Source organism: Danaus plexippus, assembly GCF_018135715.1.
Source record: "Danaus plexippus chromosome 13 unlocalized genomic scaffold, MEX_DaPlex mxdp_40, whole genome shotgun sequence".
In the NCBI taxonomy this organism is placed as follows: domain Eukaryota; kingdom Metazoa; phylum Arthropoda; class Insecta; order Lepidoptera; family Nymphalidae; genus Danaus; species Danaus plexippus.
The window spans coordinates 278,633-350,558 of NW_026869850.1; the positions used below are offsets into that span (position 1 = coordinate 278,633).

At 29.8% G+C, this 71,926-nt stretch overlaps 7 protein-coding genes and 1 long non-coding RNA gene across 9 annotated transcripts in view; 2 read left to right on the forward strand and 6 right to left on the reverse strand.

Moving 5' to 3' along the window:
- Positions 1-2,943: 2,943 nt before the first annotated feature.
- LOC116770269 (putative inorganic phosphate cotransporter) lies at positions 2,944-10,401 on the reverse strand. The gene is made up of 11 exons (XM_032661677.2): positions 10,273-10,401; positions 8,857-8,978; positions 7,462-7,641; positions 7,077-7,215; positions 5,851-6,068; positions 5,634-5,783; positions 5,414-5,546; positions 5,123-5,247; positions 4,709-4,828; positions 3,414-3,546; positions 2,944-3,061 (listed from the first exon to the last, which is right to left on the reverse strand). The coding sequence occupies exons 1-11, from the start codon at positions 10,301-10,303 to the stop codon at positions 3,027-3,029; spliced, it is 1,386 nt and encodes a 461-aa protein (XP_032517568.2). The 5' UTR covers positions 10,304-10,401; the 3' UTR covers positions 2,944-3,026.
- Positions 10,402-15,038: 4,637 nt separating this feature from the next.
- Positions 15,039-23,255, reverse strand: LOC116770270 (putative inorganic phosphate cotransporter). Its single transcript, XM_032661678.2, has 10 exons — positions 23,075-23,255; positions 20,384-20,508; positions 19,236-19,415; positions 18,749-18,887; positions 18,237-18,457; positions 17,519-17,668; positions 17,309-17,441; positions 16,643-16,767; positions 16,317-16,436; positions 15,039-16,138 (listed from the first exon to the last, which is right to left on the reverse strand). Exons 1-10 carry the CDS (start codon positions 23,109-23,111, stop codon positions 15,989-15,991), a joined length of 1,380 nt encoding a protein of 459 aa, XP_032517569.2. The 5' UTR covers positions 23,112-23,255; the 3' UTR covers positions 15,039-15,988.
- Positions 23,256-23,315: 60 nt separating this feature from the next.
- LOC133320232 (uncharacterized) lies at positions 23,316-24,466 on the forward strand. Its single transcript, XR_009753668.1, has 2 exons — positions 23,316-23,405; positions 23,869-24,466. It is a non-coding gene; the product is annotated as an uncharacterized LOC133320232 (long non-coding RNA).
- A 650-nt stretch (positions 24,467-25,116) lies between these two features.
- On the reverse strand, positions 25,117-33,226 carry LOC116770130 (putative inorganic phosphate cotransporter). Its single transcript, XM_061527983.1, has 11 exons — positions 33,085-33,226; positions 32,956-33,003; positions 30,564-30,688; positions 29,965-30,144; positions 29,257-29,395; positions 28,494-28,714; positions 27,631-27,780; positions 26,492-26,624; positions 26,192-26,316; positions 25,764-25,883; positions 25,117-25,272 (listed from the first exon to the last, which is right to left on the reverse strand). Exons 2-11 carry the CDS (start codon positions 32,990-32,992, stop codon positions 25,123-25,125), a joined length of 1,380 nt encoding a protein of 459 aa, XP_061383967.1. The 5' UTR covers positions 32,993-33,003; positions 33,085-33,226; the 3' UTR covers positions 25,117-25,122.
- An 11,833-nt stretch (positions 33,227-45,059) lies between these two features.
- LOC116770153 (putative inorganic phosphate cotransporter) lies at positions 45,060-50,603 on the reverse strand. Of its 2 annotated transcripts, none has more exons than XM_032661511.2 (10): positions 50,417-50,603; positions 49,854-50,089; positions 49,424-49,609; positions 49,149-49,287; positions 48,723-48,940; positions 48,445-48,597; positions 48,243-48,375; positions 48,041-48,162; positions 46,415-46,534; positions 45,060-45,453 (listed from the first exon to the last, which is right to left on the reverse strand). In XM_032661511.2, exons 1-10 carry the CDS (start codon positions 50,490-50,492, stop codon positions 45,262-45,264), a joined length of 1,575 nt encoding a protein of 524 aa, XP_032517402.2. In that variant the 5' UTR covers positions 50,493-50,603; the 3' UTR covers positions 45,060-45,261. The 2 variants fall into 2 exon arrangements, with proteins under 2 accessions (XP_032517402.2, XP_032517399.2); XM_032661508.2 differs by having other exon boundaries at positions 49,854-50,095; positions 50,417-50,601.
- Positions 50,604-51,526: 923 nt separating this feature from the next.
- On the forward strand, positions 51,527-58,723 carry LOC116770156 (putative inorganic phosphate cotransporter). The gene is made up of 11 exons (XM_061527982.1): positions 51,527-51,667; positions 52,964-53,238; positions 53,424-53,603; positions 53,690-53,828; positions 53,984-54,201; positions 54,277-54,426; positions 55,150-55,282; positions 55,483-55,601; positions 56,233-56,352; positions 56,818-56,950; positions 57,624-58,723. Exons 1-11 carry the CDS (start codon positions 51,616-51,618, stop codon positions 57,677-57,679), a joined length of 1,575 nt encoding a protein of 524 aa, XP_061383966.1. The 5' UTR covers positions 51,527-51,615; the 3' UTR covers positions 57,680-58,723.
- Positions 58,724-60,374: 1,651 nt separating this feature from the next.
- LOC116770155 (putative inorganic phosphate cotransporter) lies at positions 60,375-66,410 on the reverse strand. Its single transcript, XM_032661514.2, has 11 exons — positions 66,263-66,410; positions 65,896-66,035; positions 65,079-65,258; positions 64,715-64,853; positions 64,411-64,625; positions 64,176-64,325; positions 63,875-64,019; positions 62,644-62,768; positions 62,422-62,544; positions 60,917-61,058; positions 60,375-60,775 (listed from the first exon to the last, which is right to left on the reverse strand). The coding sequence occupies exons 1-11, from the start codon at positions 66,324-66,326 to the stop codon at positions 60,696-60,698; spliced, it is 1,503 nt and encodes a 500-aa protein (XP_032517405.2). The 5' UTR covers positions 66,327-66,410; the 3' UTR covers positions 60,375-60,695.
- Positions 66,411-67,448: 1,038 nt separating this feature from the next.
- LOC116770154 (putative inorganic phosphate cotransporter) overlaps positions 67,449-71,926 on the reverse strand; it is a 5,588-nt gene continuing 1,110 nt past the window's right edge. The window contains exons 2-11 of the mRNA XM_032661512.2: positions 71,308-71,438; positions 70,927-71,106; positions 70,523-70,661; positions 69,748-69,965; positions 69,436-69,585; positions 69,132-69,264; positions 68,932-69,056; positions 68,617-68,739; positions 67,946-68,090; positions 67,449-67,625 (exon numbers count right to left, since the gene is read on the reverse strand). Coding sequence (XP_032517403.2) covers positions 67,576-67,625; positions 67,946-68,090; positions 68,617-68,739; positions 68,932-69,056; positions 69,132-69,264; positions 69,436-69,585; positions 69,748-69,965; positions 70,523-70,661; positions 70,927-71,106; positions 71,308-71,438 — 1,394 coding nt within the window. The 3' untranslated portion in view covers positions 67,449-67,575. The remainder of the gene's footprint in view (positions 67,626-67,945; positions 68,091-68,616; positions 68,740-68,931; positions 69,057-69,131; positions 69,265-69,435; positions 69,586-69,747; positions 69,966-70,522; positions 70,662-70,926; positions 71,107-71,307; positions 71,439-71,926) is intronic.

A 71,926-nucleotide genomic window follows, 5' to 3' on the forward strand; every position in this document is an offset into this window, starting at 1 on the left:
GTAGTTTTTTAAAATAATAAAATACGCGTAGTATAATCCGAAAAATATTAGTTTTATTCAAATCCTTGCAGCTATCTTAGCTTTGGTCTCAATGAACCGCCCAAAGTTAAGATTCGGGGATACCTGAATACCCAATATCTACAGACGGTCAGAGGATTCTAAGGATAAATTTCGACAAGTTGGAGTCAAGTTAAACGGACTCTTCTTGGCGGTGAAAAGACGCACTTTCGTTTGGGTAGCGTTAAATTTTACAAGATTGGCATCGCCCCATTAGGACGCTGCCTGAAGTGTGCAATTAACACGCTCCATGGCTTCTCTCTAACTGTAATTGATCCCGACTGTTCATACTACTCCACGACTGTGCTGTCATCTTCGTAACTAAAAACAACCGGCAAAAGCAGATCGTTAATGTGCAACAAAAATAGCAGGTTTAATTTTTATTTTTGTCATAATGAGTAAAAAAAAAAACACATATCTCGTACATTGCTATTACTCGCAGGACTCTTACCCTGAGGTGTTCGAGTCATAATTTGCCTACATTGGGGCCCATGTAATGACCCTCATTTTTTCTGCATATCTTCTAGAGAACGTTTTTATATTGTCAGCTCTCATATTTCATAGTAATAAGGTATCTCCGTTGTGAGTTCCATTTTACAGATAATACGTTTAAAAATAGTAAAGTGTTTAAAAAACATCAAGATTTATTGTTACGATGTATTGTATAGATTTACGTTTGTTATTTACACATTAGAAGAACAAATAGATTTGCTAAAAAAATTGGTTCAGTTACGTAATAAAAATGTGAAAAGAAGTGAGCTGACGCAAATTACTATATCTCTTTTATATAATATTTTTGGTTACGATATCTTTTTCATATAAAACACATTAACAATTTCTCTCTTATTACAATTTCAAAGTCCAAGTAGAGCAAGTCGTGGGTATAAAATATTGTAGATTCATATTATACAGGACATGAATACAAAAAAAGAGATGGATACATTTTTTATTATGAAGGTATTAAATACAAATATTAAAAAAAAAAACAAAAGAATTAAATAAGTTATGATATCTATCAGATAAACTCAATTATATATAAAATCTTTTAATAATGGTCCTATCATTAATAAAAAATATTAAAAGAAAGATGAGTTTATATTTTAATTTGTTACAAGCAAGCGTAATAAATAATGATTTCATAATAAATGGAAATACATTTCAACGATTACTTTATATTGCAATAAATATTAATTAGTTTTTAATATATAACGAATGGTTTTATTTAAAGCTACGGGTGACGCTTAACAGCTCAGTTTAGTCGTTAAAATGATGATAGTAATGACGTAAAGTCAGTTATTCAATTTTCATTGAGGTGATTAGAAAAGTATTTTAAAATATTTTAATAAGAAATTTGAATGACAAAACCATTGATATTATTTTATAAATTAACTAATATTTGATTAAATTAATTACTGTTTCTGAAAAGTAATCGAAGCATTAATTGTTATTAGATATATAATTTTATGTTAATATATAAGTGTACAAAAATCTCAGACTTTATAATATTATTTGGATGTAATATTGCAAAAATTTTCCTCTTTATATTCAACAGGGAAATACTAAGGAAAACGTTCCTAACGGCTAACGAATCTCTGACGTAAAAATGAGATTTTATGACAACCTTCACAAGATATTCGCATTATCATTTGAGTTAACAGGCATCCTCACTAACAAAATACTTTAATTTATCTAAAAAAGCGTATTACATGTTAGATAGTGGTACTAAGATAATGTTTTAGCTTATTTAAACAAGACATAATCTAAGTTTCATATAACTGAGCACCATGTTTACAAAATGAAGGAGACGTTGTTTGCGATAAAACATCAGTGTAAACAACTTAGCTTCCTTTACACTCTCAGCACGTCCTAAGAACTTTCAAATACTAAGCGTGAAACCCTTAGTATATTGACCAATCCATTTTCTGTCCCACTCAATGTTGCTGTGATGTAAACACGATGAACCACAAGCAGTATTGTCACTCTCATATATAAAATGTTTTGAAAAACGGATCACACTGATGATTTGATTAAATATCTTTGAGTATATATATCAATTACATTTCTTGTAACTGCTGAATTTCTTGTAACTGCTTTCACGAAAAAAACCTTTATTTAAAATAATCATGCAGCAGACGATCGTTGACAGATTTGATATTTACTTTTATAAAGTAATAAAAGAAGGGAAAGACTAAGAGCTTTCAGTTCTCATGACTGTAAAAATAGGAATTTTAACGAAAATCTGGGACAGTAAATAGGTTTTACAAGTAAATGTAACATCAGACATATAATTAAAGAGTTATAAGGACAATTCTTATGTACGTATTCTAATCAGTTTTTTTTTCACCTTTTTCCTTTTTTAAGAGGGTTATTTACAAATTTATATTTTCTTCCAAATACTGTGAAGTTGAATTAGCATTCATAAAATAGTCTATAAACATTCACTGCATCTAGATAAGCCGGTCTTGGATCTTATTCCCATTCCCGCTTCTTGGGATTACTTAATCGTAAACCCGGGATACCAGATCAGGCTATAGACAATACAAACACAATAGACTCAAGCATTTATGACATCATGATTTATCTAAGGCGATCTTCCATAATGAATCTTGAATTTCTTGATCTACTTTTACAAAGGCTACTTTTCACACTCCGAATTAAATTGGATCTTCTTATTATACGTCACGTACGAGTATGCAAATTCGTTGGGTTCAACTTCCCTTGGGTTAAATATGTCCTTTCTATAGCGTGCACATTTATCTATACAAACTATCTTTGGCTTCTGCGTTACTAGTTATAAAATAATCTATAATGTCTTAAAATGTGTGATTTCATTTATTTACTTGGGTTTTGAATATGTGGCTTAATAGTATAAAAAAGGAAATCGTATAAGATTATATACAGTTTGTATTTACATTTTTTATTTATGTCAGGTACAAAAATAAATAAAAATTTTAATAAAATTAGGTTTTCTATTTCAAGCTCTCCTTTCTCTGCGTTATGTTTTCTGAAAGAAAAAAAATAGCAATAGTAATATCAATATTACAGTGTTTGGAGTGTTATTTAGTTCTTTTTTTATGCTAAAGGGGGTGACCGAGCAGACGGCCTACCTGATGGAGGTAGTACCGTCGCCCATGGACATTCACAACATAGTTTTGCGGATGTGTTGCCAGCCTTGATTAGGGAAGGGGGGGATAAAAAATTGGGAAAGGGAGGGAAAAGGGAAGAGATAGGAAAGGGTGGGCGAACTCTCTTGTATGTTGTATGTTCGAGCTGTATTAACTTGACCACAGTTAGGGTCTACCACCTAAAAAAGTTCCTTATATATATATATATATATATGGAATATAAAGACTTACCAGGATCGGTATCGTCTTCAGGCTTGTTCCACGACTGCTCAGTGGAAGTAGTAAAAAGAATGAAAAATAAGTTTGTCAAGAAATAAATGCCGGAAGCCAAGAAAAACACTTTTCGCCATTCACCTGGATCCGTCTTAAACAAAGAAACAAAAACAATTGAAATGTACAATAATTACTAAAATTCACAATAACAATATTAAGTTCAAATTAACTCCTAACCACTTCTTTTGAATGCCTACCATCAGAGGAACTTCTAAACTAATTGGCAAGTGCGACAAAGCTAAAATATAACTACGTACAATTTGTAAAGGAAAGTTTTGCTTTAGAGTTAACCATATACAATTCACAACTCCAACGTTCATAGAAGCTTCTAATAGGATTAGCCAAAAGTTTCGGAGATATCAAATAGAGTACGATGTAATCTTCAATGGGCATAACATAATAGTACATTAGCCGTCGCTTTTCATTAACTTTCGAATTTAATTGTTACTAAAATTTAATTTAATGTTTAATTTTTATTTCAACTCGTATTTAACTATTGCTCTACGCCATCTCGTTGTGCTTTTAATACTAATACTTATTACCGAAGACTTTTCCCTCATAAAGGTTAACTGTTTATGGGGAAACATAAACGGTTTTCCCAATAATAATTTTTGTTTCGAACTTGGATAAAAAATTATTCAAGTAAGAGTTTGCTTTGTTTGAAATTAGCGAGCCTCTTAATATCTTGGAAAATGAATTTAGTTGCTTAGAATTTCGTTACAAACTTAATATTCTGTTTTTAACTTTCAAGGCAGACCCGAGTTTGTTACATGAAATTAATATTTAATTTATGTGTACTGTCCTACTAGTTCTATTGAAAACGTATATTTTAATAGTATAAATAATTTTATTTTATATTAAATTTGCCGTTGGAGTTATTGTATAATAGTATTTCTAACATAAAAATTTACCATCTATATTTTGAAACGACATATTTTTCGACCATAATTTTTTTATTTTCTTTGTGAAATTGAAAACTTTACATGTGATATTTAAATGTCAAATTTTTATATAAAAATCATCTAGAATATAAAACTTTAAAAGGATTTAAATAAATACAAAAAACTCTCGTTGAGAAGTACCGAAATTTCTTAATCGCTAACCTATTTCTGACCGAAACAGTAAGTCAACAGAACTATTCTATTGCACAGATACTTAAACTATAAAGATAACCTAAAATGAAATACGCACTTCATACAAGGTCGACTTCGATATCGATATTGTAATGTTTGAATGATTTTAAAATAAATTACCTCATCCTTTATTATGAATCCACAGACCATAGGGGCGATTATGGATACGATGTTTGCAATGAAGTTAGATATTCCCATAAGAGATGAGCTGAAGTTTGGTGCTAGATCAATGAAAATCAACTGAAAAAAAAAATACGTTGAAATACGTTTTGAAATATATTACTTAAAAAAATATAGTTTTAGATATTCAAAATAAATTATAATATTAAAATAAGTGGGGCATACAAATAAAATTTTATCGATCAGATATCTAATTATGTCTAAGATTTTCGTGAGTATTCGAAAATATTAATTTATTTAAATCAGATAAAATCTTATTTCACATTTAATTATAAAAGTAATGAATATGACTGCATTTATTTTTTGTTTATAATTGTGCGAGAATTGAAGGCCTCTTTTAATATTTCAGCTTACCAGATATCCAGTGTATTGTCCCGCGTTAATACCAACAGTCACCGTCAGCATCAATACAGCCAGCCACATATTACCCTCTGGTGAGTAAGACAGACCGATCAGAGCCAAAGCTGGACCCCATAAACCTGTCAAAATTATATTGTTTTACGTTTTTTTTAACATAATCCTTTGCTTTTGGTTCTGTTTGCGTAAATTCCTGTACCTTGAAAATGTTCAGCGTTATATCTCATATCTCTTAACAAAGTTTTTTTTTATCGTCTATGATATATGTTTATGAAATAAAATACAAACCAATGGAATTGAAAAGTTTCCTTGTATTGGTGACACTGAGCCATTGTCGTCTAATGATGAAGTCAGTCATGGTTCCCATGGGGAAACTTAGCACGTACATGGCTAAATACGGTAGAGATGATAGCAAGCCGTTCTATAAAATATAATACAGTAATTATAGAACCATTCCCAATACTAAAAATTTGTTCAATTATTTAACACTTATAATATTGGAACTCACTTTCGTCAGATTAACATTTAGCACTTCTTTCATGTATGTGGGCATTTCTGTCATAAGAGTGAAGAAGCCCCAGTTTTGTCCACAATGCGCAATTACAGCTGCCCAAAAAGGAAGACAAAAGAAAATTTTACCATAAGGTGTCGGATATTTCTGAAAGAGAAATTAAAATGAAATTGTTTAAAGGATTCAATTTTTTTTGTTATGGAGCAAAACGTACCCTTTGCTGTCCTTTTCTTCCAAGTGATGTTTGGATATACTGTCTTTCTTCTGGTGAGATCATTTTAGAAGTTTCCGGTGAAGACGCTCCTAGCCATAAATAAATTACGGTCCATATTGCTCCTAGGCCACCATTAACATAGAAAATTGCCTGCCAGCCCCAAGCGGTTGCTAGGAAACCCGAAGCAATAAGCTGAAGAGCTATCCCAAGTTGGCCACCTAATGAAGAATATAGTAATATTTGAATTTAAATGAAAAAATATTAGTTGTCCAACAATGAACATAGTTAGACACCTAATATTTAAAGATTTTGTTAGAATTCATGAACACAACAGATTATAATCTCATAACAATAATATTTACTATTTAATTATATGATGTTACACAGTTAAGGTTATCAAAAGTTCGCGTTTTGATTTCGCGAATTGAAAAAAAAATCAAACAAGTACTTTATAATAACAATTTTAAAGTTTATTTATCAGAATGTTAGCAAAATAAACTCATGTTGGCTTAAATAGAAAAATTGCGTTTGACATTAAAAATAACAACACTACTTTGAATATTTTCTTCAAAAAAAAAGGGTTAGTGGTTTAAAGGTAAATGTAGTATTCACAAATTGATATCATTAAGATATTTACTAATAAGACAAATATATTTTTGACTAGCTTTTGCCCGCGAATCATACCGCGTCAACATCAGAATTGTTCTCTACCACCATTTCCACTGAACTGGAATTGCACTTCATGGTCCTACCCATGGATTTTTAGGATCGAAGTTGAGATCGGTTTAAAGTCGGGATCGGGCTCGTAATCGTAGTGGGGACGAAATATTTTATAAGCCGGTCATTTTCATAATGCTAGGTATCACAATACGAGAATGTTTTGAGCAATTTAATCGGCTTTACTTAGGGATAGAGATTCGAAATAAAAAACCTAGCCAATGTCCTTCTCCAGAGTCCCATCTATCTCTAAACCAATATTCCTCAAAATTGTTTTAGCGGTTTGGCCGTGAAAAAGTAGCAGACAGACAGAGTTGCCGTCGCATTTATAATATTAGGAGATATTCTGAAAAAGTCTTGTTTTCTGTATGACTTTTATAATATCTTGCGATGTCAATATAAAGAAAACATTAATTTACATATTTATCTTGATAAAAGATACACCCCAGTTAAATCCAAGAACGCAAATCATCTAAATCGTAAAAAATGTTACTAATGGGATACATTACCCGCGTATATAATAGTGCTAAGGGTGCCCTTTTCTTCCATTGGTATCCACTGACTCACAAGATGATGCATGGATGGATAAACGAACGCCTGTGTTAATCCTTGCAGCACTCTGCACGCTATGACGAACTGCCAACCTCCCTGCAGACATAAAAGTCATTCTAAATTATTTTAATTAATTAACTTACATAAATTTCTATACAGTTAGTCACATTCGTGATAAGAGGGGTTAAAATACTAATGCTCTCTAAGATTTTAGATTTTAGACGTCTTACAGATTCTCATATAAATGAAATTAAGCTTTTCTGATACTACTTGTTTTTTATAATTTTGTAAATACATAGTCCCGAGGTTTAGGTTCCTTTACTTTACAATAGGTATACTTACGATCTTTGCACCGATCGGCATGGATAATGAAAGTAAAGCGTTAACTCCCACTGAAATCGTGATAAGGAATTTTCCTCCGAATCGTTTAGCCAACTCTCCGCCTGGTATTTGCAGCACGACATATCCCCAGAAGAAAGACGACAATATCATTGATTGAACGCTGTAACTCCATTCAAAATACTGTAATAGAACAACTTAGACTTTAGCCAAAAAAGTATTGGGATTAATATGAATATAAATTATAAATATATTATTATTTAGTCTCAAATAAACAGTTGACTTTAACCCGCGAAGAACCTGATTTAATATGACAATTTTTTAATGTTAATAGGTTGTTGAGACATTTTCAATTATTTATATAGCATGCATATTTTCAGTATCGTGTCAATTAATCATACGAAGCAGTTTAATTCATATTATAAAATGTATCGTTAAAATATTTTTTATAATATAAACATTCTTAATGGAAATTTTTGCCACGATAAGTTATAATCAATATTTACACAATGCTGACCTTTTCTAAAATTAGTTTGTGATAACCTCAGAGATTTAAAATTTAAACTTTGCTCAAATTAATCATTCCTATACACATATAATTGCGTCTCGTGTAATAATAAAGGCTGCTTTTGCTGATAAATCTATCTTATATATAAAATTCTCGTGTCACAATGTTCGTTCCCATATTCCTCCGAAACGGCTTGACCGATTCTCATGAAATTTTGTGAGCATATTGAGTAAGTCTGATAATCGGCCAACATCTATTTTTCATACCCCTTAGTGATAAGGGTTATCCACCCTTAAACTTTTTTTTTTAATTTATGAACAAAATTTTTTGTTTTTATTTTTTTATAATGTGGCATCAAAAAATACATACAACCTTAAATTTTTCCTTTTTTTTCAAAAACCCCTACTTTTTTATATATATGGAAACATAATATGAGTGTATGTTTGTTTCGGCTAATATCTAAATTAGCTGAACCGCGTTTAATGGGACTTATTGGCAGGTAGCTGATGTAATAAAAAGTAACTTAGGGTACTTTTTTCAAGATCCCGAATGACCATCCCGAAATTATAACGCGCAAGTGGGAGGCAGGGCGCATACGCGGGTAACAGCTTGTTTTATATAAATGTATATTAAATTTTCAAAGTTTTCCTCTTAAAAACCTCATCCATGTTAACAAAGTGTTTTCAGTTTTAAGAAACAATGATTTCATAAATTCCAGGTCAGTGGTATGTGTTTACGTGTACTATGTAATAAGAAAGCCTTTTTTAAACAAAAACAAAGGAGGGCGCGTATTTTAGTTGGCCATTCGAATAAAGTTGTAACTTTCAATTTGAGAGAAATTGATTTCCTTGTTCATAGTATTGCATTATATTAAACTAATAGTCACCAACCTCATCGTTGTCAGAGTTAGTCATATCAACGATAGCCATGCTCATATTAACTCTCATACTAAAAGCCAAAAACATGGCCAGAAACAGAAGAAACGTCTGCGCATGACGGACTCCGAGACCTTCTGAAATATTAAAAAAATATATATTTAACATTATGTCCAAAATCCGTCACAACTTAATATAAAAAATATATATCTAAAGCATTTATTTAACATTAATTCAAAATGAACGACGGATTTTTGATTGATATTAATACCAATAACACAAAAAGAAACTCGACTAAATTTATATAAATTACAAAAAATATAGTAAAAGGAACGCCTTCCAGTTCTTAAAGATTTTAAAATTTTATATCTATTGTACGAAAGTGGACAAAGTCTTTACAACAATATCATTCATCATCATTATTATATATTACTATTAGCAAAACAAATCAGGAAATAATGCATGATCTGTTCGATAACCTTTCCCATACGACATAATACATTGAATATTTACAATTTTGATTCAGTTCAAGTTCCACTTGTTATTGATAATAATGTTTATCTATGAACAAGCGTCTCTACTAATTCCATATACATACGAGTAATATGATCCGCGTTTATAACAAAAACATTTCATAAAAGCCTCTTAAAGGTTTTTATTTCATCTGCGGCTCTCGATTTTAATAAAATTTTTTGTCTGTAATTATTTTATCACATCGATATAACCTATCTTTTTCAAATGACTTTAAGAAACGAACTGCCGAATTAAGTTAAGAAAGCGAATCATTCGTGGACTAAAAAAAAATTGGTGTTTTGAACATTAACAATATAACATTTGCACAACAGAAACATGTTAGAAAATACCTGAATAAAATAAATCAAATATGTTGAATTAGAAGTAAAATTTTTAGTGATATCAACAAAAAAAAAAAACTCATATCCAAAGAAAGTTTTTTTTATCATAAATAGAACTTATATATTATTAACATAATTAAAAATTGTTAGGTTTAAAATCTTGACGATAAATTACGTCTTAAGTTTATTCAACACTATGATATAAAGTATGTTTTGGGGAGTTTCGAGAGAACAAATGTTATGTTTCATAAAAGTAATAATTTTTGACAACTTTGAGTTGTATATCTTGTATCAATTTATATGATATGTGTTTACAATCTCAACTCTCAAATAAGTAATCTGCTATAAAAACTTGTTTTTCTTCGAAACAAATACAATAATTATGAAAATAAACAGTATTAGTGCCGGAAAAGTGAAAAATATCATCTATTTATAATTGCTTGTGATATAAAATAATCATCAAGCAGTGAAAAACTTATTTGTATTTTCTAACTTTTACATTGGGAAATCTAAACATTTGCATTCTCATTTTTGAGCCTCGTTTTTAATTGAGTACAAATAGTAAAAGTACACTTACTTGGTCTTATATTTTCCGTAATGACACCCATTATTCCTTGACAATATAAATATTATTGTACCATGACAAAGGGGAATACCACTCGAGAGTAGACCCCGCTATACAGTGCCAAACTCGCGGATCTCTTAGTTCTTAGCAAAAGTAGAATAAGAAATGAATGGAGTCGGTCGCTTATATTTAAATTATTTTTTTGCCAATTTGTATTTAAATTTTGTGACCTTTTCTTCGATATTAATTATTTGAGCACTTATTTAATTTTTTTAAGCCGGTAATATGAGTAAATAAGTAATAACTATATTGCCCTGGCTTTATCTGCATTTTAAACACCGTTTGAGATACGCTTTGTTATCCTCATTGGTTTTCATTCTATTTTTCGAGATCCCCTTAATTTCCATGAAAAATTATTTTGAAATTCTTTCAATGAAGGAGTACTTCAAATATTTACTTGGACTGCGCACTTCCTCCTTTTTGAAGTCACTTAAAGCGTAGCGTTACAAAGTTTCTTTTGATGTTAGGTACCTACGATTGAAATCCCGTCAAATTTGGTCCAGCTTTCTTAGAGATTAGCCGGAAAAAACAGACAGACAGACAATTTTTTTAAATTACATTTTTAATGTCAATATTAAATTAACTTCTATATAAGTTTAATGAGACGCTGTTAATTTAAATTACAAACAGATACTATAATAATTTTATTAATTAGTGTACATTCAGTATTATTTCATAAAATTTTGTTTCTAAAATTGACATTTTGTTTAATACTCTCAGAACTAGAAATTTATAACAGATACCGATATTTATAACATATAAGCTTGTCGCAGAATGTACTTTAACATTAGATGAAAGCAGAAAAACCTTTTGTTTTGGTTTGCTACATACATACTTCTTTATCTCACCACCTGTTAATTTATCGTAGTTTAGCCCTTCTAACCCTTTCACCCTTCAATCATCGTATGTGGAAAAAACAACTTAATCGAGCCACATCGTATGTGGAAATAACAACTTAATCAACATTTCATTGCCATTGCAAGTAATTGTGCACATACTTAAAATGAATTCTGCGTCAGTTTAGGATAACTGATTATAAATTCAGTTGCAAGAACGTATAAAAATGTGATGTATGTATTCACTTAATGACACGGTGCAATTACTTACCTATACCAGTGTTCAAAACTAAATTAGCTGCATGTTCAATAAAACCTTTAAAAAGAAAACAAAATAAAAGTTTCTTCGATAGCATAGCCATATCTCCTCTTAACTGTGTTCTTCATTTTTTATGTTAGGGACTACGTTATTATTTTTGTTAAATTATTTTTTTATGTTGTATTTATATGTTGTATTATTATTTTTTTAAGTTCTTTTATCGCTACGCTTTGATTAATAATATTTTCTTAAATTTATTTAACGGATTTTTTATATAAGTAATTGGAATTAAAAACACTGTTTTGGTTAATAAAGAAGGTTCCTCAAGTCAATTACCCAAATCAGTGTTATGACTTGAGGAGCATGGTATTACTTGTAAGAATTTTAATTATCTCTTCATTTTCATTTATATCGTTATATATATTTATATCTTCATTTATTTATATTTTAAATATTTTGTTCACCCCTGAGCGCGAGTCAACCTAGCATTCTTATTGAACACCACTACAAGTCCTGGCGATCTAAATTCAAACAATGCAGCATTTTCTGTAGCACCTTATATTTTTCCTGTATAAAGACAAAATATAAAACTTTTTTCTTATTTTGTAATTAAAAATACACCATATCCATTATAATTTGTAGTCTTCAAAACTTCTTGTACCTTTAACATTTATCCTACTATTTAAAGTAACCAAAATTATTTCGTTTAATTAAATTTATTGTATTCTAGCCTTTAAACATATACAAATGATGTACCAATACTTTATATTAATTAATAGTTTAAAATTACCGATCATAATCATTGTTCTCGTATACGTATAGGTATTTTTATCATGTAATTAAAATGTAACTGTAACAAAATTTTTCACTCAAAAACGACTCCATTTCATCTTAGTTCCAAGACGATTTTATAATTCTTAACAATGTGGGGTTATCGGAAATTGAAAACATCGACAAATTTGTATGAATTATTGTTGTCAAATTTATGAGATAACATATTATTGATACCCAGAATTAAAGTAATCTTGACAAGAATGATAAAATTTAAAATCAACCTCCTGGATGCCTCTCAATCATTATGAGTTTGAAATACTAAATATATATAACTTTCATTAAAATACTAGATTTTACATTAAAATTGGAGAAACTAGTTTCTGTAGGTTTCATTCAAAGCTGATGGTTTGTTGATTAGTATCAGTAAAGAAACTTCAGTGCCACACCCCTCAGCTAGTGTTTATTCTCTCGTGATAAATTGTTTAACATCTGTTTCTTGTTTATGACGAGACGAAACGTCTCAGTATTCCCTAGACTCACTGAGCGGGTCCAACGCGTTGCAGGGAAAGGAGCTTCTACAGTCCTGAGACTTGCGACCCCAGTGTAAGTATAAGGGGCTCCTATGTATATATAATCATAAAATCGCAGAGAGGAACAGGCGTCTATATGTACATATATTAAAATAACAGTAGCGAATAACTATCACATATTAGGTATAACATCTGTGTAATCACAAACGAACTCTTTTAACTAGAACCTTCTCCAGGTGTGGCGGTAGTCAACTTCATAATCACTGTATAAATGCATAACCACAAGAAACATATTATCTTTTATAATCACCAAACACCTGTAAAAGTAACATATAATAACCCACACGGCCTAAACTATTGAGAGGTCTTTTAGTTTGGAAATCTTACGGTCAAAAATCTCATCCTAAAAGCATTACATCCGAACTTAATTACTACGCAAATTAAGAACTCAGAAGTATAAGAGAAAGTTATGTAACAAGCTTTACAATATATTTAATGACATCTAAGGAAATCTAATCTATAAGTTATGATACAGACTGACTGAAGAGTTATTAATATAAATTATAAAGGCAATGACCTTGTGGTTTTTAAATGACTTTCTTAGAATAAAGGTGATAAAATAAATTATTTCGCACACTCGTTTAATTTTAATGAGTTTCATGCATTTAATGAGAGTTGAGATAATGTTCTCTTATCATAAGGTCGCGGTTAAGTTGGAAATAAAGTATGGAAGTGATGTTTATTTAAGAACTTATATTACTGTCCCTGAAAAATAAAGTTTACTGATGCATGAAATCGCTCTTCTAGAACATGAAATAATTAAGGATTTAGAAAGAAACGTTGAATTATTGTCGATCACTTCTTATAATGAAAATTAATTCTGAAAGAATTTATCAGATCGTATAAACACTGTCAATGAAGTAAAACACTCTATATTTATAAGCATATTCAAAGGAATACTGGAGAGAGGTGACATTTATTGTGTTATAATCTAATAAAATAAAAGGTAACTGTTAACAATTAGTTAAAATGAGTTCATAACCAGCATTGAAATAGAAAGAGAATACTTTCACAATGCTAGTCAGAAGGTCATGAGGTATTTGGATAATTTTTACTATTTTGGGACACAGTCACAGACAAGATAATGTATGATGGCTGGTTTCATTACGAAGTTACGGCTTGTTTTAATCATGTTCTCTTTGTAAATATCGATAGTTGGTCATCTTATCTCTAAATCGTAGACATTTTGGAATTTATAATAGAAAATAGATATTAATAGAATTTTGTAGGAAACTAAGTCGTGCAAATTCCTTCATTTCTTCAAATAACAGAAAATACTTTATAGAAAGGTTTGGAATTAATTTCCCATTTTCCATGTTGTGCTAAAATCTTAAAATCTCTTACAAGATGTTTTTAAGATTTTGTTTGCATTTTGTATTTTGTATTTCGTTTACGATCACATAATTGTTTGATACCTTATTTTTTATTTAGCTATTCTTCTAAAGTAAATGCATCTGAATTCTAGATATTCATCCCAATTCGATTCAGCGTGATCTGAATAAGCAAACATTCTTAAGACGTAAACGTAAATTTGTCGTTGAATACTTTAGTTTTAAATGTATGTGTTTTGAGTATAAACTTAAGTCTGAATTGTTTGAATTTTTGAGGTTCGCCTTCAACTTGGAAACGAAACTATTATTAAACATTGGTATGATTTTTATTCATTAATTCTATTGAGATAACAGTCGGTCCTGAAAGTTTAATATAACTGTTATAAATTAGGTCCTAATCAAATGTAAGGTTATGTTTGTATATTATTCAAAATTTAAGGTAATATAAATTTCAATAATTTATAATATATGTTTAAGACAATATCTTTATTCAAATGGATATACGAGACAATCCTATAAAAAAAATCAATAATAAGTTCGGTTTTGTTTAAATTAAACACAATTATCTGAACGATAATCTAGCAACACTCTCGGAGGATGAGAAATATTATGGGGACGAGAATAAACAGGCGGTTGGTGGAGAGACAGGTTGTTTATGAAGTGACTGTTATAGCGACAACAATGCTAAAGTTTTATGTGTATGCAGAGCTGACAATATATCAAATTGTAAATTTTTATTGCGTTGGATTACATTTATACCCTTAACTGAAGAAAACTTTTTCTTTATACAAATATACGTACAGAGACGAAACTTCTTAGGATACCATTGATTTAGTTGTTATTAGTCAAGTAATTGAATAATTATTCAATATTTTTATTCATCTTAGAACATTATTTATTCAATTATAAATGAAAATAACGATGACTGTTAAATTTTACAACCAAGCTTTATTTGTTATTCTGTCTATTTATTTTTCTGAGATATCTTTTACGCGTATAAGTTTCTTTTTCATGTAAAATGTCTTCATACAGAACTAAACTGCAACCACATCTTTGATCGATCCATGCTTTTGTTGTAGTTTGTTCGACAATTGGTCTTTTTGTTGCACAACTTTGACTATATAGACTAATAAACTAATCACAGTCATCATTGTAAACATATGAAATAATCGAGGATTCATAATTTTTTTTATGCAAAAACACACACACACACAAAGACAGATATATACATATATATATATATATATGTGTGTGTATAGATATCGTATAATAATTTTATAATACCATTATTAATAGACACGCCTTATTTACCTGATGATAAAATAGAAATAATTTATGTTCAAATAATTTCACTAGATATATGATGAAGATACTTAAAACAATTGGTAAACCATTATCAAGCAGAAACTTCAACTTGCGTTTTTTATTTCATGATTAGTATAATATCTGGTCGTTTTGTCTTAATATGATAAACAATATAGATTAACTAACTGGCCAATCAAAGTACATCGAGTCAATTAATCCTTGCAGCCCCGTGGCCAAGACCTAAAATAATGGCTAGAGATTTAGTGCCAAATTTTAATGGATATCAGGACATTATTGATTGCTCGGGCACTCTTAGTGATAAATTAGGAGCATTTTAGTAAATACATAGTAAAATATTATTAGTGTCAAAGTTATGAAGAAAGCTGCCTAGTTAATTTTAATGTCCTCCCTTACTGTGTATATGTATATATAATGTCAACATATATAATCATAACAGTATTATTACTAAAACCATGCTTTACTCAAATATAAATATTTATCGACTGTTTCATGAATTCTTATTATCTATTAATAAATATTATTGCACAACACACAATTGACTAGTTAGTGAACTCAATTTTTATTTCGTTCGTCGTCTTTAGATTCTTCCACTTCATTCCATTTTTGTCTTTTGGAGGACCCGAAGATGACAAAGAATGTGTTACAAACAATGTAGATAGCCGACGAAAGGTAAAATACTTTCCTCCATTCCTGGGCATCAGTCTGAAAAACCACATTCATATATATCGAGAAAATCTTAATACCAATACATGCAATTTGTTTTCACTAACAATTCCCTTTTATTTGATGAAAGCAAAGAATAAAAATAGACTGATATCAAATCTATATATAAATACTTTTCTCGTCTTTAATATTAATAGTAAAATTATAATTATCTCACCTCATCATTCAACAAAACACCAGCAACAAGCGGTGCAATTATAGATATGACATTAGCTATTGCATTTGTTATACCCATCATCGTTCCAGCAAAGTTTGGAGCCATATCAATATGAACCAGCTGAAAAACGAAAATAATTAGTCGTCATGACGTCATATATTTTGGCGAAAACAAATCTCCGAGTGACAAGATAAAATATGGGTTAAAATAATTTCCCCTAGTTCACAAGTAATTTCCTTAAAAACTATTTTAATCTTTACTTTCCTAATTTCTTTTTAATTTTGTAAAATTTTGTATGACACAGTGTTTGTATATAATTTCAATACCAAATATCCAGTGTAGTGGCCTGCGTTGAGTCCAACGACTGCTGTTAATACGGCGACGGCGACGACCACATTACCCGCAGGCACATACGAGAGACCGATAAGAGCTACAGCAGGGCCATAATGTCCTGAAAAATTTATTAAATCATTTTAAAAGTATTTCCACATATACATATTTACACTATGATCCAGCATTACAAACGTTTTTGTCTTAGTTTTAAAATTGAAATGGAAACAATTCTAGATCAGATTTAGCAACTATTTATTTTCTTACAACAACAGTCAAAAACCATCTTCCATTCATAAAACAGGAAGTGTCTCAAATTACAAATTTTAATACATATATTTTAAGTTAAATTGTCGAAGTGTTTAATATTTTTTGTTTATATTTCATCGCATTTGCCATACCTAATAAATATTTCAACAAATCCTTTCATGTTCAGCTTTTTATTTTGGGTTTTACATCAATTTCCAACTTTTATGTAGCTGGTCTCAAACTTTTGGCCGGCAGTGTACATTTGTCATTTTTACGTTGTTACGACAAAAAATGCGAGATATGAATATTAAATCACCTTCTGTTGCCAATTTAAATGGAGATTCAAAGACGATGCCTTAAGCGTGTACTTGAGATTTGCCCAACAATTGTCTCTGTAATAATCAAAAACATACCAAGAGAATTAGACAGCTTCCTACTAGCAGTGACGCTCAACCATTTCTTCTTTAGTATGTAATCTGAGAGGAATCCTAATGGGAAGCTTAATAAATACATGGCGAGATACGGCAAAGCTGACATTACTCCATTCTGAAATAATCAATGTACACTTTTAAATTATCAAACAGCGTAATTTAAATACCACGAGTTTAAATACGTCAACATACCGCTTTAATGTCCACTCCCAAAACTTGTTTCATGTAAGAGGGTATCTCAGTCATTAGGGTCCAGAAACCCCAATTTTGTCCACAATGTGCTATGATGAGCGAAATGAAAGACAAAGATGTAAATATCGCTTTCCAAGGAGTTGACAATTTCTAAAAAAAAATAGTATTTTAGTATTCTAATGTATTAAATTGAAATTAAAAACTTAATTTATTGAAAAAAAAAATATGACAAAACTTAGAATAGGAAAGTTTCATATTTGTTAATTTTTAATTGCCTTCTAAAACTTTTTAAGGTAAACGAAAGAAATTTTTGCTGATTCTTCATATAATTTGACCGTTATATATAGCTTTTCAACCGACATCAAAAGTGATATAAAGGAAATAATATTTAAATGAAAAAATATGTTTTATTTTGTAGTTCTTGTGTTCCTGTTTTTTTTTAGACGTTTTATTTTACATAATTTTTTTTTTCTAAATTATAACTTTAATTTTAACTTTAAATAAATTGAGCTTTACAATTTACCCGATAATTTTAAAACTTTTTAGTAATTTTGTTTTTATAAAGCACTATTTACATATATTATATACATACTTTAACTATCTTCTGATATTTTAATTTTTATGTACATTTGTGGAATACAAATGAATTTGTTTATTAATTGTATCAGTTATTTTTACGTTATACATATGTTAATTAGGTAGTATATATTTCTATCACCTTATTTGCACCTCCAATATGTCCCAGTGAGCTTTCGATGTACATTCTTTCTTGTGGACTGATCATTTTTGAAGTGCTTGGTGTAGCGGCACCCAGGAAAATATAAGCAACAGTCCATATTACACCAACAACACCATTTGTGTAAAATATTGAAGGCCATCCCCAGTAATCAGCGAGAAATCCTGATATCATCAGCTGTATAGCTGTTCCTAGTTGCGCACCTGATTAAATATGTTATATTTTATTTAGGATTTATTTACTATTAAAATAAATTAGCTTTAATTAGGTTACGAAAAGACAATAATTGCAAATTAAACTTGGTGATGTCATGAATAATAGATTATGTGGTTTGGTTCTTGGGCTTCTGACTTAACATGATTGATTGTTGTGTTGTGTTCGATGTGATTTATATGTAAATATGTTGACATCAATATTCAGTAGGAATAGATGACCCATCTATAAATAAATAAATAATAATAGCAAATATTGCAACAGCAGTGTATAAAACATACCAGCATATATTATCGTGCCTAATCTGCTTTTCTCCTCCAGAGGAACCCACTTCCCTATCAAGTGATGGATTGAAGGGAAAATGAAGCCTTGAGACAATCCTTGCACAACTCGACAAGCGCAAACCAGTTGCCAGCCTCCCTACAAGGAATATCTGTTAATTTGTTAATTTTTAATATATAATATTTTATTTTCTTATGGCTTTTACCCTCGGCGGTAGTCTCGTGAAATCTAATCTTTTATTTTATTTCTATTATATTAATAGGAAACATGTATATGCTTCTATGGGCTGTCAACTTTTGTTTGTTTTCAATTCAATTTAATTGTGCTCAAATATTTTTATTATTAAGCCACACTAATTCTTATTTACTTTCAATTTTAACAAAAACTGGTTGCATCAAAAATTATGTTTAACTTCCTATCCTTTTATTTTATTTTCATACAACTGACGCACCAAACAACAATACATGTGTGTTTCGGTATACTTACATAGTAAGCTCCTATGGGTAAAATCAATGAAACAGCAGAATTGATACCGACACACAGAGTTATTAGAATCATTCCACCAAATCTGGCAGCCATTTCACCACCTGGCACTTGCAATACAATGTAACCCCAGAAGAACGATGACAGAATAACACTCTGAGTTTGTATGCTCCAATCGAAGGCCTGTAAGCATTTAATTAATTTGAATATAAATTATCATGTTGGTGAAATTCATTATTGATTTGGGTGTTAAAAGTCCTGTAGTTTAAATTAGTTTATTGAGTTAATATAATGTATTGTCCTGTTTATGATATATAATGTGATCATCAGACTTGTGGTGACATCGTCGAACAAGGCCACCGAATCCGCCGTTTACTGTTTAATTTAAGTTACGATTATTTTTCATCGAAATCTGTCCTTTTACATCAAATATTTAAGATTATCTTTACTATCGGATTTGTAAACACAATAAACAAAAAGGTAGAAAGAAATTTTACTCGGACACCGAATATTAAAAAGCCTGAACATACAGGATTACACGATACAATGTTTTGTATACAAATAAATTTATATTATATTTATCAATAATGTTTTATTGCACGTTAAGTAGCTTCTATTATATTCTACAAGAAAATTGTTTATGAATGTTTCAACTTGTTTAAGTAAATCTAGAAAGTATAACAAATGACAGACGAATTACTTATACATTGCACTAAATAAGGTCTCGGTTGTACTTATATATGAATTGTATAAACATGACTTGCATTCTTTTGGTATTTTATATGTTTTCTTCTTGATATAACAAATAAACAATCGTAGTATCCATCATCTTATTGTAATCTACAGATGGCATGAGACAAAGTTTATCTGTACGATAACTGATGAACAACAAAAATCCTGTTTCTATATATTTCTTACTATATAGGAACACATAGTATCAGTAATAATCATTTTCAATATCAAGTCAACATGACAGTATTATCTCGAGAATTGTTTTAGCATAACCAAGTATTTTGATAGCCCCATACGAACAGAATCTTATCGCAACATCTCTAAAATGATACTCGACATCTCGGAGATGGAATAGTCTAATCTAACTAAAATATTGAAGTTTATTCTACTATCAACTATATTTGTTCTATTGTACTTACATTTTCTGTTTCCTTGTCAGTCATAGCGACTATAGCCATGCTAATATTCACTCTCATCGCAAATGCCAGCAAAAGTGCCAGAAATAACATTAAAGCCTGTAGGTGTCTAATGCCAAGTAGTGAATCTGGAACAAGGAAACGTCATTGAAATTGCAATTTAGACACTTAAAAGAGTATATAGCTGACGGATGATTTCAAAGAAAGAAATAGTGTTTCTATAGCAAGTTGATTGAGTGAATCGAAGTAATCATCAATAAATAACTCAGTTTATGTCATCAATAATGAATTATTTATTTCCCTTTCAATTTCATATTTTTTTTTAATTTCCAAATGTTATGTTCTTTGTAAGGCCTCACAGCATAATAATATATTATTTACTATTACACAGTCCATAACGTGTTAGTTGCTTGTTATGTAATACAGGCAAATGTATCTATGAATATAAAACGAGCAGAAACCGTGACTTAAACGTATAAATCACGTTTTCTGCTCGTTATTATATATAAAAAACTATACATAAAATCTTATTACATTTAATAATAATAAAATTAATATTTGTTGGAATTTGAATATTACGTTTCTCTTTTTAACCGATAGCCTTATTCTAAGATTGCATATTTTAAATAAAGGGTTTCCAGTTTTTAATTTCGAAACCTTCATTAATAGTATTTTAGATATGAACTTGGACTAAGCATATTGATCATATAGATTAATGATTGTATCGAAATGTCCTTTTCTTGTTCAATTACTTGGAGATGCGAGACTCTTGTGTTATAATTTATATAAATTAAAAACTGCTAACCGCTAACTGCTCACTCTTCCAGTTGTCCTGTCATCACAAATAACATTCCATAGCGGTAATAAATTCTTTTGAACTAGTCGTTATTATGTTATTGAATAAAGATGGCGGAGTTACTTTAAAAATTATTTAATTCATTCTTATAAAATAAATGTTACATTTCTCTCGTTTTTTTTCTTTCCTTCCACTTTTTCCACTCAATATTTCGTTCTGGCGGTGGTTTTAACAAAATTACTTAAATGTGGTGTTGTTTTTCGTAAATTCATCACCGTAGAAGTCTCATATTGAATTTATGACAGTCGCTTTCAGATTTTTCCAATCTTTTTATTTTGATTATATTAAAAAGAAATAAACTCTTCCCCTCTTGTTAATTTGTCTACAGTATAAAAAGTCATATGTTTTTAAAAGTTATTTTGCTATTGACTAAATTATTTTATTCATATTTCTAAAGGAATTCAGTATCTCGTCGAGAACATTAAATTAAAATTGTGTAATTCCAAACTGCTGTGGTGATTTTATAGAAATTATTTCAATAAATATATATAAATTAGTGATACTGAAACACTTACATAAATTAATAACACATTTATTTTATCACAAAGCATCAAGGCCAAAGAAGAAATTAATGTTTCTTACGTGCTTATAAATTGTTTCATTTACTGCCTGGAATAGTGTCGATTGGTTCGGAAAAAGTTAATTCTAATTCCTGTCTTTGGCCAAAGGTTATGTTAAAAAAGTTATTAATATTTAAGGCAAGTTTAGAAAAAATAACAATGATCTGATTATAGAACCGAAGACGTTTGTCTTAGTAAAGATTCGGCTGCACTAAAGTTGGGGAATGATAAAAAATTACTATAAATTTAAGGAAAAATAATACGTATTAAAAGATAGGAATGAAATAAAGAAGGAAGCAAGCAATTTAGTTCAAATTTGTTACATTAGATTTGATGTCAAACTTTTTAAAAGCGTAAGTCCTCGAGACCAGTGCATATTTCATCTTTTAATTGTCTTCAAAAAATCATTAAAATATTTGATACTTTATTATATTTATTCTTAACAATTTCTCATACACACTAAAATTATCCTCGTACAGGCATTTGCTAGCAATATTTTACAATTGAAAGTCCTAAACAAAAAAATAATTTAACATAAACTTTATATTTGGCTTTAAAATAAAATACGTAAATATGTATAGAATTAATGAATTAATTGTTACTCTGAGAATGATCTATAATATTTAATTAGAATATTTTTTTTTTAAATCTTCCAGTAATTGATGTTTAAGACTCGTGTGTACTACGAGTGAGATGTGTGCGATGTGTGTGTGTGTGTGTGCGTGAGATGTGTGTGTGAGATGATTTTCATAACTTAGTATCCCAAAGGTAATTAATCGATCATAATAACTTTATTTTCAGTTGATTAATAATTTCCGTTCTAGCCTTACGTACGTTTTATTAGTCACTCAATATTTAGTTAAGCCATATATATAAATTTAATTAGTGTAATATATTTAATAAAATTAGTGTGTTGTGATCAAAAGCAATTTATAAAAATTAAAACAGAGAAGTCAGTGTTTGATCATTAATATTTTTTTATAACATATCTGCTTAAGAATAAGGCTATTATGAGGAGTTTCATATCGTTTGTCTTAAAACGATCATGGCTAAAAGAGCACACAACCATAACAAAAGACATTGACGGTAACCCTGACATGACAATTTCCTATATTAGATTTTTATTTAATGTTAATAATATATTAATATTTATCATAACGTTACCCAACAGTTCGCATTTATTTTTTCTATGAGAAAAGTCTGTTTTGTTTTTAGTTTTCATATTTAATATTTAATTGTTTTCAATTTTTTTTTTATACTATAATAAACATTACTCACTCGGCTTTTTAATCGGAGCATCACATTTAACTTCCATGGTGACTGAAACTACACTCGAGATATGTTCGTTTGCTATGAAATTTTAATATGTTTCTGTTTTTTATATTTTATTTCATTATATCTAATATCAGCCACTTCGCACCGTCGACTGAGCAAAACTCTTGTTTTTTAGTTATACCGACGAGGTTCGACGTTTTATCAGTCATGGTCATAAGCAGCGCGGACTAGACATTCGTTTATTGGTTAAGCAATTTTAAACTTGTTTTGTATACAAGAAAACAGGAAAGTAGCGAATAAAACCTACTCCATGAATATTAAACTTCTGTCACAGGTGAGCAGCGAACGATTTTTTATTTTCTTGAAGGATAGGTCAAGATAATTTAAATATAAAATATAATAATAGAAAGATTTAATGTTTAAAATAGATTCGAAATAAAGTTTCTCAAGGGTTTTGTAGACAACAATATATAAGTTTTTTCACTGTTCCCTTCATTTGTGACCTTAATATCTCTTACAAAACAAAACAAATACTTTGAATTGACAAATGTTTATGTTTTTGTAATCGTATATCAAGTTTTATTTAGACGCTCATTCATGTATATGTTATTTTCGCTATCCCGTTTAAATCGATTAACTATTTCAGTCATTCAGCTGAGTTAAGTCTAAACTTTTTATGCTAACTTTCACCTTCTCAGGCTGTTATATAAACATTCAATCACATCTAATAATATTTAAATGTTCTGTGCTTTTGATGGATCAATTTGCTTGTACTTATGTGAATTCTTTCATTTAAGGACACATTCGTGTAAGGCTATCGTTTTTAGATCAAATAATATGTCAAAGATAGTTTGGAACAATCCCTTCCCTCACTTACAAATGTAAAAGCCGTTGTCTAAATACCACAACTGGCCGTGATACAGCAACAATTTGGACACAATCATAATAATGAAAAATTATGCGTATCTTAAGTATTTTATTTTATTTTTATAAACACCACTTACTCCATTGTTTCGCTTATATAAATATGTATTTAAATAAACCAAATGAATAAGCGGAGTACTGTAATGTAATTAACAAATTAAGTATATTTAATTACAGACATTCATCGTCAAGAGACTCACATTCTGTGGTTTAATGATGACCCAAACCTATTAACAACTCGAGGCTTTCAGTATCCCTAACTTTAAACAAAGGAACATTACTTGAAACAAATGACATGTAGATGATTTAAAGCAATAAGGCAGAGCAAAGGCAATCACAAGGACATTAATAGTCATTTGTGCGGATGTTGTGTATAAATCACGCCGTGCCTGCCTAATGAGTGCAAAGTTTTATGACAAAACAGTTCAATATATTTTTATTATACAATAAAACTTGCACGTACTAAAACTGTATATTGTTTTCCTTCTTATTTGCTTATGAATAAAGTTAAGGTAATATTGTATTATAACATCGTAATGGAAAAACTAAGATTGTCTGAAATACTATTTATATAACTATGAAAATCAAAAAAATATTTTACTTGTTTTTTAATAAATTTTATTTATTTCTTAAGACGTATCCTTCAGTGATAAAGGCTTGTCCTGTACTTCATTACAGTCAGAATATTTCAAACTGAATGTTAATATTTTGACCATCACAGTTATATATTCAGAAACTTATATCGAAGATATATGATAAATATATATAGATTTCGAAAAAGATATTTCAAGTACAAGTTTAATACATCACAGCTATTTATAATTAACTAAAAGAAATCACAGTCGTTTATATAAGAAGAAATTATTAAAAAGAAAATATTTATTATCATAAAAACATTATTTCTTAACAGAGATTACTGATGGGTGAAGAAAACATTAAAGTATGGTATGATCAATGTTTGGGTAATATTAGATTTATGAGCGTGTCATTACGAATCACGCTAGAACTAGTTTTTCGACGAACGATTCAGATTAATCTTAAAACAACATCACACTATAAAAATTATTATCATATTGGACATTGCAAGCAGGAGAGTGTCATCAACGTTACGTAGTTGTGGGTTGCTTTCATATTCTAGTTTTTTCCTCATGTTCTGTTTCTTCACCGGTATTCCATGATTGTTGCTCACACGATCCGAATATATTAAAAAACGTGCTTCCAATGATGTAAATCGCTGATGATAGATAGAATACTTTTCGCCATTCGCTCGGATTATTCTGGAAATAATGAAAGGAAAACAAAAAGTTAAAAAAGGCTGACATAAGATTTAATGTCTGCGTATATTTTTTTTGGTCCCTAAAATATCTTCAAAATAAAAATGAAATTCGCACTAAAATTTTAGCATCTGAATAAATTATCAATCCGACTATGAACTGGATTAACTTTTTTATTTTTTAATAGCAGTTTAAAAATATTGTTAAGTTCGGTCTACGGTCAAACAAAGGTCAACACAAAGCTTTATTTGTTAAAAAATAGAAAAAATCTTTAATGTATCTTATTTTATTATCTTTAAAATATGAGATGAAATTTGCATCGACAGGAACCGGATTCAGAACGACAGAACCAGGAATGCCGCTTTCCAATTGCTTTCGCAGGGTATCTACCCTACATTACATTATAATAACGAAAAAGGATTCCTTATATCAGAAATAGTTCTCATTTTGAGTTAGGGAAAGGAACAAATTTTATTAGAATATACTATGATCACCTCATCGCTGATTATAGCTCCAGCCACAAGAGGAGCCACGATAGATAGTGCGTTTGAAATACAGTTAGTGATACCCATCAATGTACCAGCAAAGCTCGGAGCCATATCAATGTGGACCAACTGAAACATAATAAAACCACCATCGATTTCAAGGTTAAAATCATGTTAAAGTTAATGAAGACAAACATACACGAATGATACAGTAAACATACAGTAATGAGTAACTAAAATCTATAACAATTTATTTAAAAAGAAGTGAAAGAATTGAGCCAGAACAATTTACATTACTTTTTATTTTATAAAAAGACTGAGAAGAAAAAGACTGCTGCACACTGTGAAGCTGATGGTAAGGACACACCATAAGATGTTTATAGATGTGTCATTATCTTAAAATCTATAGGAACGTAGGAAGAATTATTAAGAAATACCAGGAACCCTGTATAGTGACCGGCATTAAGCGCCACGACTAGGGTCAATGTTAAGACCGCCAAAGTCACGTCGCCAGCCGGGACGTAAGAGAGACCGATCAAAGCCAGGGCAGGACCGTATAGACCTGTTTATTATGAGTAAATCATTAAAATAATCAACAACTATTTCACGATTATTCTTTGCTCAAAACAGAAGAATAAAAAGATACATCGCTATTATTTACTTTTTGAATTTATTTAATTTTTTTTTTTGTATAAATTACGTTAATAAAAATTGTATTTGCAAATTTAAAGAAGTACCTATAGAGTTAAACATTTTTCTGCTGGCTGTTATACTGAGCCATTTTTTCTTTATGATATAATCCGAGAGAAAACCCATCGGGAAGCCCAATAAGTACATCGAAATATATGGCAAGGCAGACATTAGTCCATTCTGGAATTCAAATAAATATCGGTGTTTAATGTATGTAAACAACTAAATCTTCATCGAGTCCCAAGTTTACAAAGTTAAAAGCTAATGTAAATTAGGGCAAAGACACCAAGTTTCTCGATATTACCTCAGAGGCGGGAAACATAAAAATTTAACAACGTACTTTACATTTTTATAAAATACACACATTTATACATCCTATATATTATCCTCTTCTATTACTTTTAAACATTTCAAAGTACTTTAAACCCAAAGAAAATTTTACCGATGTATATCCTAACACCGAAACATTTAAATAAGTTATATACATATATATTATAACAAACTTATAAGAACAATCAGTGATCTCAAATAACCCAACAACAGAATATGTTTTAAATATTATTTGTATCGTGAAAGTTATCATTTTCGTGAGTAAAAATTATTTGGTTAGAATAAAATATGAATCTTACGGAAAAACACATTTAGATCTTCATGTTATCGCAACTAATAATAATGAATTACAACAAACACATGCAACTAAAAGCATCGTCTAACAATAACATGACTTATCTTTAAAACGAACGAGAAATATTTCCATGGATAATTAATAATTTACAACAAGAGTTTTAAAATTACAAAATTCTTACCTCACAATAGTATTTGATAACGCAACTCATATTATTTTTAATTAAATAATCATAATATATCTTTACGAAAGGTGTTATTCGGTCACTTTATCATGGCATAAATATAACAATCACTCTAGTATAAAACGCAATATTTAATATTAATTTTAATAATTGTATTTTTATTTAATAATAAAATTAATAAAATCGATTTAGATTTAATTTTAATATTATGTAATTAGATAATGAAGTGAAAAGAGATTCCTGAGAAATAAGGTTGGATTATAAGTAAATGATTAAAAGGTTAAATAAAACACTGATTAATTTTTGACCGTAGTGCAAACCGTAGTGTAAAAAATCTCAAAAATTTGGTGCCTGTACCTTATATTTCATAAACATACCGCTTTAATGTCTACGCCCAAAACTTGTTTCATGTAAGAGGGTATCTCAGTCATTAGGGTCCAGAAGCCCCAATTTTGGCCACAATGTGTTAAGATAAGCGAAATAAAAGGCAGAGATGTAAAGATCGCTTTCCAGGGAGTCGGCATTTTCTGGAATAAGAACAGACTACAATATTTTTTAAAACAATAAGTGAATGTTATTTTATAAATCCTGTCATATTGAGAATTGTATGAAATTTAAATGAAAGTAGTATTTTTCGGATAAACTACGCGTGATTTATTTTTGTAAAAAACTACATACTCCCAACGACATCACGGTGATCATGGTTGCTGAAAAGTAACCGAAACGTCGGGAGTATGTAGTTTTTTAGAAAAATAAATCACGCGTAGTTTATCCGAAAAATACTAATTTCATGTAAATCAATAAAACTCGCGAAAATCTTAGATCTCATTAAATGTATGAAAACCTACTTTTAAAATAATCTTTCATGATATAGTTTGTGCGGTGTCCGTTTAGTTGCTGTTTTATTCAGTTAAGCGATGAAATGTGTCAAACCTGTTACCCGATAGAAAAGAGAGTGGCAAAATTATATAAGCAACTCTGAATCCGAAATGGATTTTGCAAAACTTTTAAATCAATCTTTTGATGAGTTTCAAGTCTTTGTTACATTTATTATTGTATCTACAATAACTGCTTTAAAATATTGGATTAGAGTCACTGTCATTCAACAACATCATTGAGATAATTTGTATTCAAAGTCTTTTACAAAGAGATGAAAGATAACTTTTTGTAAACTATCAGTCAATTATCACCAGTACGTCCTATTTACTTTACTCACAAATGACTGTTGTCTAATGATTACCTTTTGCGGACTGCCAACGTGACCCAATGAGCTTTGAATATATAGACGTTCTTTGACCCCAATTATTTTTGAATTTCTAGGAGAATCAGCTCCAAGAAAAATATAAAAAGCGACCCAAATCGCTCCAAGTCCACCATTAACATAGAAAATAGCAGGCCATCCCCAATAATCAGCAACAAACCCAGAAACTATTAGTTGAAACGCTGTTCCCAACTGACAGCCTGATAAACAATTTTAAATTTTACATTAAATTATAATCATAAAGAATATTGATAATAATATCCGAAAAACATGAATATCCAAAATTGTTAATTACTTATATAATTTAACTAAATGGCTTGATCCGGGTCGAGTTTCGTAAAACATTAATTATCCTTTTAATACAGTTCTAACTATTAAATAGTTTCATGAATTACTGACACTGAGTTTAGATATGGGTTAACCATGATTGTTTCCCAGTCAAGTATTTGGAAAAAATTTAATTTATATATATCACTGGCACTTTTTTATGAGGATACACATTTTAAACTAACATATAACATTGCAATTCTTTGTTGTAATAAATTACAGATGTGAATTTTTTTTAAATTCCAACAAGATTTATGTCGAAATTTATTAATAACAGACCAATAGTTCTGACCTTTATCCCTTTGAAATAAATCACCGGATGTAAATAATGAAAAATCTATTTTTGTGTTCTGTTGCTATTAAAAGTTTTTAATCGATTTTCACAACATTTTTAAATGATAGTTTGTTGACATACCTCCAAATATAATAGTAGCGAGTCGGCTTCTTTCCTCTAATGGAACCCAATTGCCAATGAGAGTGTGAATGGAAGGAAAAATAAATCCTTGAGAGAGTCCTTGTAGCACTCGACAAGCACATAAAAGCTGCCATCCACCCTGTAGGATATAATATAAGATTTAAAAACATCCAATTTAAATTATTCAATTCAAATTAAATTTGTAAATAACAGATACGCCCACTAATTTCAGTTGTTTACTGAATGTTTTCCGTGGTTATAGAAACTATTTATTGTAAGAAAACTATTTAGCACTCTTAACACAGTTTAAAACATTCCTTAATAATGTAATGAAAGTATAGAGTAATTACTTTCCATATCGAATTAAATTTATACATTGAGATATTTAATGAAATAAAATTATATTTTGTTTGATGATTTGTTACTCCTTTTTCATGTTCACAGCAAAGTAATATTATAATTTGGTTGTCTTCAAGAGTCAATAGGCTTTCATTGAGATAATGCGTTCATCACCTACGGCTTCTTTTTAACCAAACAACTTATGAAATGACAGTAAATCACTATCCAATCGAAATTAACGAACAATAAAAATCGCTGTAGAATGTCACTTCTTTTAAGATGTAATTTTTTATTTTTTGTCCAATTTTTTAACGGACAAAAAATACCAAATTTACTTTTTGTTAAATTTAATATTTTATAACAACTTACATACAAAGCTGCTAAGGGCGTGAGAAGTGAGAGTGTAGCGTTAATGCCAATGGATATGGTAATTAAAATCATTCCTCCAAACCTAGCAGCCAGCTCACCGGCAGGGATTTGCAGAAAAATATAACCCCAGAGGAATGATGATAGTATTACACTCTGTATTTGCATACTCCAGTCAAAAGCCTGTAACATGAGATAAAAGTAAAATTTAAAAATACAATCAATTTGGTATAATTTTTAAATGAAAAATAATATCTGCAATTGCTGTCTCACATTAATAAATGATTTCATGAGGAGAAAAAAAACATTTATGTAATATTGATATAGTCCCATCAATTACAATAATGAATAAATAATGTGTAAATCTCAACCATTCACATCTTGTTACTAGATTCCTAGTTTATGAATTATACACCATTGTTGAGCATTTTTCATTCTTATCAACACAAAAATATTATTATAATAATATGTCTATTGAATTAGTATCTAACATCATTCTTTACTTATTCCTCTGATTGGAACTATCTGTGATATGAAAATCGTATCAGCCAAGCTCGTTATAGTTTTGTCAGATTGTTCTGTAAAGGGTTTGTATGACTTACATTAGGTTGTGTCTTATCGGTCATGGCCACAATAGCCATACTCATGTTCACTCTGAGCGAATAAGCTATTACTAATCCCGAGAAAAGCATAAAAACCTGAAGATGTCTCACTCCCAGGAAACATGCTGCAAAAGAACATATTTGCATTTTAAAAGGCAATTAAAATTGATGAAGGAACCGTGACCACACAGCAGGATCTCTAGACACCGTAAACGCATTTTGCCGGCATCCAGAGCGGTACGCTAGAAAATAAAGAAATCGATGGTGGTAGATGATAAATAACAGGACCAACTGACAGACAGTCACATCTCGTCTGTCCGTGATCACGGTTGTTGAAAAGTAACCGAAACATCGGGAGTATGTAGTTTTAACCAAAAATAAAGCACGCGTAGTATATCCGAAACTTATTAGTTTCATTTAAACTATGAAGGAAGACAACAATTGTCTTTTATTGCTTAAAAACACTTATTTATGATGTATTTGTTCATATACGTCTTTACAAATTTAGCCTTTTAGAACAAAGGCTAGCCACGACCTAGTAGAATACATTTTATACTTTTATCGACTACATGTAATAGTAAAGTTTAAAAAAGACTACATCGTATTTTATCTATATATTTTTTTCATCTGTTTTATTTTTTCATTAATAAAATTCATAATATAAGTACCTCCACAGCAATACGAACTTTTCTTTAATGTTCTTAAAAGGGCCACGCTGGTCCACTTGGTGTTAAGTGGTTTTTGCCTCAGTTCGATATCAACATAAGGGGTGCTGTGGTAACCAAACCAGTCTTTTGTATACTGTATATTAAATATAAAGCTATCGAACGTTCGACAATATAATATGTTATATCGATTTTCACATATAAAATATTTGATAATGTTTATTACTTTGTATTATTTATTTTTAGTTCCTGTGTTTTGTGGACATTTTAAATAAATGAAGCCCATTCTAAAGAAACATAAACGAAAACAATGTATTATATGTATTTTGATTTTATCGCTTCCATACGTGTTAATAATACAATTCTTTAACAAAACAATTTGCAAGGTAGCCATGCATTTCCTGATAAGAAATATTTAATGCAGTATATAAAAAAATATATATTAAAGTTTGTGCTGCTGTTATTATAATATCGAATATTTATACGAGTTGATGTGTTGGTGTTGGTTTGTTTATAACTCTTTTTCTCAAATTTACGGAACGCATATATATTGGTGTCTTTGTGTAAAGTTTGAATTGCGACTCGATAGGACTTGACTATCCTTCTACCCGATAGTAAGTGAAAACGAAGTTGTAATGGTGGTAGCTGGCTATTACTGGGGTAATGGGAACAGTAATAGCCATTTCACTCTCCGCTTCAAAATATTTAAATCGTAAGTGAAAAGAAACACAGGTACGGGAAAACTTTGCTATGTGCATGCAGAAGAAGGAAACGTGACGCTTTGCCCGGATGTGAGGAATTTACAACGCAAGGGTAGAAGCCCGCTGTGTTGTATGTATGCATTAGACTTAAATGAATATGAAATATTGCGTTGTTCCTGCATAAATACAGTCTTTGCAGTTGTTATCCGTATAAAGTCACTGGTCACAGACGGCATATTATAGCTCCGTTATGTCGGTTTCGCTTCGCTTAAACGCACATTTGGTTAAACACACGTTACCTTTTTTTTATTTTTTATCTTTAAAATTACAAATTAAAACGATTATTTATTTAAAAAAAAGGACGTATATAGTAGATTAAATTAAAACGAAAGTACTGAAAATAACCTGTTTTATAAATTTAAGACATAGATTAATTATCTATGCCAGTTCAAGTGCCCCTACCCTCCTATCCTACAGTGATAAAATAAGTTTTCATCTTGATGACAGACAGAGGTCCTTTATAACTCAACCATTTGTTGAACGGCATAGATAGTATATCTAGATGAACATAGTATAATTGTAAGAACATATAATAAAGATGAAGGTAGATGAAAATGTTTTAAATTAATGACTATTTTTATCGTAAAAAAAAGAAAAGTACAATGACTTGTATTATATTACCGTCCTTCATTTAATATTGTAATAAGTATTTCGTGAACGTGATAACAAAGTTTTATCGTCAGAATATGCCGGCAGTAGCTGGCTTATAATTTTAATTTTAGTTTTTAATTTCTTTAAGGTTTTGATGGGGCTTAATATGAAATAGATCTCAAGTCACAATCTGAAATAATAACAATTAGTATTTTATTCCCGGCATGCGATTAATAAAGTCGATCATAAAAAAGCATACAAACTTAATTAGTGTCTTCAGTTGAATTTTATAAGTGAAAACTCTCTGGAAACTTTTCTGGAAATTTTTCACTGTTAATTCCTAATTTTCACTAACAACAGATCAACAATACTTGCCAGGTTTTTTTGAGGAGTCCATGCACTTAATTTCCATTTTTAATGAATCTGGAATGTCCAAAACCTTTAATATTTTCCTTTTTTAATTGAAAATAATGGATCTAAATTTAAGTTTAGATTAATATTTACAAAATATTTAAGTCATGAATGAACGCTTGACTCGCAACGGCACATAAACACGTCTTATTTTTCCTTAACACCAACGTTTTTCTAACAGAACTAACAAAACAGACCGTCTCGAAACTCAGTTATGAATTGACTGTCGTTTGACATGATTCAATTAAGATAATACAATAATTTTGAACTACTTTCAATAAAAATAATTAGTAAAAACGTTTAGCAATAAATAAAGTCATGATTATTAACGAGATTTAATTAGATTTTAATTAATATTTTATGACGTTATATTTTTTGTCTTTTATTATATTATTACACTGAATTTAAACATGGAAGAAATTGTATACAACACTATAATTTCATTTCCTTTTATATTTAATAAGATTAATAACAAAGATGTAGGTCAACAACAGTCAAATATTTCGAATAAGTATTTTGTCTCCCAAAATTCGCTTATTTAAATAACCATTCAATGTCATTTTTTAGGGGGAAAAATAATCAAATTACCCCTCTTGTCCTGGATGGGGCAAAAGGGAGTGTTAGGCTTCTACTTACTAAAAACACCCTGTACCTTCTCCTGCTCCGAGCCAGGCCGCCGTACATCATTGCGCTTACACCCGCAACCCGGCTTAACATCGGCACTAACGCCCTATCTCTGGCGGTCTGATAACGATATAGCGCTAATAAAAAAATATTTTAAAACATATTTAAACAGTCAATTTCAATTAATATCAGGTCTATTATAACACATGTTTATGGAATTGTTGACAATTATAAAACTTTTTATTGATTGACAACGATTAGATAGAAAAGTAAGGGAGTTAATATATAAGAAAGGGAGGGATGTTGAATCAGTAAATAAAAAGCAATTGTAATACATAAATTTATTCCGATATTTTATAAACGGCTATTATTCTACGTCACAGTTTTTTCTAATAAACAAATAAATGATTTCACAACGCATACAAATGATTATATTATCTTCATCGTGAAACTTTATTTCATTCACTTGATAATGTTTGACATCGAACCTGTGGTCACGCTTGTCACGCGCTCTTAACCTACTTTAATCTGTATCTTTGATCAAATTTTCATATCATATAAATCTTTTCTTAAACTTGTTTTCATCTTGAAGTGTTTATATTGAATAAATTTTCGGTAATCGTTCAATTCAGAAGCTATTTATAATCGTTTTCATCGTGAAGTAGAATAATTCCTTTTTCCTCGGTAATAATACATCATCAAAGGAATCAGTATTTATAAGCGGAAATATTATCTACCACGCTGTAAATATATTGACATTGTTAAACTACTTGTTATTTCTCCAGAAAATCTTTAATATTTTTGTTTACAATAAAAATACCCTCAACAAAGTTTGCATAGTCACACCACAGATGGAGTTTTACTAGTTTTATTATTGAAAAAGATGGTAAAAGTTGGAAGATGTGTAAATGAAAAAGTGGAAACGTTACGCGTGTAGTGTGATGATAAACATTTGTTCTAAAGGTATTCGAATAAGGAATGTTGTATTGGAAATATAATTCTACTGGCAACAGGAAAGGTGTCGGGTGACAAAAGTGAGTTATTGAAAGCGATAAAACAATTTACAAATTCCTATCGTCGCGAACATCGTCTAAAATATCATACAGCGAGTGATGTTACTGAGTCCGGGCTATCACCATCTCGAGTTATAGTATGAAAACGGCAGCTTATAACTGGGTTGGGTTGACTAGAGTTGCCCTGTTACTGATTTGGGCCTCCCCAACCACCGTGAAAGAGTCTAGAGTTTCATTATTAGTCAGCAGAGATAAGATGAACTTCGAGAAATTTTCTTAATTTATTCTTAGGGGCTCTGTTCCTAGACGGATATTCCATCAATCTGCGCGGAATCCATGACAGTATTTTGCAAGACATAGACTGCTTCATTTCATCCTTTGTGATCCGTACTGGTTGTAAATAGCAGCTATGGTTTGATAAGTCCTGTGCAGGACCACACACTACATACAAAACAACTGGTACTGGATGTCTGCGTTTTACGCAGAACAAAGTGGGTACTGCCATTTTTAACCTCCTGTTCAGAAATCCAGCGATCCGAGCGGTATAACTTCAATTGTGCCTTAGACTAAATAACTTCAGTTTTCATCAGTCATATTAAAATAATATTATCGTCCACCATATAAGAAGTGGCATCACTGCCAATTCGCTTTGTTTTGGGCTCAAATAAAAAAAAATGTTATCCTCATTTTATCCTAAACTACTCACTGGTATTAACGTCAGTACCCCATAAGTAAGGGAAGATTAAATGAAACTGAAAGTGTACAATAAAAAAAAATTAAATAAACTCGGGAACTGCCGCGCTAAAGCTATTGCATAGCATTGCTTTACAACTTATGCATTTTATATTATAAATATTTATTTTACCACATTATATACGTAAAAACACATTAAGTTTCATCTAGTTGTGGGCTCGAACTCACTGATGGACGCGGCCAAAAGGCACGCTGGGTTGTCTTGTCGTAACAAAATGTGAGCCATCGTGTGCCAACTGATAGACTGTTACTGCTATTAATGTCAAGGACGTCATCGTTTTATACTTTGCAAATTTTAACAACAAACTCTCACTTTCTTAAAAATATTCACAATTTATTCGAGACATTTAAAACTTCTATTAGATCGGAAGAAATAAACCTATGTTATTCTTTTCATATATACTTGAAATAGCAACAATTGTTTTACACCACTTACACTACACATATTTCCATTTGTTATTTCCACTAGACACTTATTTCCATTTTGAATTAAAAAACTATTTCCATTTGTAAAGCCATTTTGTCAATGTAATTATAACATAATAACGGAACATATTATTTTAATATTTGAAAACAAAAATAGTTTAGTTGAGTGCATGTGAGGGATTTTTTTTTAACAGATTTCAAATTAATTGTCTAGTTTATTTCATTGCCACTTAAATCTTATCTTAAACATATTGTAATATCTTCATTTCGTATGCAGTTCTTGAAGTTTTCAGTAAGTATGATTTTAATTTAATTACGTTCAGTGACCAATGATTTTTGTACAAATAAAACTTTGTTAAAATGCTAAACAACGTGGATGGAATTGCGGTTATCAGCTACTTAATAAATTATAATACTGTACGTAAATATTCCATAGACGTTTTATAGTAAATAAAAGCCAGCTGCCGGCAACTACTTATTGAAGTAATGAAGCATTACAATACGCTGAGACGAATTTATTTGTGTATGTCGGTTTTAGGTCTCTGGCGCCCGAGGTGAACGAATAATGGAAAATAATATATGTTTTTATTATTTCTATACACATCGATAAAAATGTAGCTATAAATAATTTATTTGATAAATAAGTAATTTGATATAATTTATTAATTTTAGTATGTTTAGATGTTATTATTATTATACTATCTTAAGTAGGTTAGCAAAGTCATTATTTGGGCCGCTCTTATCGAAGGATTTATGAAGTCGTAGTTTGGAATGGCAGTTCCGAGCTAAAATATTATTTTCCAGTACCAATATTACTTGTAGTTCATGGAGGGATATACTGTCACTGAATTTTCATTCATATATTCTTGCATCGGTATCTCTTTTCTATTGATTTAATAATTCATTTGAATAAATTCCTATCAAATGAGTTGCATATGCTGGTATATTTTTTGTGCAAGTGCTTTCTAAAATTTATCTGTTAAGGTTAGTCGACATTGAACATACTGCATTATAATTTCTATTTAAACAATACAAATACACTACTCTTGAAGCAAGTAAGTATAAAAGATATAAACTTTGACTCGACAAACGATAGACAACAATATTACGGATTTGCTTAAAGCCTAACTCAGCTTAAACTTTGGATTCAATTAACTTAACTGTATAAAATTAAAAGCAAAAATATCAAATAAAATTATTCTAAACTTTTCTTTGTGTAACCTGACATGACAATATCTTGATCTTCATGAATCTCTCCTAACAACCACGAAGGCAGTTTAGTGCCCCTTACATAAGGAAATAGAAACTTTAGAATTTTGTTTGTATGCACGAAAGTTAGAATTCATTTCAAAAGTTATTAGACTCATTTGCAAGAGTCCTTTGTTGGACCTACGTATATGTATATCATACAGCTGTTGCAAGGTCAAAACCTCTTTTCCTGCCAGATTTGTTATTTGAAATATTCAGGTAAACGTTGATGAAAATCCTGAATATTAAGAATGGAATTGCAATTTGAATCTTAAAGGGAAGACATATCGGGTTTGGTTAAACTTTAGATAGTGTTTAATCCTTGAAGTACAGCTAGTGAACAGTAAAAGTTTTTTTTTTATAAATGTAAGGTTTAAAACGGACAAGTAAAATGACCTTCTTATTATTTTAATCTGTTAACATTAATTTTAATAAGTATTAATTTATTTTATTTATTCATATTATATATCCATCATTATGAATAACCTACACATGTGTAAAATAAATTAAAATTTCTAATTTCCAATATTTACACCAATGAATAAATGAAACGAGATTTTTTTTTGCTAAATGTCCTTAACTTATCGTACGGCCACAATACATAAATATGATTTATTGCTGCCGCTACAGAAAATCAAGAGGCGGTACATAAAGCCGGTATTGACGCGACATCATAAACCAGAACATTCTCCAATGTCATCTGTTGTGTATAAGAATTAGGGATTATAAAAATTATTTACGGTTATTTTTTTATATGCACAATAAAATAATAGTATAACTAAATCATTAGTAACGAATAGGAATCCAAATTTACAGATGCTATTTATAGTAATTTCAATATTCTAATAAACACGATCAGAATTGCCTTTTTTTAAATAATAATAAATCTACCATCTACCAAACACCAACGCGCGTTACGAACGAAAAGAGAGTCCTGATCTCCTCTGACAACTACTTATATTTGGTGAACCCATCTCCTTTCTTCACATATTCCTACAATATACATAGTCGCACTTTCTTTTCTTGGGTCATAAACAAAACCACTAACTACATCTAATGGAGAAGTTTCTACAGATATTTCGGTCCTCGAAAAATGTTAACATCCTTTAATAGAACCACAACCATTCTCGTGGTTTTTCAACCCTTGAATGAAATTCCAGTGTTTTGTTTATATTACCGACCCTTCTAGTAGACCTTATTTTAAACTCATCCATTTTAGGAAAATAGTAATTATTTTGAGAGGCAAAAGTTTTTTAATATCTTTTTTTTAGTGTCTTCATAAAGTCCGTGTAATAAAATTCCGCAAATTTGATATTTTCTACCAAGAAACTTTTCTCATTAGTTTAAATAAAACTTTTTTAAAGAAATTATCGTGTAGATATTTTTAATATCCTAGCAATAAAGTATCATCATCATTTCCAAGTTTCGAGATGGATCAAAAGTAATTCAACTGCGTTTATATTACCTACATGGGATTAAAAGATACTTAAGCAAAAATATGAAATATCGATGAATTGAATTTACGCACAGAAGGAAATCAATTAAAATATTTAAATTATTCTCCAAATATAAATATATATATATCTATGAAAATACTCACAGAAGATCGAGTTTCTAATGATGTAATGTATGAACACAGGTGGCCATTTTTATTATGATAATTAATTTACATTTGCATTACATAAAATAGGTATGGAGCCAAATATAATGTTTCAAATCCTCGATCCGGTGGGTATTACTTAAATTTTTATATACTTGTATGTTTATAAGAATAACAAAATAGCTTCCGTTTGTGAAAAAACAGATCCTGCCGTCCACGTTGTTTACATACGAATAAAGCAATCAAAACCGTAAACTAAAAACCTAATTCAATAACCAAAAGATCTTATCTTATGGAGATCCAAATAACACCTAGAACTATGTTGCGTATTCCAAAGGTATCGTTAGATTTTGCAGTCCAAACCTAAGTAGTACGCAAATGGACAAAAAAAAATTGTTTAAGGATGCTTAATTTTGTTTAAACTGAAAGCTCTTAAGAATCTTCCCAATGAAATAATAGATTCGTAATCAATTAACGTGGACATTACCCGAATTCAGTGAAAGAATAATATTTAAGAAAGTAATTAATTCACTGAATAACATTAAGTTGAAAAAAACAAGAAAGTTCGTTTCAGTAATACTTGGCGCAGGCACGTAACGTAACCCTGTCTTGGTTGGAAATGAATATTTCCAACTCTATGAGAGCTGAAGACTAATCCTCAAAAGACCTCATTTATAGTTTTAAAATGTAAGACTGTTCTTAAACAACATGATATGGAGACCTCAAAAAAATCCATACTACTAAGAAGTATTTTCCATCAGAAAGACAGCTTGCTATTTTTAATAATAATTAGCCCCATTCCTTGAACTAAAAGGACTGTATTGCATCCAATAGGAACAACTTATATATTTCACTATATATAATTATATAAAACAAACGCAATCGAATAGTTACGAAAAAATAAATTGCTATGAAAATATAATATGCTATAAAATGCTACAAATATATCTATACAAGTTACATAGGAAGGTGTTGAAATATGAAAAGTTAGAAGGCAGTATGCCAAGCAAGTTTAATCCGTTAGCGTACATTAGTGGAACTATTTTGACCGGCGTAACACAAACTGAAAACACAATTTTCAAAGTTTCAAAACCGAAGAAACTAAAGATTTAAAAACATCGTTTAAATAAAGTTTAATGAATTTATAGGTTAATTTTTCGGTTTTAATTATTTTAAGTTACTTCTACACCGTAAGAGGTGTTGCGATTTTCATTGATGATGAATATTTTTTATTTCAAAATGTCATGTAAATAGCACGAAATTGATAAAATTACTATTTGTCATTGTTGTCAAGATTATTTATCTTGAAAATTGGATCAAAGATAGAGTGTGACACGTGCAAATGAAGAAATCTTGTTCATAATACAGTTATTACATTCTTAAAATATGTAGAGTACTCCTGGATAGCGGTCAATACTCGCGTTGTCACGATAGGGTTCTGGATATCATACGTGAATCGGTTAGTCTTTCAGTAGCCAGAGCGCAATAACCACAAACGAGCGATCAGTAGGTTTTGTGAGAGAAAACATTATAAAATCAAACGTCAAGACTTACTCTATCATTAAAGCGGCTTCGGATTGGACTAAAATGATGGTTACGTATGAGAAACAATATAAAATCCCAGAGCATATTTGTGCGTCGGCCTCCAGATCAGACATATTTATGTATTTGCGAATTTTAAAGCCCATGGTGATGTTAGAGCTTACGGTTCCTTGGGAAACCAACATCCACAAAGACCATGCCATTAAGGTCAATAAATATTACAAGCTAACTAACGAACCCACTAGAAATAGGTTTGTGGTGGATTTGTACGCGGTAGAAGAAGAAGCGAGAGGTATAACGGCTAAATCTCGATTCGAGCCTGTCCAGAATTAACATCAATTCATTCTTGGAACGTACTTTGAAGGCAGCCCTAGTAGGTTCTTTTTAAATTTGGTTAGGTAGAGAGAGGAGCTTGCACGGTGGAGGTGAGCGTTTAACGCGCGTTACAAAGGGGCCTTTTAAACCTACACCTGGCAAGTTCCAGGCACTGTTTAAGCTCCTTGCCCTGCAACGCGATGGAACTAATAGGTTTCGTCTCTCTGTTTTATGGTATGTGTCAACAACTTCAGTGAACGATTAACGAAAAAGTCCTTTACCAAACTCGAGTACCAAAAGTAATATATAATTAAATAAATATGCCTTTTTTTTGTAAACTGTCGTCTCAAGCACGTGGGGAGTATATTTGCTTTAAAAAAATACATATATTCCACTTTTATGCTATTTAGTGAATATAAAAATACTCTATCTCTTTTCTATTTTCATGTTTCATATTTCACTTTAGACTCCATCTAAAGTCAGCTTAAACAAACCGATTTATCTTCATTTAATATTTACTGGAATAAATGATCTCTGACTTGAATTACAAACATAGTGAGAGCTTTAAATTACTGTAAGAACGTAGCTGTTTTTAAAGGGAATTAAATTGAACCTTATATTCGGTATTGTGTTTTCTTTCGTCTTATTTTGTTTATGAACTTTAAAATATTATGTATTTGAGAAATTAGCTATCAAGAGACTTGTTATATTAACTGTGAAGATAGTTTTTAGCGCAACCATTTATAATAAAGTCAAAATAGTTATATATTTTTAGGAAGCATGATCTTTTACAAAATTGTAAATATTACCAAAAAAAACATTTTAATTAAGTCTCAAATTTGTCCATTCACGAGCAACAATGTGCGTGTATAGAGGTCATTCATCCATCTGGCATAATATTGATAATGATTTGATATTTATCTGATGTGGAAAATCATAACATGTTGCTTAATATAATATTTTTTAAAACCAATTTTTGATATTACTGATGAGCTATTTTTTTTAAACTTTAATATTCAATGTTTAAATATTAAATTTTTCAATTAGTCATAAAGATATTATTTTTAAGCAGCGTCTGTCGTGCTTCCACCCTAATTTAAAATAAGGCAGACAAGAAACTACTGTTAAAATATGTGACACGGACTGTTTTTCCTTTTTTTTTTTTATAAATCAAATACACTTTACTTCCTGAAATAGCAGTTGGTAGTTTTAGGAAAGACGATTCTGACTAAAAAAAGATTACCTTCTTACGCAAAACTTTTTAAACATTTTACATTGTAATTCGAAGATAATAAATAACTTTTACTAATATACATTTTCAGTTACATCAAGATGTATTTACATAACGCTTACAAATTTATTGTTAAATCTACTTTGTTTTAAATGTGTATAAACAGAATTAAATCATCAGGTAATTAAAATTTTAATTAATCATTACATATTGCTTTTAGGTTAAATTCACGTAAGATTCCGTCTAAACTACATAATATGTATCTTTTTGTAACTGAGATGGAAGACCTTTTGAATGACCAGGTTAATTTTTTTCTTTCCATACTTTATACAATTTTTAAACGTTTTTACCTCAATTTAACAAAACTATGTATGTGATATAATAAAATATAACAATTTCACTCACACTCTCAAACAAATTAACTTTATTCAAGACAAATGTAACGGTAACAGTAATTGCCAACCTTGGAATTTAATTGATAGTTGATGTATTAATCTATGAGGTTAGCTAAATACCTTTCAGATAACATAAAACAAATGTGTGTAAAATGGAACGAAATTATAACAAAAATAATTTAATGTTTTTGGTTTTCCTTACTAAAAAGTAATACACAATTTATTTAATTAAACCTTCAGGTGAACTTTCAATGAATTATTTAACTAAAGTAGAAGTAGTAGTGCCGCATTAATTAATTCTCTTTCTAAATAAACTAACCTAACTAACTAAATAAACTGCGTACTTAATTCTAAAAAGCGTGACTTCAAAATCCTTATTCTAAGTCAATAGGAATGTATAATGTCTGGATCCCATGAGAATTTAAAAAAACCTTATTGTAGCATTAAGCAACCAGAATTCATCTCCAAACAGTAATTCATAGAAACTCATACGTATAGTCCATGGCTTGCACTCTCGATGAAATCAGTTATTTCAAATTGATTCATCAAAAGCTTGAATACTTCGGTGACTGTGGCTCCTTTCTACAAGTACCACGTGATCAATATTTTTGTACCATATATTTCACTCTTCATATTGTCACTCGTCCTCGGAAAATAAATGTATAGAGTTCTATATACTTAAATATAAAATATATTCAATAAATATCTTTTTTAAATTATAATCTGTATAAGAGTAGGAATATTGTTTGTGGTGATATACATATATTTTTTCAAATGTAGATCACGGTTGTAAATAAAATTTTAGTAAAATTGAATAATAAATCATTTTCTGATGCAGCACCACTGTGACCACAGCCCAGCTATCCTCATTCTTAATTCTTCTTGCAACAAGCCTCACGTTAAAAAGATACGTGGCATTTTAATATGACTGAAGAGTTTTTAAATAAAGTTAAGGTTCTATTTAATCTTTGTATTGTTTTAAAGTTTTGTGTTCTTTTATTTATGTATCGCATCAAAACTGAAGAGATACCACGGGACAGAAAGATTTCACAGGAACTAGTATACCCCAACACACTTTGATGAACGTACTAAACAGTCCGCCAACATCTTATATTACGCAAAAATTTTATTTCCTAAACCCTTGTTAACGCTGCGTTTTTCTTGAATATTTTATACCTACATGTGGTCTAAGATTTTAAGGTAGACATACCTAAACTTTCAAATTCCTTGCCTTTGTCTGGGAGACGATATTCTTCACTATCTAAATTAAAACGCGAAGTTCAATGAAATTTTTCTAACCTCTCTTTTTCTGTACTTCAAATATTCTGTACTTCGCATTTACAAACCCGAGCTTGAGACCGAGTTGAACATTGACAATCGCAGACGGATATGGAGCTATATTGCTACAAAGATGTCCGAAAAATAACCACCGGCAACCCATCTACTTTATGAGTAAAAAGACTACACAGACTGAGCGTAATTATCATAGTTATTTTCCGGACATTTTGGCGATTGCAGAAGCATTTAAAACTTTTTGTGTGTACCTACTGGGGATAAAATATAAGATCGTTACAGACTGTGTTTCTTTAAATAAAACTTTAACCAAAAAAGACTTACCTCTCCGCGTCGCATGCTGGAACAATATGACTACAAAATCGAATCTGGAACTAGAATGAAATATGCAGATGCCTTAAGCAAACATCCTATTAGTATACCTATACCTACCTAAACATTCGTACAAATAAAGAAGGCTCTAGACGACGAGGCTCACATTTCTGTTCTGAAATATTTATTAGAAAAAGAACCATAGGATATTACTATATAGTATATACTTTATAATGGTATAAGAAGACGTTATGAAGCTTATTGTTAATCCAAAGAACAAACTATATGATATAATAACGAAGAAAAACGCCAACGGCCATTTTGGAATTGTTAAAACTGGAGAACTTATAAATCGTGATTACTATATAAAGAAACTGAAAGAAAAGATTACAAAAGTTTCGAGATAACTGCATGGAGTATATACTCATATTATATAAACAAGGAAAAGGGAAGGATACTTTCATCCGCTGGATAAGGTTGATTAGCTACTCACGAAGTATCATGTTGATCGCTTAGGACCACTGACTTCGACGAACAAAAATTATAAATACATTTTGACTGTTGTTGACGGGTTTATAAAATTTACATGGATATTCCCCGTAAAAACAACATAGACAACAACAACGGAGAGACTTTGCTTAAACTACGACTGCAACAACAGACATTCGGATGTCCTCAGAGGATTATAATAGACTGTAATGCTGCGTTTCCTTCAAACGATTTCCATGATTTTTGTAAGGTTGAAAACATAACCCATTACACAATAACTACGGGTCAAGCCAGGGGAAATGGCTAAGTGGAAAGAGTCCACCATGTCATCGTCAATGTTTTAAGCAATTTGAGCGCCGACGAGCCATCTAATTGGTACAGGCGAATTTAGAGCGTTCAACGGAGCTTATTTAAATCATACGACAGAAGTATCAACATGACGCCGTTTTAGTTTCTTTTTAGGATAAAAAGGACAAATCAGGACGATGAATTGATGAAGTTGATAGAAGATTCAAGATTTTATAAATAAAAAGATAATTTATTAATGACCAATCAATACACAAGATACAGAGAAAAGCCAAAGAACTATAACAGAAAAAGAAAAGGGGCAACACGGTACGAAGTGGGCTTTTGTTGCCATTAAAAGAACACGATTTACACATATATATTATAAGACAGTTACTTATATTTTATTCTTCTAAATTTAAAGTGTAATTATTGTATACAGCTGATTTATAATACTCAGGAACGAGTCATTTTATTTGTTAATTTGAAAATTGATAGGGACAATAGATTATCACAGGTATAGAGATTTAAATTAATAGGAACAAATTTTGGGTTCTTTATTGGGTTCTCTGAACAGACTTGAATAATAAATAGATGATTAATATTTTTCTTACATATAAACTAACTTATTTTTATATTCATACAAAGATTACACTAACCAAGTACAAGTAATGAAGATTAACCTATTTAAAATCAGCTTTATAACCTCCAATCGACACAAAAATAACATTAAAATTTTCATAATTATACTTTTCCGTCGTTACACTGTTTTTTACTCTCTTTTACCATCAGTTCTAATTCATTATCAATGCTCATTTTCTTGGTGCTGTCCCACTCAGCCCTCTCAGCGGTTGCAAAAATTAGATAAATGACGTTGGTGAAGAAGTATAGCCCGGCAGCTACAAAAAACACCTTCCTCCATAAAAATTCGTTTGTCTGTTCAACAAATAAAAAGAAAATGTTAATTTTTATAATTAATCATCATTTTAAAACTAATTAACTAATAAAATTTTACATCGGAGGTTATAATAAATATATTTTGTTAATTAATGAGATCTAAGACTTTTGCGAGTTATTTAAATAAAACTAATATTTTTCGGATTTTACGTCGCGAATTTTATTACTTTAAAAACCACATAATTCCGACGTTTCGGTTACTTAAACGTAACAATATTCGTTTTATTTTATTAATTATTTGTATACACCTGCCTTAAAATATATTTATAAATAACCCGAATACTACATATCTGCTTTACAGTATCAATATTATAAATTTATTAAGCGGGTTATGTTATATTTTATACAAAATATCTAGAATTAAAAACGTAAGAAATTAAATGGTTTATTTTCTGTCATTTGGTTTTAAGATCACCAAACAGATAAATGTTTTAGTGTGAACCAGGAAAAGTGATAACCTTGAAACGTTTGAATGAATTGTATGGATGTGGGAATGTTTAGGAACCCGAATGAGTTGTTAAACATTCAAATTAAATAAAATGAGTTTTAGCCCAATTGTTTCAACATTTAGGTATTAAGAATTATATTAAGAAAATCAAATTGATGTTGTCCTCACATAACGGTCAAATATAAAAAATACTTATTTCCCCAACCCGAGTCAGAGCACGATATCTTAGTTGGAAAAGCAACTGGAACGTTACACTTTATAGGTTTCAGTTTCGAATCCTGCTCGTGTGAAGGAATATTCTTTCTTTTCTCTGTCATTGAATATTCAGATGTTTTATTAGATATTCTTTTAATGTAAAAACAAAAATATTATCATAAATTTTATATATTTGTTATATCACGTCTCCGTTCAGTAGTAAAGAATCAAAAAAATGATTGTAAATTCCTTGGTAATTTGTTTCTCATAAAGTAAAAATATCCCAAAACAACATACCACGTCAGTAAGAAAATAAGCTGCAACTAAAGGAGAACAAGATCCAACCAAATTAGACACAAAGTTGCTGATACTCATCATAGTCCCCGAATAGTTCGGGGAGATATCAATGTGGTTTATCTGTAACAATGATGTATAGTAGAAAACCTTAACAATTTAACAAAATTGCATCCGTTCAGGAAAAAAAGAAGTAAAGCTGTTTTCTCCTTTTGGATCGTGATATTTTGTAGTCTTTTTAAATTACGAAGATTGTTTTAATTATTTAAACCTATTATGTTACAGTATATTCTATATATCATATTAATATAATAACAAAACAATAAATAGTTTTTTTTAATATGTCTCGGTTTTATGAACAAGTTTGTGAACAGATTTGTTTGTTCTTACTACCGACTGTATTCAACCATTCCTACAAAATTATGTCATTTATCTTTATCTTAAGGTATCATCTTGGTCTAATAGCTGAGCGGGAAATGATCTATCAATACAATTATAATTTACATTAGGAACAGCCACTGTTCGATATTTCTTACTTACTGCATCAAGATTCAAAACGCAATCTTAATAAATTCATTCGCATAATTCTCTAAAAAAAGTTTTTTTAAATGTCTACAAGCGGATAAAGATTATACTATCAACGTGGTGTCATAAAATCATCTAACATTTTTTTACGTTAATCTATCTAAGTGAATATTATTATGAAGTATTTAAAATTAATATTTTAAAAATTGTCTTACATTTACACGACTGGACTGTTCCTAGTTCTCCAAGTTTATCAAGTATCGATGAATAACCAAAGTGATTAATTGATTAAAAACAGCTTTAAGTAGATCATATTGTCTCTTATCTAGCGTATTATTTTTCAGTCATACCAGACCAAATTTAATTCTATTCAATAGGCTTGACTCATCAGTGTTGATTTTAAGATTATCAAATCTTCTAAAACATGTGGACTCTTAGATTATGCGTCATCTCTCTACGTCATCAAATTATGACTGTTGAGGCATGTGACACCGTCCTTTATTTTGAGGAACCAAAATTAATTAATACTAAAAAATGTATGTGTATAAAAATAATGGAAAAGTCAGAACAAAACGTTTTTTGTGTGACGCCAATAAAATCTGCATATGAGATATAATATAAGTTCCACTTCATTTATTACGGCGACTCTTAAAAGCTAGCTTTTACTCTTCAACAAAAATGATTTATAGTTGGAATCTTTTTCTCTGCGTGGTAATTATCACATCATGACTAGCAAAAAAAAATTTATCAGCAATTACATCATCAGCAGTTATATTTACTGGAAATATTGAAACTTATTCTTATTCAAAGCAAAAAACTTTGAAATAGCAAAAATCAGAAATATATATTTTGTTTCTAACTAAAAGAACGACTAACATTAATATTTTCCATCTGGCAGTGACTTTACGTTAGACAAATAGTCGAAGAGATACAAGTACGATCTTTGAATGCAGTTGAATACAGTCGACATTAAAAATATCAAGATTATTTTACAATGACTTCGTAATAGTTTTAGACTGTTTTTTGAAAAACTTCTATTTTCATACAATGTTTCATGTTTATCGTATAAAAAAAAGTATATTTCTTAGTATAATCACCACTCACTTGAAAACCAACATGTGCTGAAATTGAAAATGAACAAATGATAATGAGTAGAGTTTCCACAATATAGATGTTTTTGGGTAAATAGGCTAAAGCAATCATTCCCAGAGCTGCTGGGAAATATCCTGCAATAAAAAAAATTTAATAATAAGTAAGAACAATGTTTATAAAACTAGATATAATTAAGTTTTATTTTTCTACTGACCCAGCGAATTGGCTAATCTTCTTGTATTCCGTACACTGAGAATTTTTTTTACAATAAGCATATCCGTGAACCAGCTGAAGAAAAAGTTTGTCACCCACATACACAAGAAAGGCAACGCCGTCAGGAGACCGTTCTATTAAAGGACCATAATAATATTAAACGGCTAGTTTTTTATTTAATATTATTTAAATAGCGTACTTACAGCTTTTATATTAACTCCAACTACTTTGTCCATGAACGCTGGTACTTCTGAATAAAGAGTTAGCTGACCCCAAGTTTGACCAATATGTGCTATTATTATTGCATACATTCCAGGACACGTCAGTATAGAAGACCACGGTATTGGATTTTTCTTCTGTGTACATAAAATATGTATGCCATGAGACATATCATGATTGCTGGTTAAATAAATAATAATTAAATCTGATTTACGTTATTTTTGTATTATGATTAAAATAAATTTTAAGAGTGATTAGTTACGTTCTCATTATCATTTCCTAATCTTTCTTCAATGTATCGTCTCTCTGCTGAAGATATTTTTGGATGTTTAGCTGGACTATCAACACCAAACTTCAACATAACGGCACCAATAATCCCTGTTAGTATTCCATAGAAACGAAAGAGCCCTGGCCATCCAAGTGGAGATGAGGCCACAAAACCAGTTATGGGAAGTCCCAAAACTGCTCCTAAGGCCTGACCTAGATTTAGTTTTATTTAATATTATAATTTTTAATTTTTAAATTTATTTAGAATTTAATTACCAGAGTGTTCATACTAAATATATTTATATGTTTTAGGTAATATTTTCTATATATATATAAATTTAGTTATATATCTAAATAAAGAAAATTAGGATGGAAAAGATTTATAGTTAGTTTATTTTACTGCTTTACAAAATAGCTTTACCTCCATAAGCCCAACCTGCCAGCCTTCCTCTCTCCTCCAATGGAGTCCATTTTCCGAACATTGTATGCATTCCTGGTATAATGCATGCTTGAGTGAGGCCTTGAACTATTCGAAATATCATTGTCAGTACCCAACCTCCCTTGAAAATTAAATATTGCATGTTGATGATATCATAATAGTTTTTGAAAAATAAATAATATTTATAGGCAAAATTTATAGAAAAACCAACGATAATTTATTAAAAGAGTTTTAATATAAATTTTGTTTCCACTTACATAAAATGCTGCCCAAGGAAAACAAAATGACAAAACAGAATTGGTGAAGAGAGCAGTAGTAAGCAAATATCGTGCTCCATATCTGTAAGCTAGCTGGCCTGCAGGAATTTGTAACAGCATATACCCCCAAAAGAAAGACGATAAAATAATATCTTGGGTTTTCTTGCTCCACTTGAATTGGGGATACTTAAAGACAAGCAAATAATATTATTTTATAAATCAACCTCCTCGTTTTGTATAAAATGCCATTGTTGCTCAAAATATATATTTTTTTTCTTTTTGGACTTTTAGACAAAAATAAATAATTTTTAATGTATCCATAAGATCATTTAACCTATTTACAGAGAGTAGAAGGTACTCATTACTAAATTTATGTTTTTGGTTTATATTTTATATATTACTTTATAAAATAATAAATACTCCTTCTTACTGGTGGAACAAACAGAAGTGAATGTAAAAATCCATCACGAAGAGAGTCATTAGTAATATTAGCTATATGCTGTCCAAAAACACTATCGTTAGCTACATGGTTTTCGTCTATTGTTAATTCTGGTAAATTATTATCAACCATAGCCACCAACGCAACGCCCATACATGCTCGCATGCTATATGCAGTTGTTAGAGCAAAAAAGAGAATAAGACATTGTTGGTGTCTGTATCCCCAACCTGAAACTTTTATAAATGTACATATTATTATTGCCCTTTTAAATCTCTGTCCAAAATTAAGTAAGTTTAACTCAAATTTGGAAACAAATAAAATAATATTCCTTGCCGGGCTCTAAACTTTTTGAAACTACACAACAAATACTATTACATTAATTGCAGCATATAGTACATAATTTAAGAAAGATTTTAAAATAGAAAGTCACGTCCGAAAATCCATCCTCCAGAGACGTTTTTATGTTGTCACTTTTGTACATCTAAGATCCAAATATAAGACCTTCCATCAAAGAATTATATTGCTGAGAATTCGATTATAAATTTTAGCCTTACCTTTGAAATCGCCGTCATCTTCCGGGTGTTTAATTTTGGAAAACATTTCGTCATTGTTTTTACTTTCATTTACCATTTTATAGTCGTTTATTACGTCGATCTCAATTTGTATTATTATTAATAATTCCCTACATACATTTAAACATCTGCATTACCATTCACTTTGTAAAAGTGTCTGTGTTATCTCGAATAAATAAAATTATCATATGATTTATTTATTTTTTGGGTGATGAGTATAATCTAATAATTTATGACTTTCAGGTGTTTTTCTTTGTTTGTTACAACTGTTACTTTGAATTTAGTCAAGTTTGTGGGTCTATATAATACAGAAATACAGAAACTCATCTCTAGGCAACAGAAAAGTCTCTCAAATATCGAAATCTCAAAAAATAAGAGACGGCAAAAGAAATATTAAATAAACCATAAGAAATAAAACAAAACTAAATAAAACTTTTACTTTGTAAGATTTACTAGAAAATTTTTAAATTTTAATTTTAGTCATTTAAAACAAGTTACATCAATTTATCTACGGAATTGCAAAGAAGCTAATAATATAAGATTAAATACTAAAAGTGAGTATAACACATCTTGGAAAATTTTAATTTTCCACGATTGTTTCCTAAATGGATATAATGTACATGGCAACAATACCTATTTTTCGAAACAATCAATTAAATCTTGATAATTACATCGACTTCCTTGTATAAATTATTATATAACTATTTTGATAGGTAAAATATGCAAATAATCTGACGGTAGCTTTATAGTTTTTCTTTGTTTATTTTGATAACAACATTTAACTTTGATAAATTGTTCAAAGACTATTAATAGTTGTGTTATTGAAGAATAGAAATAAATTTAATATTTTCCAACGAACAAATGCCATAAAAAAAGATTTCACTCAAATTGCAATAAATTACTTAAACGTTGGAGTAATAATTATTAAAAAAATATATTTTTTTACTAATTATTACTCCAACATATTACATAAAAAAACTTATATTAACCAAGCAACCAACCAGTCCAAAGTAATATGTATAAAACACAACTAAACACGGAGGCTCTTCTGTTTTATTATTATCAAATATAAATATAATTGAAACTGATTAAAGAATGAGCAGTTGCGAACATACTTCACAAGTTTTGTTGGAGACATTTAGTTTTGGGAATAAGTGATTTTATGTTTTTTTGTTTCTATAATGACGGAAACGGAATATAATAAAGTACCGTTACAGGAAGATGAAAAAGACGGTGAGTCGTAAAAAAAAAAACAAAATTACGTTTTAATTAATAGTTATATAACATTTAAGATAATATGCTGAAAGATAAACTGCGTTAAATTAATAAAAAAAACGTCAAATTTTTGAGACAAACGCATGTAGGGGCAATTATTCATTTAACATATAAGTGTGAAATAAAAAACTTCAGCGAAAAATTATAGAATGAAAAAGTCATCGATACCAGCAGGATTCGAACCTTCAACCTTTGGCATATTGCGTTCCAATTTTTTTAAGCACTTTTTCATTCCATGTTTCCTTATTTAAATTGTTAACACAATTTTAGCTCAACGTTAAAAACTTAATTGTACCGAGAATAACTAAATGCTCGTAAAGTTGACACCATAGAAAAAAAAATATCGAAATAAATGACATTTAAAATTACTTTTAATCAGAGGAGATGGTAACATCAGTCCAAAATAAAAATTTCTAGATAATCGGTGAACAGACAGATTGTTTTTCTTATACACATGATAATTTTGAGGGTAGATTTGATATAAATATATAATCCGCAGTAACAAACAAAAAGTAAAATTTTGTAAACTAGTGTAATCTTTAATGAACATTAGTAGGACAATTGAGACTTAGGTATGATAGGAAAGGGATTGTTTGCAATGATTTGCATTAAATACCTATAAGACTTGAATCTATAAAAGTTACCATAATTAAAAAATGTCGCTTAGAATTTTAAAATCCCAGTAAGTTTAAAGTATTCGTCAGTATTTTGCAACAGTTAGAGCTTATCATTGCTCTAGCACAAGTTGTTGATCAACCGATTATTCAAATTAATGCATCAAATACCAAGCCCTCTCGTGCATCAAAATCCTATTACTTCGCAAAATCAAATATTTTCCACTTGAATTATTCATTTGCCTTATGCATAATCTGCGTAATTTATAAGAATAAATTAATGTTATTTTTATACGAAATAGGATTGGCTGATTTCTATTACATATGTATCAAATATTTTATTCTATTCGCTCTGATTCAGTAATATAAATACTCATTATATAATATATAACACATCGATTGTTCATGATCAGAATACAGTTAATTTTTAATATTGGTTATGGTTTTTTGTTTTATTATTTTTAATAGGGACTAATTGTTTACTTAATAATTTCATCCGTCCCTTGGGTAAGAACTTCCTGTAATGTTTTTCATTTACTTCTGTAAGCAGGTCTCGATAACAATTCCACCAGATTATAGTAGTCGTCCGCAAAAAATCCCTTTGATCTCAAAAATCAAATAGTGAACTTAATTTTTTCAGAAATCCAAGCGTCTGTAAAGTATGGCTACGGAGTGAGGCATGTGCAGGTATTTTTATTTTTTTTATGTCTGACGATGGGGTATGCTGCGCGAGCTCATCTAGGAGTTACTATAGTTGGAATGACTTCTTTGGATGATCTCAAAGACGAAATTGCAGTTGATATAAAAGACGTCAATGGTTCTACAAACTATAGAGGACGGAAGGATTTAAACCTAAATGATAGTTCCATAGGTCAAATTATAAAAAGTCAAGACAGTTCTTGGAATATATATAAGGTATGGAATATTCATTTGCACATTTATTATAAAATGTATGTTATATTTGTGAATTAGTTTTGAGGTGGAAAATTGCTCAAATATTTAATGTTTATCTGCCCTTATTTGTTTTTTATTTACTATATTCTCAGCCATATTCAAATAATATCTTCATTATATATGTTTATCTTGGTTTTTATTTTAAGAAATATAAGTGGTCAAAGAAAATACAGGAAATGGTCCATGGATCATTTTTTCTTGGTTATTGTATCATGATGTTCCCGATGGGTATGGTGTGTCATCGATGGGGTGGTAAAATACCGTTGCAAATTGCAATGTCTGTAAATGCCTTCATTTCCTTTTTCACGCCCTGGATAATAGCTTGGGTAATATAAATAGAGCTTATGATTATTTGAAAATATTATAAACAATACATTATGGAGATAATTTTTTCACCAAAATATTTTACCAGGGAAGTTGGAAGGCACTTTGCGTTTGTCGCATATTACAAGGATTATCTCAAGCCGGCTTATATCCAGCGATACAAAGTCTACTATCAAACTGGGTACCAATTAGCGAGAGAGGCAGTCTGAGTAGTTACGTATATACGGGTAAGATGAGATTTTACCGCGATGTGGAAATCTGTAGCTTCTAATTAATACGTTATATTAGTTTTAAAGCACATATTTTATTCTTCCTTTAAAATGGATAAAAGTAACTGACTGTAACCCTTATAAGTAATTGACTGTCACCCTTTGTATTTTAGGTTCAGGAGTAGGAACCGTTTTAGCGTTCCAAGTAGCTGGCGTCTTAGCATTCAGTAGATTTGGATGGCCCTCTACGTTTTGGTTTACGGGTATAACATGTTTTGTCGCTTTTGTACTGGTAACTGTTTTCGGCTCGGCGAGACCAGAAGATCATAAAAGTATATCGGAGGCGGAAAAACTATATATTATTGGAAAAGTTAGCCATCGCGTTCAACGGGTAAGCTTTAACATAGATTTTTATATTGTAATATTATAGAGAATTACATATTTTTTGTCTGATCCTATGTTCCAGAATGTCAAAATACCTTGGAAAGCTATCCTTACTTCGATCCACGTTTGGGCAACTTTCGTTGCTCACGTGGGCAGTGCCATATTTTTTGTGTTCTTCTTTATACAAATACCTACTTACATGAACGCTATCTTGAAGTTGGACATTCGAAGCGTGAGTAGCAAATATCTTGGTCCGCATAATCCAAGTCCATCATATATGATAAAATTTTTGCTAGTGTCAGTTAACTGCAAAATATTTTTAGATTTTTTCAATCACTAACTTATTATTGTTTATAACATGAATAAAAATAATAATACAAATATTGGGAGGTGGTTGAAATCATTTGCTTGGATATTAAATTATTTTATGTTAGATATTTTTTTGTTATAATATTTTTAACACTTTATTAAAACTATACTGTAAGGAACCACGTATTTTAAGAAATTGTGCTTCTTGTTACTTGGTTTCATTTAAGGTTTGATTTGGTGTTGTATTTTTTTTGTTTGTAATAATGGACGTGTTAAGCTTTTCTCATGTGACCTGCACTTTAATTATTAGAAATATATTTTAACCTTTAATACTCTTCCTGATAAATTATCATGAATCATTAGAAAAGGTTACTAATTTGTTGGCGCATTAACTTAAGTATATCAATAGAAAGAGTATTATTATATTTTTAAAGCCATAACACTATGTGTTTGAACAATTTCAATTTTAAAACCATAGATACGACCGTAATTATAAGTATCTACTTGTTTTTATCGACTCGACGTCACAATGAACAATTATTAATCTTACTCGTTATAAAAACTACTACTTAATAATTTAATATAACTTCAGTTTATTAATAAAGGTCACTGAACTGTGATGAATTTATATGAAGATTTGTTTTAGAATGGAGTATTATCATCATTGCCATACATATCCGCGATATTTGCTTGTATCGCTTTTGGTTTTTTATCTGATTTTCTAATAAACAAGAAGCAGGTTTCAATAAAAAAAGCAAGAATAATATCAAGTTCAATCGGTAAGAAATAAGGAGTTATTTTCTTACTTTTATTTATTCTTTAATAAAATAAAACTCTTGATAAATATAATTTATCAAAATTTCATTATGTCATGAAAGTTCAAGGAAATGTCACTAGATTTAATATTCCAAGATCTCGTTGAGTATTATATTAGATTTTATATATTGAAATTATGAAAGTGTGTGTTTTAAATATGTAGGAGCCTATATACCAGCCTTGTGCTGCATGTTCGTGCCTTACACGACCAACACAGCCCTAGCGGTTATTTGCTTTGTGACGTCAAACACGGCACATGCGGCGATGCACAGTGGGTGGATGGTAATAATTATTATAGTATTCTTATATTTATAAAGTTTTCAGTATTCGAAATAAAAGTTATTTTGAATTTCACTTTTGTTACACTAAATAAATAAGAGTTTAATTTAATTTGTAGTATTGATACAAGACACGCTAGCTTAATTTGTTGAGCAGTCTGGGCGTGTTGTTCCGGATAGTACAGGATCAAATCCTGCTCTCGTTTATTTTTTTATTCTTAATAATTTTTATTTTAATCACTACACATGTCCACATAAATTTATTATTTATATTACGCTCTCACATAACATTTTATTTTGAAGATTTTAAAACATATGGTTAGAAAATAACGTAAATACAAATATTACGTCTTATATATTCTGTGGATGACTTTTACTCACAACCAACCTTATAATATTTTAAACATACAGTGTGTATGTTGTATACTTGTCATCTCTTTGGAATAATTATGCTATAAGTGTAAAAAGTAGAAAGTTTGTAGTTACCTTATAAAGTGACAATCTGTTGCTGTTATCGACTATTACTAGCATTTAAATATATAATATTGATGAGCTGGAAGTTTCCATTGTAATGTTATTATATTTATCTAAAGACGTACTTATAAATACATTTTATTATTTTTTGTTTACCACAGGTGAACTACATAGATCTAGCGCCAAACCTGGCAGGTACTCTCATGGCAACAGGGAACACCATCACCAATATACTGATCGTGTTTATGCCTCTAGTCGTCTCTAATATTGTCACGGACGTTGTAAGTATTTTAAACTACTTTTATAATATAGTTCAGAAATATTACTATTACATTTTTACTAGTTTATTAGATATAGCATTAAAAAAATACTGTTCTATCCTAAAACGATCTATTGTTAGAGTAATTTTAACGTTATTTGAAAACTTTAAATGATAAATTCCGTTGGACGTACTACGAGACTATTCAATGTAAATGGAGTCCTTTAACTTCACATACGAGGAAGCATGCTACTGGCAGAGGATCTTATTTTTCATTTTATATTTGATACGTTGCTTGCTTATATTCTATAACAGTGTCTGAAAAGAAGAAAGATTATAACATTCTCTCAAGTAATTTCATGGAATAGAAATTTAAGTCAATAATGAGACTATATCAAAAAAATCTTTTTTCATATTATAAAATCAAAATCAATATGATCGATACAAACAGCTCTTTAATGACGTGAAATATAAAATGATTTTACAGACGCAACAGCATCAATGGAGAATCGTTATGTTTCTGATGACAGCCATTGGTGTTGTGACAAACACTGTGTTTGTAGCTTTTATGTCAACGGAGGTGCAGCCATGGAACGAGCCCATAGTAGGAAACGCTAACGGTGAGTCGTCACCCACTTGTATAACTTATATCTGTTTCGTTCAGGACTGAATTATCCTATTATTATAAAAACTATAGGATATTCTTACGAAAAAGAAGGACAATATTTCTAAGGTAAGTTTTGAAAAATAAATGACTACATTAAAATAGATACTTTTATATATAGACTTATATAAATTGAATTCAGCTAAAAAATGTATGGTGATATCAAGGTTTGTTAAACTTGTCAGCCAGTAATAGCAGTAGTTGAGATAAGGACTCAGTATACAAAGATTACGTTAATTGTCTCTGTAAATATTAAAATAATCTTATAAAATATATTATCAATGCATGAATAACTTTCGCTTTATATGTTGACGGAACAATAATACTTTTTATCTGATAACGTTTAGCCCGTCGAGATGATTTTTCATAGTTTATGAACATTGAATGCATACGATAACAGAAAAAAACTAATTTTCATCACATAATAGGAGTTGCTTTTATTAATAATATAAGCTGTATAATAATTAATTTGTATATAATAAAAATAGTATTACTAAAACAGAAAAATATTTCAAAAACCCTGTATACATTCTGATACTACATAAAAATATACCTCATACTCTACTCATTCCTAAAACACAAAAAAATATTTAATTTTGATGTATAAAATATACTTCATTATTTTTTAGATCCAGAAGACATCAAACTAGAAGAGAAAAAACTGGAAAAAGAAGCTAAGCAATAAATTACTTACATTAATTTACTTGTGCCTAATATAAAGATGAGACAAACAATTAAAATAGTGACTTATTATGATTTAAGCTAGTCTGTGTTCAAAGTTATAAGTTGTAATGATTAAATGTTTTGTTGTAAGGATAAAGGAAGAAATTAAATATTGAGGTCGAAATGTATAACTTTTGTTTCGTATATTAAATAGGGCAGATGTTGTTAGTTAAATATAAAAATTTGCTTAAGATTTTGAATGTGATATTTGTTCATTATCTTCTTGCATTGCATTCCAAACTATCTTTTAGATATTTACTCAAAAAAGTAAGCACAAATGTTATGAATGTAAAACTATAGAAGGCTGGATGTATCATGGAAGGATGAAGAAAAACCTGGTTCTAAGTAATAAAATTAAATATTTGGAAAAAGTTAAATTTATTTCATTAGCCACGAAAATAAAAATAAAATTATAATGTCTGTTCGTAATATTGAAATAACCGTTTTTTACTACATGCTCGTGAATATATATACATATTTTTTTTTTACAATTTGTTTCTGTCTGTCTGTTTGTTCCGGCTAATCTCTGAAATGACTGGACGAATTTGTGGAAACTTTCATTAGCAGGTAGCTGACATAGTAAGGAGTGACTTAAGTTACCTTTTATCCCGACCCCGAAATTTAGAGTTATAACGCCCGAGTGGGAGGCGGAGCGCATGAGGCTCCTAGTTTTTTCATTGTTTTTTGTTTTATTTTTATGCACGCGGAATCGTAGATAAAAGCTATTGTAGAAAATATTTTTTCTTTCAAAATTCAGTTAAGAAATTTTTAGGTATCGCGTGTTCTTAACTGGTTCTATAAAAAAGTTTTTCACCACAAAATTTCTGTAATATATAATTAATGATATCAGCTCAAATTAACAAACTGGAAATGTTTGGTCGCTTTCCTGATATAAGTAGCTATAGCATTCACGGGATAAGATTACGTCGGTTTCTCATCAATTTATTATATTGCAGTATTTAGTCTATAAATTTACTTTTACAAATAAACAGAAATAATAAAAATAGTGATATTGCTACTAAGAAAATGTAGTTAGTAATATTGTGTTTTAAAAAAAACACTTCTACAAATAATCCTATGTTTGATATATATATATATATATATACATATACAAATATATATATATGTCTTTGTTTCTTTTTTATATATAGCACAGCAGCAGAATACAATACTTGGTACTTACAAAGTATTGACATGTAATTTTTTTTTATTTATAGATAAATCAAAATAAATTGAGTAACAATAATTATGTGAATAATTAAAATATATGATAGTTATAATTTTTTTCACGTGCCGCAATGTATGTTGAAAATTTATGTATATTTAAAACTACTTTTGTTTTCATTTAAGAAAACTGTAATAATGGAAAAGTAAGCATTCTATAACACGTCGCGCATCATTTAATAAAGATTCACAAAATAAATACCTTAAATCTTTTTTCCATAATTTATTTTGATAATTGCAATAAATTTTAAAACCAACACATCAATTTGCGATAACGGTTTAGGGTCGAAACCTTTTAAATATTTGAAATAAGGGTTCAATGAAATTAAATAATTTTATCGTGGTGTCCAGTGCGGATTCTACATAATATATATGTGTCAATAATCTGAAACGTGTAACTCGATCTTGATCAAATTAATTGATATTGAGTCATTTTGTTGAGTATTTAAAATTTAAAAATAGGTAAGTACCCTTTTTATCGTACTGTTTTACCACTGAGTAAAACAGTACACCGTACATACAAAGACAAACAGACACATACAAAAAGTGTAGTGTACTGTTTTACCACCGTTGTTATTTCTCAACCACGTTAACAAAATAACTTTGATACTGTGGAATTCTCTATCGTAATTAAAATGTATCATTATAGTACAGTTGAAATGGATGAGGCTTTAGATTAGACATTAGATTATGAATTCGCACTATATGCACATATCTAAATGTCACACGGTTTAAAGTTACGGGAATGAAGAAAAAACCTGACAATTTATATTAGAGAGTTGGTTTGAAAAAATCCTCAAAACGACCCACTAACGTAAATGTTTTTATTGCACCCTTTTTATTACCATCCTCCCTTTGTCTGCTTTGAGATATTTCGTATTTTATCGAACGACGCAATCCACCGTCATCTAGATAAATTTCACACAAATAACGCGAACAATCTCGATAAACGTTTCTCATTGAAATTGATATTACAACACTGAGATGATAGTTAATGTTGAATATTCAAGCGTATTTTTTGTACTGACCAAGTTACCAGAAAAACCACAGATTGTATAAAAAACCTCAGTAAAAATAATGTTAACTTAGATGGCTTCGTTTTATATTAAAAAAGTTAACGAGGAAATTTTATAGCAAGTTAATATTCCTTTCAATTATGAATTTTTAATCAAAAGATTCACCGTGGTTACTCTCTCTACTCGTCCTCTCCAAATGAAGGCAGATTCAAAATTCTAAAGTAAAGTAGATGTAGTATGAAGATTAAAAAACTCGGAAGAGTAGTTTATACATTTTGCTAAACAAATTTTATTTAAAATATATCTTTTTAATTTTTCAAAAACATTTGAATAAACCCAAAATACGTGATAATACCCAAAATCAAGATATTAAATAGCGTTTCTTGGACTTTCCACACTCCATAGATATGTACAAGGTAATCTTATATTCGGATCCTTCATTAGTCTACAAATTTAAATTCCATTTTAGTAAGCAATCTTGTGTAAAAGCTTTAAAGGTTAAGTAAGCGTTAAACACAAAAAGGTTTTTTAAACCGCTGGCGTAGTTTTATTTCACAACGCTTTTAGACTATAATTAATGTTTCCATAAAAATACACTATACAATAACTGGATAAATACCATTCAATATAAGGGAAAGAATTAAGGGTAAGGGTCTCAAAATGTATGTAAATATGAAATAAACATTAGTATCATACTTTATATTTTGTGCGTAATTCTGATAATTTAAATATAAAAAATTACACTGATGTATCATCTTCTCTCTGACAGTCCAGTCTAGTAGTTTGATTGATCTCGTCCAATTCCAAGTTAGTTAAGGCTGAAATCACAAGTCATTGTAATTTAGATGTGAATCAAATCAAAGCGAAAAAATTATATAATGAGATACTAAAAGAAAATCACAAATCTTTTTATAGTAATGTTTTATGACATAATATAATTATATTAACACAATCATTACCGTTGCAATATCCGAACTTTGTTTTAGCGCTTCTGTCCCATTCTTGCCTGTCGCTGTTTGCGCACAAAGTGTAGACGACATTGCAAATAACATAGAAACCAGCGAGCAAGCGAAATATAAGTTTCCAGCGATTTAAATCACCCTGTAGATCGAAACACAGTTTTATAATAAACGTAATAAGATAAAAATTCTACATATTTATATATAATACATATATAATAATGAATTTATTATGAAATTTGTAGGGAAGATATAATTTTCAATAATTTGAAAGTAAACTTGTAAGAAATGAATCTAAACTTAAGAAGAAGTTATAATGAAGCTTTCTAAATCTTCTATACAAATAAATATAATTGGATTAATATAAACAGTCTACTTTAATTAAATATATGTGAATGCAGTACATTAAAAAAATAACAATTTTAATTTTTCTGTCTGTCTCTTTGTTCCCGCTGATGTCTCGAATATCTAAATCAATTAATTTTTATTAATAAATATTTTAATATAGCAAATTATCAGCGTAGCCGTTTTTAAGCTGTAAGCTAGTCTGAGACTTACTGAAAAGGTAATTCGTCCAGTGTATTTTTTAAAGAGATATTTTTAAAATGTAAAAAATTGCATGGAGATGAGGAAATTAGGAAAAGATCTAAAGATGCCGTTTCTTTTGTTCATGAAACACAAAGTCTTTAAATTAAAGCATCCCTTAATATGAGTTAACAACATCCAGCCTGTATCCGCTGGGTATTACTTTAGGCTATAAATTCCTAAGCTATATATCATAATAACATTAAACAACTTACCAAAACCTTTAATGAAATTGCTTCAATTAATTAAAATGATGAAACATCTTAACATTATTACGTAATTGATTAAGGAACCAGCAAACAAAATGGATGAATTCTTGTTTGAATGCAAAGTTGTTTAGCAAAGTTTTAATTAATATTAGCGTCCCTAATGACTTTTGTATTTTCAGAGAAAAAGTTTGCAGTAGTATAATAAGTCCAAATGACTTACGAATTCAAATATATAGGTGTCCTTTATCATTCCATTTCTTTATTTTACAAACTATGGTAAATATAAATAAATATTGATTTTTGGTTTTTGCACAGCTTAAATTGACACTCATAGAAGAAGACAAACACAAAACCAACTTATAAATGTAATCTTACGTTACTATGATTAAAATATTTTTTGTCACTGACCACACTTTTTTCCAAAAAGGAAGATTGATCAAAATTATAAAATAGGATAGTTAACGTGAATAATATTACAACAAGAAATGACCCCAAAATATATTTTACCTACAAATTAAAATGAAAATGTTCAATATATAAAGTAAACAGTTTTTCATAAATCAAAATCATATTAATTAACTTTGCGATAGTTTAATTCATGATCCATTATTAAACTAGTCTAAGCTTGTTAAATCCTCTTAAATGTAGCTGTAGAGCTGATTAAAAAGGTTATTTGTCATGTTTTTCCCCTATACATATTACATCACTTACCTCGTCAACGTTGACGATAGCTGCAGTGAGCACAGGAACGAGAGCTGCTACAGCACTAGAGACTATGTTGCTCAGCACAAGTAAAGTGTTCGAGTAATTCTGTGTCATATCTTTGTGATTTTCCTAATATCAAAACCATATATATGATACTAGTGTAAACTATGCATATACAATAAAGATTTATAAAACATCAAAGTTACAACTAAAATTATAAAAACTTACAAGAAAACCGGAATATTGAATCCCAAGTAATGAAAAAGTTCCGACCAATGTTATGAGCCCTAGATGATTCCACGACGGAACCAAATAGGGTAGAGTTAGTAATCCGATTACTATCCCAAGGGATCCTGGAAAAGTGGTTTGAATTATTATATTTTTAATTCAATTGATAAATTGTTATTATTACTGACAAGAAAACGTAATCATAGTTATTATTATCAAATATATATAATGATTTGAAAATAACAGAGAATTATTTTGAAAATTCCAAAGTCAGAAACATTTATTTGTAAATATTTTGGAAGCTCATCAGTTGACATATTAGTCTGTTTTAGGATTCCATTGCCCGATGCAAAGCGATCTTAAACTTTGATCACGAATTTGTAACTGAAGCGTGTTTAATTTGCATACAAGTGATAGAAATTGTTCGGATAAATAGAATTTAATACATTGGACAGTTTTCGATTCCGGAATTCGTCACGTCTAGAAATTTTATGAATCTGCGTATAAACTTACACATAGCCATAATAATATTGCTTTAAAAGCTTTATTTATGAAATTTTACATTATTATCAACGTAGCTATGGCTTCTAAATATTTTAGTATCATTTATCATTATAAGAATTCTTATTATGAATATGACAAAACAACGCGCGTTACTTTATAACAAAGGGTTATTAATTACAGTAAAACTGCTTATGCTCTCAATAATTATACGAAAATTATTCTGTGAGAGAAGATCTTTGGAAATCGTGATAGGAAAATCATACTTTCCGATAATAATGGGAAATTCAGTTCATTTAAAATTAATATTTGATAATATTCGGAAATATGATATAGAATATTAAATTGTATTTATTTCGTATATTAAATTCTTCGTTCGTCTCATTTCACTGAGTCTTAAATGGCATTAATTCGTGTTTCTATAACAGAATCCACGTCCTTTCAGAAATTTTCTTTGTGCTTATGATCAGCTTTTAGGTAATAATAATATATTACGCGATCTACGAACAAAGGGATATAAAGCGAAATCTACAGGATATAAAATAATGGTACTACGTGTGGGGCATTAATGGAGATATAGAAATGGTTGCTTTGCCAATCATATCGGTAACAGATCAGTGTTTTTATTATAAAATTATAAAGCTGTTTCTTATGTACCTAAATGAGTTTATGAAATAACGAGATATTTTAAATTAGGGTTTTTAATAATATGTCAGTAAATTTGTCTCACCGAATCCATTAACTATTTTCCTGAAATATTTGACGTCGAACAAGTAGTTAACATTTCCGATACCATAAATTAATTCTATTGTAGGCGAAGTCAGAAGATAAACCACCCACATCCCCACAAAAGGTAGAGCTGTTTGTGAACCGGACTGAAATTATATAAATACATACTCATATGTAAATAAATTGCTTGGCATGTAACACAAGTAAATAGTAAATATAAGTATAAATGGTTATTTATTAACCTTTGGCATATGTAAAGGTGATTAAGGATAATATCAATATATAGTTTTGTTGTCACTTACGTTCTTAATAGATAAATCCATTGAAACGAGAAACGAGGATAATTCGACTAAAAAGAAAACGTAGAGCACGTTTGCTGCGGTATGAGCCGATGCAATTGCCCAAAATTGTTTTGTTTGAAGGATATTTCGCCAAGGTTTATGTAGTTTATTCTAAAATAAAGGTAAAATAAAAATATATTTTTAAAAATAGGTTTGTTAATAAGTCAAAGCGTGTTTTTTTATTTAAATTACTAACCTGTCGGTAACATGACAGGGAGCGTCTAATATACTCTTTTTCAGTATCTCCTATAGCGTGGTGAGTCTCTGGTGTACTAGAAGTCAGTAACACCCATAACGTGGCTGTCGACAGCGTCATCATGGCCTGAGAATAAAATATGAGTTCCCAACCCAAGCGTGATTCCGAAATTATACCTGACACAGGCAATGCAATTATGGTGCCTAGAATTATTGCTGAAAAAAGAAATTGTTCAATGAGTTTACAGACAGAAAGAAATTTTTTGAACTAACCGTATTTAATCATATTGTTTTCTCAATTTTACCTCCTTGAATTAAAAATCCACACAGTGACCTCTCGCTGGGCGGAAGCCATTTGGAAATAAGATTAAGATTCACTGGACTCAGACAGGCTTGAGTTATACCCATCAAGAATTCTCCGTTGCTAACAGCGATCCATCCACCCTAGCAAAATTATATACATACATATTTAGAGACATTTTACCAAACAAACAAAAAGATTGAAAGCAAGAAATTTTTTTCTAAACTTTAATTGCAAAGACTATGAAAAGTCGACTAAAATTAAAATGATAAAAATATTTAAGACGAATAAATATATTTTAACTTAAATAAAGCATTGTTGATAATACAACAATGATCTTAAAAGAAAAACTTTGATATAAAAAATACCTTTTTAACAATAGTTGGCATAGCTGCCGTCAGTCCTCCGTTAATGAGAAGCACGGCTGCCATTATAAATTTATCATCAACTTCCTTCAGATATAACTCAGCTGGAAGCATCGCTGAGGCGTATCCGACCAAGAATGATGAGAGAACAGTGCCTTGAATTCTTTTGTCCCAATTGTGATTCTGATTTTAATATAAAATTAATTATTTATGTGGCTTTGTAAAAGAAAAATAAATAAATACATTGTAAATTCTGTAGGTGCGACGTAATTTAACAAGAATAAATATGCTAAGATTTTTATGTCTTTAGTCCGCTTAAGTTGCGTGATGTTTGTTAATAGTTTTTGTTGTTTCTCCAAAATGTTTCAATTTATTACAAATACTTTTTCAGTTTATTAGACTTCGTTATGTTAAGTAACAATTCACAGAAATTTGCAAAATATCAGATCGTTTCAAAATATTTATTGTCTTTTATAATTTGGTATTTTTACGATACTGCAGATTGTATGTAAATATTATCAGTCAAATATAAACCGATACAATAGAAAATGTTTTTTAGAGTCAAATAAATCTGTGTATAAATTTATAGACTTTATTAAAGTCAGTTTGTTGTTACATTCTTATGTTATTGTTAAATAATCGAATAAAAATATCTGGAAATTAACGGAATGCAATTGTTTTAATCTACAGAAAGATGCAATGAAAGTAAAATAAAAAAAATTGTAGTCTTTATCGTACAAAGACGTACTAAGACATAGTGTGCAAAGGCCGGTACTTTCGCTAAAAAGCAACCTTGTGAGTCGAATAAAAACGTTCTGACCTGTAAGTATGAACCATTGTTTCTGCTTTGTTGCGCTACAGAAAGGATCGCGATGCTGTTGCTACTCCTTAACGCCCCCATCGCGAACGAACAGACGAACATGTAGACCACTTGAATGTGACGAACCCCAAGCTTAAACTCTAAAGATGGTTGATAATTATATTTTTGTATTTCAATGATGATCAGAAATATAATCTTATTTTGTTAGTACGATGTCTATTTATAAAAACAAAAAACCTTACGATAGTTTTTCTATGTACAGTTGATGAAAATAATTACAAATATATTAATTTCCCAGTTCATACTACGTCACTTGAACCAATTAAATAATTAAATTAACGGACTAATAATAATACATTAAACTCACTCGCTTTTGTGATGACACCGTCGTGTCGGTCTTCATATTTATGTCTTAAAAATTCAACGTCCATAATGAACTTGGAAACATGTCCAAACGTGCGGCAACATTTAGAACTATTGCTATAATTATGTTTGTTTATAAAAGGTATACTCAGACAAAACATAGATGAATCTCGTTATCTCCTCACGTTTACGGTATTTACATTAAAATTCATTCTTGTAAACATAACTAAGTAAATTAAATAATATGTGAGCAATTTAACAACAATATTCAGGCGAATTTGATTCTTATGTCTTTGGGAATTGTGTTCAGCTAGTGATTTTATCTATTTCAGGCAATTTGATGTCAACAGAACAAATGAATTTAGTAAAACATAAAATCTTTGTTAAGACTAGATGTTATGTTTCTATGCTTTAAGACTTTGTGCTACTCATAATTTATATTTCAAAGCGACGTCACGTCGTTTTCACAATCTGATTTAAAAATATCTAAAGTGAAATAAAAAAAAAAACTTTTTTTATTCTCTTAATAAAATTTTATTTCATAATGGCGTTCTCAACACCGTCTAGTGTGAAGCTGGAATATTAAAAGCGTTAGTGTCATTAAAACGTTTTCGTTCATTGATAAATGCATCTGTTATAAATTGACAATCACCATATTGTATAAAAAAATACTCTTTAGAGAGTTGGTTTTAATTGAACTGACTCCGGCACTTTACAGAGTAAACTAACTGTATTGCACATTCACGGGTCTGTAGTTGTCGCTTCTTTTAAACGAAAAACCACCAGTGGAGGTGAATGTCGGCTATTTTTTGACAGTTTCAAAGCGAAACATTTCAGTCGATTTCATATCAATGAAAGAAAACTGATCGTCCAATTAAGTAAATATAATATTCTTCGTTTTAAATAAAAAAATAAAGAATAATGTAACATACAATTGAGACAATATCATCACCAACAGCCTAAAATACTGTTAAACTATCTTTTCTCATCAAATATTTTCATAACTTAAATAAATATGAAATCCACAATTCTTTGTTATTTTTTTGTTAACTAATGACACCGGCTGATAAAAAAATCATACTTAAAATTGTTTTATAGAGTTCCTTCTAGTGACTGTCATACATATTGCTTCAAATATCGTTGTCATAAAAACAATAAGGAATTAGGTAAGGTAACCAGAATGCGTTGGCTGGTCTTAGTCTCATAAAAAAAGATTTATTATACATATGAATGTCTATTAACATAAACATTTATACATGTATCATTGTATCACAATTATTACAGTAATAAAGAGTGTATAAAATATTGATATTTTTCTTATCGTTCTGCGTCTTCCTTCACAGTCTTCAAAGCTGGTATTACTTCCTCTGTAGAATGAAAAAAAATATTTTATGATTTTGATTTAACCATTACCTGATAATTAATTAGGAAAATAAATGTAAAAATACTCCAATATATCATTTTGAATTGAGTTCAGAATAAAGTATGGATGCAATTAACGACTTTAGTAATTAGTTATGCTTATATTACAAATTATATTGGCCGCATGTTGATAATTTGTAAATGATATGTGAAACACAACAATCTATCAAATAAGTATGTTTATGTAAAAAATAAATAGTATTTTACAAGATTTTGGATAAAGAGAATTTAAATTTATATTTTCTGTTATTTTGCTATACATTACCTTTATCAGCCACTGTCTTCTCAATAAAGTTCGGATCATCCCATTCCACCTGCGTGGAGCTAGCGAACATCAAGAACACACAGTTAGCGATGACACACAACAGCGCCGTGCTCAGGAATACTATTAGCCATCTACTGGTGTCAGTCTGTAGATATAATAGTGATTTAGATGATGAATTTAGGAAACGAAATAATAAATTTAAACTTCTATATTGAACGCCTATAAAAATTATAATACTATGAAAAAGTTTCACGATATGGAACTGTTTAAACATTTTGAATAAATTATTCATGTCAGTCCAGTTAGGAAACCTTGACTTATGTCACTCAAGACAAAAAAACAAGGCTTTTTTTAAATAAAAACGCCCCTTTAAGGTATAACTTCTTTATGCACTTTGAACTTAGGAAATAAATTGGAGATTGCGTGAAGAAAGGCTTAATAAAAATTATGCTGGGGAGAGGAGAAAATAAGTTGAAAAGGATATGCAAGTTAGTGAAGATAGAAATACCAGTAGTCACATTTCGTATGTCACTGTGATATCAAAAGGCGTTTATTACTTAATTATTCAATTTTATGTCTGATTGCATTTTGTGAGCAAAAAAAATGTTTCTTTTTTGTCCGCAATCAATTAAAAGTTTTTACTTATTATGGGTATTCCTATTATTACTCACAGGGTCATTTTTCAGTACTAAGCTTGTCCCAATTGGTGTTAAAATACTACCAAAGTTCGCAGCTGCATTTGAAAGAGAAAGCGTTACACCAGCATAGTTCGGCGAAAGATCCAAAAAAGACATCTGTAACGAATTAGGTTCAAAATAACTCAATAAGATTTAAATTTGAAAATTATTATAAATTAAATTTACTCTCTCCGAGAGTTACATCTAGGTTGATTTTATTTTTCATGAACTTTACAATGCCGTTTTGCACAGTACAGTTACTTTTCCATACAAGATACTAAAAGAATTTTAGTACAAGTGAACACTTACCAAAAAACCAGCAGCAGAAAACCCACTTAAGAATAATGACATGACTAAAGTAATGATGGCCAAGGATTTGTTTTCAGGCCCTAAGAAAGCTAAGACGATTAAGCCAATAGATAATCCAAAGAAAGCTGGAAATATAGAATACAAATTTACAATAAAACCTAATTAAATAATTTTTAGATTTTTATAAAAAATGTGCTTACAAATTGAATTAAAGACTTTTCTGCAAGTTAACAAGGACCAATAGTTCCGATTGTAAATTTTTTCGCAAATATACGTCGAGGAAATATTACCAATCCACATTCCTAAGTACGGTAACGCTGACAAGACAGCACTCTAAAAGAAAAATATCCCATATAATTATTGATTTCCAAAATCAATGTATTATCTTTTCATATACTTGTAAGTTTTTATAAATTTTAAAGAAAATTAAGTAGGAAAAGGAAAATGAAAAGAAAAAAAAAGAATGATAAATTATCTTATCGGATAAATTACTGAGTTGTTTACATTTTTTAAGCTTATTTTCAGGCCGCGTTCTATGTACGTGGGTAAATCTACAAAGAACAGGACAAAACTGACTGAACTCCCGATGTGAGTTACCATGATAGCCCATAACGCTCTTGTTTGGAATATATGGCGCCAAGGAGTACGAAGTGCCTGGAAAATATATATTAGCAATTTACTGATTATAACTTTAAGTCAATTATGATGACGATCAATTCATTTAAAATATAAAACACAATAAGATAGTTTAGCCTGATGCTGCTCTTTCATTCTTAGACTTTTTTTATGTATATTGTACTTTATAAAAGGTTATACCTTAGCTTCTACCGTATTTAAACCTCTTTCAATATAATGCTTTTCCTGTTCCGTCATCATTCGATGTTCTCTCGGCATATTGGCTGCGAAGAAAGACCATACACCAGCAGTAACAAGCATTGTAGCTGACACCGTGTAAAATATAGATTTCCATCCGTACTTGGTATCAGCTAATAATCCAGATATTGGCATCGCAATTATGATTCCGATTTGAGTTCCTGTTTTTGTAAAAAGTCATAACTATCACAAATACACTGTAACTTTGAAACATTCCACTCAATATCATAATGTTCATGTATCTTTAGATAGAAAACCAAAACATATAAAATATAGCTTAAAAGAAATAAGTACTAGTTAAGAAAAATTTCTAAACAATAATGGAAAATCAGAAAATTTTACTTTTAAAGATTTAATTAAACTCCCATTGTTGTTAGTAATATATAATTTTGGTAGGATTTAATCAATTAAGAACACAATACGCTGAGACACAAAACAATATACACTCTGGTATATTAACATTTCATTATGTACCTTTAATTAATACCTTCATTTACCTTCGCCGATGATTTATTATACGTAACAGTATTTGCTTACTTTCGTCTAGAATAATAATTTTCATATCGTGAGCATTGAAATAACTATTTAAATAATATATATAAATATAAGTATATATATATATATAGATTAGCTTACCAATACCGATAATATTATTATATTACGTTAACTTTGTTATTTGTTAAAACTGATTTCGATATATTTGATTTTTAGCTATTACCTCCGTATACAATTCCACTATAGGAGGTCCTCTCCTGCTTTGGTAACCACCGACCTAGTAAGGTATGAGTAGCCGGGAAAAGGCAAGCTTGAGTTAACCCCATAATGACGCGGCATACGCAAACTATTGGCCAACCCCACTAAAAGAAAAAAATATTATACATATTGGTGCGGCAAGGATACATAGTCTCAAAGGGGTAAAAAAAATTGGTAAAAAATGAGATGAGACGATGATAAGCCGAGTGCTGCACTTGACTTGTAAATAAACTAATGGAAATTCATTACATTCTAGATTATTATATTAAATAAAACATATAAACATTCTAGCTCAAAGTTACCCTCTAATAAAACACTAATTCTGAACTTTCTACAATAAACCACTCTTTTGCTTAATCCTGTACTTACAATTTTTACAAGAGTTGGTAATAGGCCACATATAACAGTGTTAGTTAGAAGCGATATCAGAAGAATCGACTTCCCCCCATAACGTTTAGACAGTATACCGGCAGGTATCTGCATCACCGTGTAGCCCCAAAAGAAGGAGGACAGAATGATCCCTTGGGTCTTCTTGTCCCATTTATACGTCTGAAACGATTAAAGCAGTCAATAAATTGAAACGACATTTGAGTTTTATTTTATTACGTTCTTAATTGACGACTGGTAGATCAAAATATGAAGAAGTTATACAACTAGAGCACTGTTGATAAAACTTAACTATTTTAACAAGATTTCTATTTGAATTCACACATGTTTTACCTTCCTAAGGCTTTGCCGTTATTGACTTACTTCAATATCGTCGCGGCTGCCATCCGTCATCGCCAGAACAGCGACGCCCATACTGGCACGTGCAATGAATAGAGCTACAATCGTCAAACACATACATGCTATTTGAATGTGACGGACGCCATAGCCGAAGTCTGGATAGGAAATAGTAAATAAGTGAGTTCTAGTGTGTTGGTACGTCACTTTTTTATTGTGTGATCAATTATTACGAGGAACGGATTTAATTATTTTTATACTCTGTACTCTGATGTTAAAATCGTATCCATATTATTTTTTTCCGATTAAAGGAAAACGATGCCAATTTTACAGATTACTATCCTTATATATATTTTAAGATTATTCATAAATTTAAATGGTAATGAATATAATTTATTTGCTTTTAAAGAAATATTGATTAAATTGTTATTTGAAATTAACGATCTATATTTTTCCGTGCTTACAATTTTTTTTTATATCAGTTCAAACGTCGAGACGTATAAGGTAAAAAATGAACAATAAACTAGTGTTTTATTAAAATAGTTGTGTGTAGGTACAATGATTGGAACGCATAAGATGACCTTATAAATCCTCAAGATTCCAATACAAATGACATGTGACTGTTGCTTTTGATTTGAAGTAGCTA

What these genes read in the sequence shown, in the direction of transcription:
- LOC116770269 (XM_032661677.2), bottom strand. Translation starts at nt 10,303, where the DNA reads ATGGGTGTCATTACGGAAAATATAAGACCAA. An exon ending in GAAGAAAAGGACAGCAAAGG is followed by an intron (nt 5,784 to 5,850) that starts GTACGTTTTGCT and finishes TTTCTCTTTCAG; the next exon opens with AAATATCCGACACCTTATGG. An exon ending in TGAAGACGATACCGATCCTG is followed by an intron (nt 3,062 to 3,413) that starts GTAAGTCTTTAT and finishes TTTTTCTTTCAG; the next exon opens with AAAACATAACGCAGAGAAAG.
- LOC116770270 (XM_032661678.2), bottom strand. Translation starts at nt 23,111, where the DNA reads ATGGAAGTTAAATGTGATGCTCCGATTAAAAAGCCGA. An exon ending in TGCTCCGATTAAAAAGCCGA is followed by an intron (nt 20,509 to 23,074) that starts GTGAGTAATGTT and finishes TCCTTGTTCCAG; the next exon opens with ATTCACTACTTGGCATTAGA. An exon ending in GTGTTTTGTTGAATGATGAG is followed by an intron (nt 16,139 to 16,316) that starts GTGAGATAATTA and finishes GTGGTTTTTCAG; the next exon opens with ACTGATGCCCAGGAATGGAG.
- LOC116770130 (XM_061527983.1), bottom strand. Translation starts at nt 32,992, where the DNA reads ATGGAAATTAAGTGCATGGACTCCTCAAAAAAACCTG. An exon ending in CGCTACTATTATATTTGGAG is followed by an intron (nt 28,715 to 29,256) that starts GTATGTCAACAA and finishes ATTGTTTATCAG; the next exon opens with GCTGTCAGTTGGGAACAGCG. An exon ending in AAAAATGTTTAACTCTATAG is followed by an intron (nt 26,317 to 26,491) that starts GTACTTCTTTAA and finishes CATAATAAACAG; the next exon opens with GTCTATACGGTCCTGCCCTG.
- LOC116770153 (XM_032661508.2), bottom strand. Translation starts at nt 50,492, where the DNA reads ATGGTAAATGAAAGTAAAAACAATGACGAAATGTTTTCCAAAATTAAA. An exon ending in AGATGACGGCGATTTCAAAG is followed by an intron (nt 50,096 to 50,416) that starts GTAAGGCTAAAA and finishes CATTTATAAAAG; the next exon opens with TTTCAGGTTGGGGATACAGA. An exon ending in CACTTCTGTTTGTTCCACCA is followed by an intron (nt 49,610 to 49,853) that starts GTAAGAAGGAGT and finishes CTTGTCTTTAAG; the next exon opens with TATCCCCAATTCAAGTGGAG.
- LOC116770156 (XM_061527982.1), top strand. Translation starts at nt 51,616, where the DNA reads ATGACGGAAACGGAATATAATAAAGTACCGTTACAGGAAGATGAAAAA. An exon ending in ACAGGAAGATGAAAAAGACG is followed by an intron (nt 51,668 to 52,963) that starts GTGAGTCGTAAA and finishes TAATTTTTTCAG; the next exon opens with AAATCCAAGCGTCTGTAAAG. An exon ending in TGAAGTTGGACATTCGAAGC is followed by an intron (nt 54,427 to 55,149) that starts GTGAGTAGCAAA and finishes GATTTGTTTTAG; the next exon opens with AATGGAGTATTATCATCATT.
- LOC116770155 (XM_032661514.2), bottom strand. Translation starts at nt 66,326, where the DNA reads ATGGACGTTGAATTTTTAAGACATAAATATGAAGACCGACACGACGGT. An exon ending in TGGATTTATCTATTAAGAAC is followed by an intron (nt 64,020 to 64,175) that starts GTAAGTGACAAC and finishes ATATAATTTCAG; the next exon opens with TCCGGTTCACAAACAGCTCT. An exon ending in GAAAATAGTTAATGGATTCG is followed by an intron (nt 62,769 to 63,874) that starts GTGAGACAAATT and finishes CCACTTTTCCAG; the next exon opens with GATCCCTTGGGATAGTAATC.